Raw genomic sequence first — 57269 nt, forward strand, 5'->3', positions numbered from 1 at the left:
TGTATTGCCAGTGGGTTAAGCCCTTGGACTACATTGCTAATGTACCTAAACAGGGATGTTTCAGTTTGACCAGTGAGGGAGTATCATCAAAGTGATGTCATGCAGTATTTCTTGACCTCAGCAGCTTTAAAATGTGTGGCCTTCAACTCCCAGAATTCCCCAGCCAGCATCTAGCAAGATCCTTATCTAAAAACGTGTTTGACCTCTTTTTATTGAAAAGGATAAAAATGGTTCGTCAGTTATATTGGGCCTGTCAAGTTGCTAGCATAGTTTTCCCCTTCTGATCTGGCCATCTTTTTCCCCTTCGCCTAGCCCACAGGTGTCAAACACGCGGTGTCACGTTGCCGTCACATGACGTTTCACAACGTTTTCCTCCTTCACGGGGAAGGTGGGGGAGCTGCCAGTTTGACACCCCTTCGCCTAGCCTAGCTGCCCTCTGCTAGAACTTCCGTTGCCCTCAGAGGGGGGAAGGTGGGTCCATTGTCCATGAATTTCTCCAGTTGACCAGCAGAGGTAGAGTTCCCTTCTAGGATTGTTTTTTTAAAAATGTGTACCATGCATTAATGAAAAATCAATAATACTAATTTATTAACTTGTTCACCACCCAACTCTCAACTAGGCAACTCAAAACAATCCAAATAATTACAATAAAACAAAAGGAAAAGTTAAAGGATGGCCAGTGCGGAGTCTCCCTCCCTGACCAAAGCCTCGGTGAAGAGGCTGCTTTGAGCTCTTTTGATGGGAAAAGATGCTCCCAGACTCCTCCTCCATGTTTGGCCAGGATGAGCTCTGAGTTCCTCCATATATTCCTGCCCTGAATCAGTGACATCTGAAGCGCTTCCTCTGGCTTTCATCATAAACACCGCAGTAGCGCATGCTGAATTCTAGAACCTGATTCGAGTTCTGACATGTCCACAGAGCAGAGGGTGTCCTGCTGGTCACAGGCCTTGCATGGGGGGACCTTGCTGTGCAGAACTCAGATTGTCAAATTAAGACCTGGCTGTCATGAACCGGAGCCGCCACACACACACACACACCCAGCTGCATATTTCCATAATCCTCTGTGGAAATCAGGCAGGTAGTGACAGAAAATTATAACTTAGTTCCTCCAGTGTATCAAGTGGGGCCTTTTTCCGGGTTTTGCTTCCAGGTCACCTGCTGAGTGGATGAGGACACCGAGTCCTTAAGTTTGTGGGTGTTTAGGAAGGATTTCGGTGGGGGAAGTTGAGGACTTAACTTCCTTTGAGGGTGTGGGGACGGGCACCGCGGAGAGACAGAGCATTAGGCACAGGAGTCTCTACTGTAATATGGGCAGTGTGAGGATCAGGATTAGGGTTATTTTAAAAGACAATGGCCCCATCTTAGTCCTGTTTTTCTTTTGTTTTTGTGTTTCTAGAAGAAAGCCCAGCAAAAGTGCAAGTGGTGTCTGAAAAGCAATCCAGGCTCCCGAAAGAAGCTCCAGGTATGAAGGCTGAGGGGACTGGGCTGTTTTGTAACACGGGAGAGCCCAGGGCCCAAGCGAGGACAGGTGTGCTGCTTGAGGCCAGTCAGTGCTCAGGTGGAGTTGCAGTTTCAGGAAATGGCAGCTTCGTCTCTCAAGAGCCTCTCAGTCCTGCCTCGTCTGAAGAAGAAGAAGAACCAGCCTTTGCCAGACAGGCTGGGGAAGAGAAGTTTCAGAATTCAGGCCAAGAAATGAATGCCGTTTTTAACAGTCCATCAGTTCAGCAAGAAACGTTTGGCACACCCAGTAAACACAGCCTTGCTCTGGCTTTGGAAGCTTGCCCACCAGGCATGAGGCTTGAAACCACAGGTCAGGCTTTTGAAGGCAGCACACCTTGGGGTGACCGCATGGATCTCTCTCAGGCTGTCCGTGAAGTACAAGAGGGAAGCTTAAAGAGCAGTCCGAGCGGTGGAAGGATGGAGGATCTGGGAGAAGCCTCTGAGCTGCAAATGGCTGAGGCTCCGTTACAGGCAGGGAGCCCTCGGGGAGAGCTGTCCAACGTTGAGCACAAGAGGGATGACAGCGTGGATCTTTTTTCTAGCCCTGTGCATAAGGGAATAATTGACATCCAGAAAGGATCTGCTGTGCACGGCTGCTGGAGAGGAGGTGGAGAACGTTTTCCTTCAGAACACGGCAGATTTCTAAGTCCAGATGAACAGCTAACGGGGCCAAAAGACCGGCATTCCGAAATTGGCTGCTCCTCCCTTTGTGATGTTGTCCAAGCAGCATTTGAAGATGAGCTAAGAGTGAGCTCTTCAGAGGCCAGCAGTGTTCAAGAGGATAGAAGTTCTTCTCTCAGCCATGAAAAATGTATCACTTTGGGAAAAGGAAATGGAGCTCTTTTGTTGAAAAGAAATTACTTTGGGTTCTTTCAGAACAGTTGCAGTATAAAGTCTGCTTCTGCGTTTCTCAGCTGCTTGGCTTCTCAGCTGAACTTGGGGGGGAATGGCTTGCCCCTCCGAGTGGAGCCTAAGGACAATCTGAGGACGGCCCTCCTGCTCTATGATTTAGCTCTGCCTCGGTGTGCTACCAGTTCTTTCCGTGTCACAGAGATCAGTGTGTGTGCTGATGAAAAAAGCCTTAAAGTCCCTCAGCTCCATGGCCCATCTCCATTTGCCCAGAAAGCTGACCCAGGCTCAGGTCATGGAGGGCCCATGGACAGCCTGTCTCCAGAGGGAGTCATTGTGATGCGAAGCACCGGTGCCTGGCTTCATCACAAGGAAGCATTTGCTCCAAGCCAAGCCATTGGCAAACTCCAGGCAGTAATGAATGAAGGGGCCTGGGAGATGGTCAGATGGGTGCTGAGAGGGGCAGAAAATGGGGAGATTGCTATGGAACCCTTCTGGAGAAAAGCACTCCGCTTTAGTGACCGAACCGTGAATGATCTTTCTTCTGCTCCAGAGGAGATCTACGCCCTGGCAAGAAATCTCTTCTTAGATTGCAAAAATCTACAAAGAGGCAGAAGAGGGGCAGCCACCCAAATCTCCTTCGGCTTGGGAATAAGCCCAGCCCTTTTGGAGTCCAGTGTGAGATTCTTTTCTCTCCAGAAATGTTTCAGTTGCTCTCCCTACAGAAGTAACTGGGTGGCCTTGGATAGGGCTGGAAGCCCCTTGGGCTCTGTTCATCCTCTGGAGGTTCCTTGCTCTAATCTGCCAAAGGCAGAAGCTGATAACCAGCGTGTTGATGGTGGAGATGCTGTTGGTGATTCCAAAAGCATTCTGCAGAGGAAGAGTAATATTTTCTCTCCCTATGGAAGAGTAGGAGTCCACAAAGCTTCCTTTGGAGCTGATGCTGGTGGAATGAAAACAATAGGAAATGCAACAGTACGTAACAATACTAGACTGTTCTTTCATCTTGCATTTGATGGAGACTTGAGCAAAACTTTCCTTCTTTGTAGAGCCACTTTTAGGAAAGGTCAGTGCCTAGAAGAGGAAGAACCATATCGGATTCACCCCTCTTCCCCAGCATGTCACCTCTCTTACTTAAATAAAAAAGGCTTCTCTTTATGTACTAAACATTCAGCTCAGCAGAGGGAACCCATTTATCAGATGAAAATATTTCTTTATCCATGTTATTTCCTTGATTGTTGCACCTTGTTTGAACAGAAAAATGATTCACCAAAGACAGAGTTTCTAGAATGCCAGCAGCCTTCCTTAATTTTCTACAAGAAACTAAGTCATCATGATTTGCAAACTGTTATCAGTTCGGCTATAAAATATGTCCGGTGTAATAAAAATGAATCATTGCATTCAAAGATGGAACTGAAAGTAACCCCACCAGCTACTGCACTTTTAACAGAATATCATCAAGGTCCATTTCAAGAAATCATCGTTGAATCATCCAATAATAATACAGGGTCAGAATTTACTGGCAATCAACTGAATGAAGACTTTTTAGAATCACAAAGTCCCAGGACACTATTCAGATGCTCAGAGTCTACTTCTGAGTTACTGAACCAGAATGATTTTGTGAAAAATCGGGCTCAGTCGAAGACCGATGATCTCCATTTCGCCTCTGAATCAGTCCACAAAAGTCTATCAGAGTTCAATATTATAAATGGATTATTGTCTGCCAGCAAATTGGTTTCATCTCCTTTTCAAACAGGCCCTACAGCGTCTGCCAAAATTAAAGGTCAGGAAAAAATGAAAGGACTACTTTTAAAATCATACAGAAAAAGAAAAATACCAAGCTTGATATCTGCAGGCTTAGGCTCCCAGAATAAAAAAATGTGCTTATTTCCAAAAGAGGCAGCATTAATGTCCCGTTCTTTGAAAGCTCACGGCTCTCCTCCTGCCCAGCGGCACTGCCGAGGGGCTCTCCTGCTTGAAAGAGAAGCTGATGGCTGCAGCCAGCCCTTCGGTTTGGGAAGCGAAAGGCTGAGCAGCTCCCCCAGACGAGATGTGGCTGCAGCTTGCCCTCTAACTCACAAGAGGACATGCCAGCATTTCAAGGGTCCCAGCGGAGGAGCGCCTGTATCCCTGTATCCTTTAGAGCAGTTCTTGGAAGCCAAACAGGATTTGGAAGCCAGCCCAAGAGAGGCCGGCCGGACAGCTAGGATGGCGGAAGGATTTCCAGTTCGCATTCTTTCTGACACTAAGGAGTCTTCAGAAGCCCTCCTGGACAATGTAATGCTTCCTTTCAGGGGTGGGAAGGTCACATTTTCATTCAAGGCCACGATACACCCAGGACTTCCTCTTGGCTTACCTGAAGGCATTTCAGAATCTGATTCCAGGAAAGCCACAGATTCCCCAGAGCCATCGGTGACCTGGGGGCATGTAGAGAGCCCGAGTTGTGCGCTACAGGCGAAACTTTTCTCTTCCTCAATGAAAGCAGCAGAAACCCTCTGCAGCTCAGTGTCATCATCTTCTGGCCTAAAAGGTGGGAGGTTAGCAAGCTCCCCCACAGGGCCCAGTATGAAAGAAAGACGTTTGCTGAAGGTTGAGAGCGGACAGGAGCTGGCAGGAGGCTCAGAGAAAGGGCTGGAAGGGCACATGGTGGCTGAGCGTATCGGGAGGGGAGATTCTGAAGCAGGGCCTCAGCTGCCACCCCCAAAAGCCAAGCCCCAAGTGGGAAGGAGCCCTGCAACTGGACAGCCTCCAGGCAACGTCTCCAATGAGAATGCTGCACGGCCCACTTTGGCATCTCTAGGAAGAGCCGGGCAGAAGAGGCGGCAGCAGGAACCCCCTTTCCACACGCGAAGCGAATCAAAAAGGCAAAAGAGAGGCCGCAGGTGGGGAGAGACGGCAAGCCTGAATCGTCACTTCTGGAACCGTAGCCGGCAGGCTAACCGGTGGCCCAGCTCCATTGGAGCTTTCAGCAGCTTCGCTCGAGCTGTTGGCTGCCGTCAAAGCAGAAGCACCGGCATCTTTGGGGATTTGCGCCTGCAAAGACCTTTTCCAGCATTCGGGAAAGTGGCCTGCATAAAAGTTGGCATGCCAAACCGGCGAAGGGCACCAAAACCTCTGGCATCCAAGGGCCCCTCTGAGACGTTCCCTGGGGAAAAGGGGCAGCTTGTTTATTCTGCACAATTAGCCACTGAGCCGGCAGCCCCGCAAGCCATCCTTTGGGACCCCCCAGCAAAGCAGCAAGGCCACCGGAGCAGCACTCTGGCCTCCTTCTGGCTCACCGGGCAGCCCAAAGATGCCGCCTTGTTGACGAGGCTGTCCTGGTTAGCTGAGAAATTGCTGCCCCCCCTATGCCAGCCCTTCCCGCCTCGCAGGGTGCTGCTTTCTTCAGCTGCCAAGTGGAGCCCGCTTAGGAGGAGGAGGAGGCTGCTGGAAATCTTCTCCTTCGTCAGTTTAAAGTTGCGCTCTCCCCCATGGTTCAGCAGCTGCTGCTTCAAGATGGAGGGCTCCCAGGCTCTGCCCGTTTATTCCATTGAGTCGACAATCCTGTGCTTCTTTGAGCTGAGCAGCGACAGTTCCTGCGGGTTCAGGACTCCAGTTTTCCCAGTGTCTTTCCCTCACCAAATGGACATTGGCCCCACCAGGAAGCTCCCCAAGACTGGGTCCCCAAGCCTCATCCCCAGATTTGCTCTGGGGCGTCCACAACTTCAGCAGCCCTCTGCGTGGAGCCTCTCTTTCCTTCTGCCTCAGAGATGCCCAGATATCACGGGGGCAATCCAGAAAGACGCTGAGCCCGGTTCTGCATCGGCCTCCAAGGAGGGAGAGGCCATTGCTCTCAGTACGGGCTGCCCGACCCCCGGCCTCTCTACAGCCTTAGCTTTGTTTTCCCCCGGCTGCTACCGTGCTTGGACGAGGAGAAGACGACACCCCAGCAGTCGAATCCCAGCAGTCCAGCGGCTGAGCCAGCTGCAGTTTGCTCAGGGCTTAAAGGGGTTCCAGTGTTGCACTTCCGTGTCGGCCGACCTCTTCCCTTCCTTGCCCTCTTTGCTGGGCAGCATCCAGTTCATCTGGAGCCAGCATGGACCGTCCACCCATCTCTCCGAATCCACTGCTCTGCATTCCAGTTCCAGCAAAGGACAAGCAGCCCTCCCTGCCACGGCCGGCCTGAGCCACAGAAGCAGGTAAATGCCTGTCCTCCTCCTGGGAATCAGCCTGTATGTATGGTGCTCTCTTTCTCTCTCTTGGGTGGGAGATCTTAGGCATGTTGGGTAAATCCGCTTGTTCAGGGAGATCCCACTAACTCTGCTTCTCTCCCTCCCAGCCACTATGAGGGTTGTTTGTTGTCCAAGGACACTCCACAACAGAGAAGTATGTACCCAATACTTTACTGTAGCAAACACCTTGCATAAGCTTTTGCTTGGGGTTAACTCCACAGTGCTAGGATTTACAAGTAGATGTACCCACATAAATAAATCGCTGGTTCTTAGCCCTTACAACTGGTCAAAGTCTTAAACTTCGGAAAGGGGCCTCCAACTCCCTCCAAAAGTTCTTATACTTGTTGGGATCAGGAACCGTCTCAGTGTGCTGGTTCTTTTTGTGATCCCTGGCGAACTCCAAGCCAGGCTCTGCTCTTAGAGCTGAACTCTAAGCCCAGACAGAATAGCAATAGCCCTTAGACTTATATCCCGCTTCACAGTGCTTGACAGCCCTCTAAGCAGTCTACAGAGTCAGCCTCTTGCCCCCAACAATCTGGGTCCTCAGTCTGGGTCCAGAATCGTACCACAATGGGCTGCTTCCTGGAGCACCTGGTCCTGGCAGTTGAATGACAGCCCTCTTGCCTGCCTATAATGGTTGTAAATGCCCAGGTGTTGCCTCCTGCTTCCTTCCGGTCTCCTAGGACTCCCACACTCTCTCTGCTATCTGTCCCTTTTATGGGTTAAGAGTCTGGATGGGATGAGGCTCCCTAGGGATGTGGGCACGTTCCTGAAAACATCAGGGCATGGCTCAGTTTGCTAAAGACTTAGGATGCTGGCATAGATGCCGCACTATTTCCCCCAACAAATTGAAGGGTGTGTGCGTGTTAATTGGCCCCTCTGATCTCAGATTTCTGAGATGGTTGATTTTACTGCTCTTTGGGCAAAGGGATGGGCTGAGCTTAGCCTTGGGAAGTGTTTCTGCCTGGCTGTAGCTGCCGTTTACAAAGGCAGACAGTAACCTCAGCTTCACGTCCTCACAGCCACACACGGCACACCAGGGGCCAGGAGATAGGCTGCAGAAAAGTGAATGACCTCACTCCTGTTTGGAAGCTGGTGCAGAGCCCCGGATTCTGAGGGAGGAGAGGTTTGGTGAGTCAGCCTTTGGGCTCCCCTTGCCTTAAAAGTGGCATTAGGCAGGCAGCAGAGAAGGCTGGCAGGGAGGAACGTTCCCCCAGGCCCTCTCTTCCCCTGGCTCAATTTAGCAAGATGGGGAGATTGATTTATGGAGGACAGTTGGGTGGTTTGATTTCTAGGCTGGATGTGCATTCTGTAAAAATTCAGTTTCTTTTCTCCCTTTGCAAGTAATCACAGAGGTGTAAATATGAGTTAACAAACTCAAAACTGTTTCTGCTGGACAGGTGATAACAGGAAAAAAAGCAATAAAAATGATAAAACAGGTTAAGTAGTACTAAACCTAATGGGAAAAATTATTTAGAAGTTACCCAATTGCTGCTTCTCCCCACATGAAGATCACTGTTTATCAGGCAGGGATGTCAAACTTGTGGCGTCACATTGTCGTCACGTGACGTATCATGACTTTTTCCCCCTTCGCTAAACGGGGGGTGGGGGTGGGCAGCCCATGATGCATGCGGGCCGCAAGTTTGACACCCCTGATCTAAGGCGAGGGTGTCCAGCCTTGGTGACTTTAAAACCTGTGGACTTCAATTCCCAAAATTCCCCAACCAGCGTAGCATAGCTGGTGGGGAATTCTGGAAGTTGAAGTCCACAGGTCTTAAAGTTGCCAAGGTTGGACATCCCTAATCTAGAGCTCAAGTCAGGAAAATTTGCAAAGGAAATTGCTGGATAACCAACCCAAGGCAACACATTTTGCCTAAGCCAATAAGGCTGTTGGGCTTTTTAAAAGTGTCCCAGGGCACCATTTGTGGAGCTTCCATGCAAACAAAATCCTTTCTCTTGGCTAAACAAAACTTAAGTGACGTTCCAAACCCAAGGAGGAGATTGGCTTCTTTATTTATAATTGCTGCTTTGGAGTGAAACTTCCCAAACCACCTAAAAGACAAAGACAAAGAGGCCGCTTGCTCTTCGTTGGGTGGCTGAAATGTAAGAACCTTTCAGAAGGCGAGCTTCCCGTAGGTGGTCAGTCATGTGGGTGACCCTTGCATTATTACCATTATGTAGGCTCCTTTGTGGTCATAACTTGAGGACTAACTGTATGATGTTTGAACAAGTGGAGTTAGGAAGGAGGCAGGTGCAAGCAGGCGTCTTGACTCCCAGGTCTCTTCCACTGGATTTTCTGTAATTCTGCAAGCTTTGTTAGTTTCTGGGCTAGCGCCAAGTGCTTCACTGAATAACAAGAGCAGGAAGGGACCTCGGAAGTCTTCTAGTCCAACCCCCCTGCTCAAGCAGGAGACCCTGGACCCTTTCAGACAAGTGACTTCACCCGTCTCTTCTTAAAAACCTCCAGTGATGAAGCACCCACAACCTCTGGTGGCCAGCTGTTCCACTGGTTAATTGTCCTCACTGTTGGGAAGTTTCTCCTTAATTCCAGGTTGCTTCTCTCCTTGGTTAGTTTCCACCCATTGCTTCTTGTCCTGCCTTCAGGTGCCTTGGTGAATAGGGTGACTCCCTTGTCTTTGCGGCAGCCCCTCAAATATTGGAACACTGCTATCATGTCACCCCAAAGGGCAGTAAAATCGGCCATCTCAGAAATGTGAGATCAGAGGGGCTAATTAGCACACACCCACCCCTCAATTTGCTGGGAGAAATGGTGCGGCATCTATGCCAGCATCCCAACTATTTAGCAAACTGAGCCATGCCCTGATGTTTCCAGGAACGTGCCCCCATCCATCTTTGCAGTAGACCAGACCCATCCAATTCCTGCAACCGTTCTTCATATGTTTTAGCCTCCTGCCCCTGCGTGAGGTTTCAATCTCGGGTCAAGGTGGGGCTTCCGCCTTTTAATCCTCTCTCACGTAGAATCAAGCTTCTGTTTTTGCAAAAGCAAAGATGGCTTCTGAATGGCCTTTCCACAAAGCCCTGCGCTGGTTCCAGCTGAAGGTTTGATGAAAGCCTGCCCAGGGAAGAGCCCTTGGCCCCAAGGCTTGGAGATGGGAGGCAGGAAGGGTTGCCCCCGCATTGCTCATCAGGCCTCCCACCCCCACCCACCCCCACCCCGGCCAAACGTTCACCGCTTGCAGCCTGCAATTGGACTTGCTCTTGGTCCATCTGAAGGCCTCCTGGAGTGGAAGCTCAAAACTCGGTCAGTCTCTCCAGCGCGTGTCCAGGCAGAATCCCTTGCCCTTTGTGCTCAACAAATGAATTTGCATGGTTGAAGCTCCTTGCTTCGGTCCAGCTCCTGCTAGGAATGCCCTCCTCGAGGCTGGCCTTTCCTGCCCATTTCAGAGGTGCCGGCAGAGTGGGAGGGAGGATGGCAGCCCAACGGAGGGCTGGGTGGTGGCAGGGATAAGCTTTCCCTTGTCTTAGGAAGCCATTTGGAGCTGGGCTGCTGCCAGAGGGAGCTTCCTCCCACCCAGTTCAGGTGTCCATTTTTGCCTTCGGCGCAACTTCTGCTTCCTAGACCAGCAGTCTCCAAATTTGGCCACTTTAAGACTTATGGACTTCAAATCCCAGAATTCCCCAGTCAGCGCATGCTGGCTGGGGAATTCTGGGAATTGAAGTCCACAAATGTTAAAAGTGGCCAAATTTGAAAACCTCTGGCCTAGACAAACAGGCCGGGAAAGCTCTAATTCTAATTCTTCCTTAGAATATAGATTCAGTGAATAATGTCTCATTCTGTGTTATGTTCTAATTTTCTGTTTGTTTTCTGTGATTTTTCCTCCACTTTAAACCAGCCTAAGTTTGCCTCCCCTGGTGCCCGGCCTGCCAAGTGACACTTCCAGGGCTGTGAAGAACGACGTGAGGTCAGTGCGCTCCTCCTTTCCCCCCACCCAAAACCTCCTTAGATACAAAAGAGAGCAATTCTGTTCGATTTGCCTTGAGCTCCCCCTTCATCCATCATCTTCAGCCTGGCTCCCCTTTTAGAATTTATGTCTTATTTCTACTCTACCCGTCTTACCTAAGTGTCTCTGGGCAGTTTACATAATACAGGTAGTCCTCAACTTAAGATCAGCCCCAAATTTCCCTTGCTAAGCAAGACAATTGTTAACTGGGTTTTGCCCCATTTTACATCCTTTCTTGCTACCGTTGTTAAATGAACATGGTTGTTAAGTGAGAGTCAGTTGCCAAGCATCCGAGTGTTGGTCACATGACTGTGGAGATGTTGCAACGGTTGTAAGAGTGAAAACTGGCCATAAGTCACTTTTTTCAGGGCCGTTGTAGCTTGAATGGTCACTAAACAAATAGTTGCAAATCGAGGACTCCCTGTAAAACAGAAGTAAATGGAAAGGTCAAAAAACACCCCCAGGGTTGCATTGTGTGCCCCCCCCCCACCCCCGTGTGCAGAGACAGCTGGGGAGCCTTGGCAGCTGAGCCTTCAGGAAGGCATGGAGGCTGGGGGGCTTTGTGGGGGGGGGAGGGGAAGCTTCTTCGCTCACAGTTGAGTATTGATTGGAGAACCCTCCTGCTTTAAGTATTCTACTGAAAGGTGGTTTCTCTTTTGGTTAATGAAGGTCCCCACAGTATCTGCCTTTGTTTATTCAGGTCAACGGGGGTGGGGGAGGGGGGGAGGTTCATTTTGCAACCTACTTTGTCCTTTTAAGTTGCTCAGGGCTCCACCAGCCCCGATGTGGAAGATGACCAGGCTGAGTGTTATCAGTTTGGAGTCTCTTCACACCCACGAGAGTCCAGCCCACCTTGAATTCCATCAACTCTTGTCTCTTATCTAATTTGCTTTGACTGTTAGTTCAGATTCTTGCAGAGAGCTTAAACTTGCAATAAACCTTTATATTTATTTGAACCGCCTAGCTTTCCTGACTTCCCGGTTTGACACACCCTCCGTTTCTTACCATCTAACTTTGCTTGCCATGGATGGTTGACTTGACTGTCACGGTGTAACAGCTCCAAAGATTCCTGGGCTCAGCCATCTTTCCTTTCCTTTGCCCCTTTCCTAGGTTGGAATCCATCTTGTCTGTGCTGTTGCCAACATCTTGCCAAGCTCCCGAACCGGCTGACCCTCCTTTAGGCTTTCCAGCTCTTGGATCTGGAGATGGAGACGAAGCTTCTGTCCCGGCATCGCCTAAGACTGGAGCTCAGCTTGAAAAAGTAAGTGGTGCAGTGGAGACAAGACCTCGTACTAACTCGGGTGCTTTTCATTGCTGCACAGAGACCATATTTTTGTTGGTAGAGTAAGTTACCCAGGGTGGAAATAAACATGTGATAAGGAAAGCCTGCTGGGGCTGAAGGGAATGGAGATGGGGGTTACTCTCAGTGAGCATCAGCTCCAGGATCTCCTCATCTCTTAGCCCCATCTAAGGGTCCCTGGAAGAGCCAGTGTGGGGTTCAGCGTAAGGCTTGGGAAAGCCACGGAAGGGAGCTGTCCTGTTCTGGCGGCTCAGACATTCAAGGACTTGAGGGAGGAGAAGCCGAGATCATCCTTCACATGGACCAGAGGGACAGATGGGGAGAGGCCCATCTGGACTAATGCTGAAAATGTACATCTCTCTTTCCCCCCCAAGGATGAGTCGGAGAACAGGCCAAAGAAAGTGTCTCAGATCCGCATTCGGAAGACGATTCCTAAGCCAGACCCTAACCTCACCCCCATGGGGCTTCCCAGACCAAAGAGGTAAGACTGTTGCCTTCATCTGCCTACTTGCTTGGCACCTGTGAAGTCCTAGGAGCTGCCCAGGATTAGGGAGGATCGGCATGCCTAACCGAAGAGCCTTCCGGGGATGGGGAGGGTGTTAGGAAAGTTACTTCTGTGAAAGCGGCCGAGAGGTGCCCACCGGTTGAGAAAAACCCAGATCATTCTCTGGGTTGGGGGATCAGCATACGGTCAGCCCTTCAAAATAGACCAGAGGTGGATATTGAAAATATGAATACTGAAACTTATTATAGGGTTGCAGTAACAGACTCTTACAACTGTGGAAGCACCTGCCTCCCCCCCCCCACGTCTCTTGCCTTCATCCTCATGAGAACGAGAAAGACTCAGTCTGCAGCCCTTCCTCAAGGTTATTCTCACAGCCAGTCACAGTACTGGATAAGAAGACAGAGGGGCTGCAGTAGACTTTCTGCTTCTCTTCCTGAGCTATGATGTAAATGCCTTCCTCCCCCCCCCCCCCCACCCACATGGGATGTATCCAGACAGAAGAACTAGGAGTAGCAGAAGGCCATGGAGTTTGCAGGTGGAACCATTCCGGAGGAGCTCTGTGGCAGAAAGAAGGGCAGCCTTCCAGTACGGCTCCCAACATCCCGGGCAGCAGCCCCTCTGGTGACTCTGCAGAGCTCCAGGGAGGGGGGCCCTCTGTATCAGAAGCTGAGCAGGAAGCAGATCTCTCTTCTGTAGAGGCATTGAGTTCCTTGGCCCCATTTGCATCTGTTATTGATTTGGCTGCCAATCTGAAGCACCTCTGGATGGTTCACGCAAGTAGCACTCAGACCAATTAGGTAAAACAATCATAAAACTGAAGCAATAAAATAATAAAAGTACGCCACTATTTTTCACAACTCTAAAAACGATGTATATAAAAATACTATAAAAGATTTAAGACGTAGCCTTATTTAATCTTGCTCATAAGATGTATTGGTTCCCTTAGGAAGATCTTTCCCAAGAAACCTCTGGATGCAAATGGCCCGAATCACGTGGCCAAACTGCAAAGGGTGCACTGAGGCGGGCAGGCGGTTCTGGGCTCCTGAGTCCAGTCCTGGTTCTCTCTGGAAAAGACAGCCCCAGAAGTAACAAGGGGCCAAGCTGTATGAGAAACTGGCAGCACCTTGAATTGGATCTGGGCTCCGACAACACTCTGGTGTCGTTTAGCTTAATCAGTGTGCTCCCATCAGCAAATGGGCACCATCTTCCATACCAGCTGTAGCTGGAGGACACACGAACAGCACGTGGTGATAGTGTAACCGAGAGACGACAAGGGCATGAATGACCATCCTCAGTGCCTCCTGGTGATTTCCTCACGGCTGGCTAAAGGCTCTCTTGCCACAGATGTCCCCTTCCATTAACAGGAGTTGTTGGTCCAAGGGATCCTGTGATTGTGTGCCGATATCTTCAGCATGATGCTTGGGAGCAATAGGTGGAGCAGCCATCCTACCGGAAGGGTTCGGTGCCAGCAGAAAAAGTGGTGTTTTATGTGTATTTGCTTATTTAAATACTTCAAAAACAGCTCTGGAGCCTATAGATAGGTCTGCAGCTGAGATGATGACGCTGCTAACATTTGCAGCCATTTGAAGCCTTCCCTGCCTGAGGTGTTTTGCTTCACCCAGCTATGATAAAGCAGCTTTCGTACATAGCTGAAAGTCTTCTCCTCTCTGAAGTAGAGAGGTTACCATAAAAGAGCAGCTACCATAAAGAATGGTAACGGTTCTTGAGATGTGATGTTATTAGTTAACAAGATGAGTTGGTGGTGAGTTGCTGCCTCCTTTTGCCTTCCAGGTTAAAGAAGACCGAATTCAGCTTGGAGGAAATCTATACCAATCAGAATTACAAATCTCCCCCGGCAACCAGGTTGGTTACCTAGCAGGAGCCTGTAGACAGCATAGCATTGGAATGGGGGATTTGGTGATTTGCACAAAGAAAGTTGTGGGAAAATGGCTTGAGTGGGTCTCCCTTCTACATCTGCTCCATAGTTGCAACGGGTTATACATGGTTGTGCTCTGTGGCTTTGAGCCCGGTTGCTAATTGTGTGAAAGGGCTTTGGGCCCCTGCTCAGATTATAATGATGATGCCCAAAGTTCACCCCTTTTGGGTTTTTTCAGGTGCCTGGAAACCATTTTTGAAGAGCCAAAAGAGAAAAATGGGTCTTTAATCTCTATCAGCCAGCAGAAGAGGAAACGGATTTTGGAGTTCCAGGACTTCACCATTCCCCGAAAGAGGAGAGCTCGCAGCAGAGTCCGGGTGATGGGCGGCTACACTCGGGCGCAGAAGGCGGCCATCGAAGGAAGGGAACTTGACGTCCTCCTCATTCAGAAACTGACCGACCTTGAGACCTTCTTTGCCAAGGAGGAGACACAGGAACAAGCTTCATCGGGTAGTTGAGTTTGGGTCGATCTGCCGGAAGAGCTTGTGGCGCTTCAATGATCTGGTGTGCCTGGAAAGGGAATCTTGTTTTCCCAAGGTTGGACCAACCTACCTGACTGAACCATATAGTGATATTTTCCTACATGTTGGAGGAGAATAATTAATTTCTGTTAACCTTATGAAACAGCCCTGTCTTTAGCCTCCATTGTCACAAGGAATTTACATCTGTGGGGTTGGTTTTTATTTTTTTTTTAATAAAAAAGGCTAAACAAAGGCTACAGCACCTTCAGAGACCTTAGGATTGTAAAGGCTTCCCGAAGTTAGCCGTGGGTTTGCCTCTGCTGCTCTTCTTGTTCTTGAACCCTAGTAATGTGGCAGCCAGGATGAAGGATTTTTAAGGTTTGGTTTGGTTTGGTTTTTTTTAGTTTTGTTTTGTTTGTTTCTAGCAAATCTCCTTAGTTGCAGCAGGGCCCACTGTGTCCATCAGCAAGCATGTTTTGCTCAAAGAAGAGAAGCTGTGTGTGGCATCCAAATTGTGTTCTGTGGCAGACATACCTAGTTATGGCACTTGGTTTGTTTTGCTGCATGGGGACCCAGCACAGAGGTTCATTAGAGACGCAGGAACCCTAGGAAGTGGCTTTGCTCTCTTCCGCCTTCATCAGTCTGTTCTGCAGGCTTCCTCTCTCTTATGTCTTGGAATTAGGGCTAGCGAACTTGTAGGAAATTTTAATTGTGATGTGACGCCAGAATGCAATGAGACCTCAACAATCCTTCATTTTTGTGTGTGTGTGTTCCTTCTACCACCTCGACTATCGCTCAACACCTCTCCTTGATTCCCATTTCCTGATTGTGACTTGTTTGGGTCCCAAATGGAGTGAATTGTACAAATGCAGCATAAGAAGGTGGTTGGGAGCATGAGTAGCAGCGTGTTACTGGATCCTGGTGAAAGTAGCAGCTGTAAGAAGCCACACGGAAGAAATGTTAGACTTGTACTTTTCCTTAGGGGTGCTTGGGAGATTTAAACATTTATCTTAAATGAAAATTTTACATGATGATCAACAGCTGTTTGCTGTCTATAGTGCCTGTAATTTGGGCCAGGTTTAATGGCTGAATCGTTCAAAGGGTTTGCCTTTTGCTTCCTCTCTCTCATCTAAAATTTGCACTTTTGGTACCTTCAGGCTCATGTGGACGCTTCATATCACCTGTGGAGTGGACTCTGGGGGCAAATGAGGGTATGCCAGACAGGGATGAAAATGGTGGACTCTTCCTTGAGCTTGCATTCCATACCTGAACAGGCAAAACGATGAAATTGGCCTTGTAGATGACAGAGGGCCTTAAAAACGGAGAAGTAGAGGGGCCTTGCCACACGTGTGCCTGGAAGTAGAAATGTAGCATTTCTGCTCCACATTGTTTTCCCACTGAGAAAAAGAGAACGGGAACACTTTTTAATAGTTGAGAGCCAGAGCTGGTTTCCCGTCTGACTGGGTCATTATGTGTTTGCTGCTGCATGCAAATTGGTGACACCGGAGAGTCTCCCTTCGTACTTTGGATCATTGTAGAAGATGCCCGATTGTCTGTAATCTCCACATTTTGGGTGGGCTGAGCGGAATCATTTATTAGACGTATCCTTTTGTCCCATAGTGGGATTTTATGACATGACACGCCAGTACAGATGCCAATGTGGTGGCTCAGAGGTGGAACTGCTGCTGCTCTGACTGCAGCCGGGCAGGCGACTACTTGGCATTCCTCTTCTTCTGGCAACCTTAAACTGGCCGTTGGCGTGCTTCATCCCTTTTCTCGGTGTTTTATCAATTACATTGATGTGAAGACAAGGATTCTCAGTGTGGTTTTGCTGCAGCTGTCCAAAGAACAGGGCTCTCCAACCGTGGCGACTTTAAGCTGGTGGACTTCAACTCCCAGCATAGCTGGCTGAGGAATTCTGGGAGTTGAAGTCCACAAGTCTTAAAGTCGCCAGGGCTGGAGACCCCTGCAGAAGAAAATACGGCCACTGAAGTGACAGGGTGGGATCTATGGTCCACCAAGGAAGCTCCACCTCGGAGGGGGCCAGAGGTGGGGGGGCTGCTTCTGCTGAAAGGCCCTCAGACCAGGCCTGCAAAAGGCAGCCTGCCTTCAAGCAGCATTCTCCCCAGGCGAGGACCCAATTCTCACCCGATTTTCAGTACAATCATGAAAAAGATTCTACTAAGAGCACTTGAAAGAAATCTCTTCTCAGGAAAATGCGGAGGCAACCAAGGATGTGATTAAGCTTTTTTTTTGGGGGGGGGAGGGGGGGGAAAGACTGTAATATTTCCTAAAATCTAATTGGGAAAGGGCTGTGCCTATCTGGGAGAAATGGGGGGGGGGGGGTTTCCACTCTTCATGCAGGTGTCATCATGGGGCCAAGAGCAGCTCTTAAGCTCCAACAGATGGTTTCTGAGCCCGGTCAGACCGCCCCCCCCCCCCCGAGCCTCTTGCGGGCTGTCATTGGGAGCAGCTTGAAAGGAAGACCGCCTGGTTAGCCTTCTCGTAATCCAAACCAAATGGGAATTTGCACACTTCTGTACTGGTGGCTGTTCTGTGCCATTATCACATGGTTTTTGTTTATTCCTGTATTTTATTTTATTTTTTAGTTTCAAATTCACTTTTTCTAGTGTTTGTTTAAATTATGGAAATAAAAAATTTAAACAAAAGCGCTGCTGGGTTTTTTAAAAAGCTACCTTCATTTAAACATTTCAAAAACACAAAGCGAAAAGGGCAAATGTAAAAAAATAAAAGAAAGGTAAACTATATGTTCCAATTATTTTAATATAAGCAAAACTGTTAAGTACAGTAAACTGAGAGTGCAATCCTGTACGTTGTTCTGAAGTCTGAAGCCCCAAATTGAACTGACATGCAAATGATGTTTGTTAATACTGTACCACCAACTCTGCTTCAGCATAAATGGAAATGTCCCCTATGGATGATACTCGGCTCTGCTGCTGAGATTCCTGACTTTCTGGGAATAGATTCTGTTTAGTGAGTTTGTACGTTCCACATTTCTGTGTATTCGTCAATTACGGTTTTTGTTCCCCTCTTCATTCCCCTTCGTTTGGAAAGACGTTTGGGGATTTGTGGCTCACAGCCTTAATTCCACTTCTGAATGTTTCAGGGATAGTGGTGGCAGATCAATTGGCTTCAAGACTACCTTCATTCATAGCATTGCTATCAACCTGATAGTTCTCTCTCCTAGTTGTAAAGTACAAGTACCATTTCTGCAAACTTTATTACAGAGCCCATTAGCTATTGTAAGCTACCACAGAAATGTCAGGGACATTTAATGTGCCAGGGACCTCTCAGAAATTCTTGGCTGTGCAGTGATCTGGAGATAGCCTTGTTTATTTAGCTGAACTATTACACCGGGTGCAGAATCTAGAAAGGGCTGGGTTGTTTTTTCAGGTGGAGCGGGAACAGCGCTATAAAATTAATACCCCATGCAATTGCTGGCCATGTTAACTGACCTCAGGAGGGAACACCTCCAAGAAATCCCTGTTATCAACCAGCCTAGGAAGAAAGCAAAGGCAAGGGGCACGGTGCCCACATGGTTGCTCAGCGGAGGACACGGCCATAAAGCTGCTAGTAACCTGGCTCAGTTTGGGGGGGGGGGGGCTCATCACTGAGGCAGATGCATTTGTGTTTAGAGCAACTGGGCAACAAAAAGCTTTAGTGCGTCCTTGGAATAAACTTTGGGATGTTTCTTCGGTCAAGGGGAGGATTAAGAGGAGGGTCCCGGCTCTTACATCCTGCTAAAGCCAGAGAAACAGCTCCTGGGGTTCCAAGGTGGCTTCTTGCCAGGGACTGGGGAAATTGGAGCTGTGCCATTGTCTCAACCAGTTCTTTCCAATTCAGATGGAATTTTGACTCAGAAAAAATGGACAAATCAATTCTGAATGCAGAAGTGATGGGAAGCAACCAGAGGGAGATGCAGGAGTTCCCAAACCAGCCTCTCTCTCTCCTGATGGAAGGCAGAGGACAGGCAGGGTAGAGCTGAAAAGGTGGCAGGTGCAGTCAAAACCTGGCTGGGATTGTGTATCCTAGAGATGGAGGGGAGGGGGAGTGAGAGTTAATCCATTGCATGAATGCCTTCCATTGGCTAATGTATCAGTAGGATAGATTCAAAAACGGATTTTCCAATAGATGCTGAAGGACACTTGGACGCTGGATAAGAAAATGGGGAAACCAGAATCGATGACAGTAAAAGCTTGTCTAAGTGTCTCCCTCTTCTTTTAGCTGGCAGAGTTGGCGGGAGCTTCTCTGGATAACTTCAAGGCTGTGTGGAAGAGGTACAAGTATCCAGTTCGCAAAAGTCTAGGATACCTGAAAACCAAAAACGGCAGTGTTAAATGTCTCCAAGGGAAATGTGCCCACCGTGGCATCCGAGAGGGCCCCTAACTCAGGTCCCCCACGATGATGATTAAGCACACAGCAGATTAAGCAGACAGATACGTTTGTGCATCATTTAAATTTCTTCAAAATCTCAGCTACTTGAAAAAGCATTTTATCAGAGGGCAGAATTCAATTCTCCCGGCATCAATCTCAACATTTTAATTCAGGACCTCAGATATCTTGGAGGACCAGCCGCACCATCCCTGGCATGGGATGGAAGACAGCAGGGCCCACTGGTCCGCTGAGGCTGTGGGACAGGTGGGCTCTAGCTGAATCATGTGCGGTAGGAGCTCCAGCCTCAAAAAGTGGGTCAGGAGGAAGGTTCTTTCTCCTATTGCCTCCCATGATAGTGTCCTTCAACAAAAGTATTCAACCTTGCCAGGTATGAACTAGGAGCTATTATGGAGACAACAGTTGATTTCCAATTTTCCTGCCAGTCCTTGGAGGTTTCACGTTCACCACCAGCTCCAAATCCATTTAATCTAGGAACTCAAAGATCCTGTCAGGCTGTTTTTTACCGATAAACGAAAACATTTTTAGTTGAGGGTTGAACTGTAGTGTCCTTGGTGCTCTCTGAGCTTGGCTGCTTTCTTGCAGATGCTTCTTCACCCAAACTAGGTACTACAGTAGGAGTCCTCAACTTTAGGGCTCAAAGCATAGAGTTAAGGTACATGTTTTAGTTTCTATTCTTATATAGCTACCTTAAATAACCTAAGTATATAAACACTAGAATTTGGTTTTGGTGTGAATGGCTTTACTTTCTCTGGATGGAGCAAATCAGAGCTGGCTGAGGAATTCTGGGAGCTCAAGTGCCACATTTGGAGACCCCTGAATGATTTCATTCTACTGGGCCGAGTCTCTGGTGTCTTTCAATGCATCAACACCACACAGACAAGAGAGACAAGGGGAGTTTGAGCTGAGGGGCCAGCCTGGCACCCGTCTCCTTCACAAGGACAGGTTACCTGCAGAGGTGCAGCTGAAGACGGATTGAGCAAGCTGAAAGAAAGACTGCCCAAGAATCGACTTGAAGTCCAACTGGCCTGTGAAGATGAGGCCTTGAGTAGCGTCTTTGAAGAGCAGGTCACTTCCTCCATATCTCAGTGACTCAAAGACCTGAAAACGGCTGTTCTTACTTGATTCCTGAAAGGAAAGAGGCCAAACTGGAGAGCAGGGACTGCCAGTAAAGCCTGTTGATGTTGGGGGGCGGGGGGGGGGGTGTAGAGGAGGCGAACAGGTGGACTGCATAGGATGTTGTCATAGAGGTCATTCTGCTGCTTGCTTCGCATTGCATCTTTTGCCAGCTTGACATCGGCAACAGTGGGAGGGGGAGAGATTGGGGGGGTTGAGGGTTGGGTTTTTTTTTTTTTTTTTTTTTATTGAAAAAGTTTTCAAATACAAATTTTTCCCCTTTTTTCCTTCCCCCCCTCCTCCCTAACCCCCCCTCACCACCCATCCCCCCGTGACTTCTTCACACCAAAAACCTAATTCATAACAGATTACATAATATTTTACCATCGCCTTACTCTCTCCTCTATATACTGACCCTTACTTACTAAAAATATTATTAATATTATTACTTTCCCCTTTTACCATACATTTCAAAAAAAAAAAAAAAAAAAAAGCAGTCTGCTATAACATTGTATGATAACTTCTAGTTTAGCATAATATTATTATAACCCCCAATTTAGCAATAATCTACCCTTTTTGTCCTCCCCAAAACTTATATCTATGTATTGTTACAACATTTCAAAACAACCTTCCACTTTAAGACTGTATAATAAATCCTACTTTAACATTTATTCCTTGTGTATATTAATATAACATTTCAAAGCAGCCTTCCACATAAGTCCTAATTTAACATTTATTCAACTCTGTCCATTTCCTCCACTACCCTAAATATATCACTTAAACATCCCTTTTCTTAAGCTAATCCATCAGTAGACTAACATATTTCCACCCACTTTCCTACAAAATTACCATACACAACAATTCAATTCTTAATATCTGCCCACTCTACTAATATATATATATATATACATATATTCCGTTATTTAAAAAAAAAAGACAATAACTTTAAATTTATAATCCATATAATATCTTCTTTGATGTCTTTCCACTAGATTGTTGAGTCCCCCATCCATAATTGGGTAACATAGCATCCTGGTGCAACAGTTTGTTCAAAGTCTTCAGTCTTCATCTGCCCCCATCAGTAATAAATATCCTCATATATATATAAAAATAAAAACAACCACCCGAGTGACATTATAATTGTATTCCATAGAGTTGTAATTGTGGCTTTCATCAGGATTATTAATTCCCATCATCGTAATGGGTAACAACCAGATCTTCTGCATGCCCCAACGTAACTCTCTTGCCTTGTAGCTCAGAATAATTATAATATATTTATCAGTACAAGAAAAGAAATCCAAAATAGATAATTCAAATCCAACAGATTAAGGCTCTTTTCACATCCCAAAATTACGGCATTGCAGAGGTCTGTCACTGTCCTCAGGATGATATTAACCAATACTTCGCCTCCACTATCTTTTCACATATTCATTCATTTTTTTTAAAATCACTGGCTTCACCGTTGCTTAGTTTAGAAATTTCTGTTTTTATGAGACCTATTTCTTTTTTTCTTTTCTTTTTGTGGGTTTGATTTCCATCCTGTTTTCCTTTCTACAAGTTGTATATCAACTGATCGGTTTTCATTCTGCTTTATAAACTGATCTTGTTGGATCATCACGTTGAAATCAGATGCCGCTTCTCTCATATTTGTAGATAATCCAGCTGGAGTATCAAGAGAATCCAAAGACAGTTTGTCTACCACAACCTCTGTAATTCGATGTTTTCCCTTTATTTCCAACTCCTTCTGCTTATCCTGTATTGTGCCTATAGATGTTAAGTTCATTTTCAAAAATTTTTGATAAAATTCTTCCGCTTTTTCAACAGTATCTAATTGGTATCTTTCTCCTTGATATCTCAATATTATGCCAACTGGGGCATTCCACCTAAATGGAATATTTCTGTATTTTAACTCAGTCACCAGAAAACCAAATTTCTTCCTTTCCATTAACATCTTGGGGGGAAGCTCTTTGTAGATCCATATCTTCCTTCCATACAATTGCAAAGTAGAATTGAAGGAATTTTGCACAATTTTATTCCTAATTTCCTTGTCTGTAAAATAAATCACCACATCTCTAGGCAATTGCCTTTGCTTTGCAATCCAGGAGTTTATTCTGTACACTCTATCAATCCTACAAAACACTTCCCCAGGTTGAACCTTTAAAATCCCAGCCAGAATTTCAGAAGATATTTTCCTTAAATCATCTCTGTTATTTTCCTGTAAACCTCTGAGTCTGATCGCATATTCTGTAAAATTATAATGCATCATTAAGACCTCTCTTTCAATCCGTTGTTGTAAATTTTCTACATTACAAGACTTTTGTTCAACCTCCATTTTAGATTTTTCTTCTGAGCTATTGTCTTGAGTATTTGTCAAATCATTTTCAATTTTTTGTATTTTATTATCCAAATTGTCCTCAATTTCTTCCACTTTAGACTCTAATAAGTTAGTATTTTCATCCAACTTAGTCATAAATCCTACAAGATCATTAGCCATTTTAATAATCTTTCGATTCAAAATATCAAACTTTAATTGCACTAATTCTTTAATTTCCTGCTTAAATTTTTCAAAGTTCTGATTCACAATCTCATCCCTTCTTACAATCTCCTCCAAAAGAAATTCAATTATATTAAAATCGGTTTTCTGAGACTGGAGCTTTAAAACTTGGTCACGTAGTTTGTTAATGGGGGAATCCCCCCCCATTGCTTGTTTGTCCAACTTTAATGCCATGTTTCAACACAGACAAACTATTTTTCTTAAAAAGAAAAGAGAGGCAGCAGAGAAAAAAAAAAACCTCTTTCCAACCAAGATGAATATCAAATCTCCAGGAAAAGAAAAAACACAAAAGTAGAGCTTTATTTTAAAGTGTAGCCAAAAATATTTATTCAGCTACTTTGTATCTCAATAAGAAACGGAAGGACTCTCCCTTTCAGCCCCTTCTCAAGCCTCGGCAGTCGCCCTTTTTAAAGATTCTTTTTTCCTTTTCCTTTTCCTTCTTCAATAATTGTTATAAAATAAGTGAAATACTTGCAATTCGAGGTCACAGATCCAGCTCAAATCCCTTCAAATGTAACCAGGAGCATTTATTCTGCTATTTTGTAACTTAATAAGAAACGGAAGGACTTTCTCTTTTCAGCTTCCCTGCTCCAGTTTCGGCAATCGCCATTTTAAAAGGTCTTTTTTACTTTGTTGAATATCCTTTGTAAAATAAGTATTAATACTTGCAATTTAGGGTCACAGATCCAAATCCAAATCTCATCATCTTTAGTTAATCTGTTAAATATCTTAAAAGGCTTGTCTTCGTAGCCTTGTTCTGCAAAAAGGCAGAAGTCTCCCAACGCCCGGAGCGGGCGGCGAGTGCTATAGGGAGCATTCCTCCGCCCGCCCCCAAGAGTAAAAAAAAAAACCCCTGGGGGCTACGGAGAGCTCTACCTGCACTCACCTGCTCTATCCCACATTTCCTCCTGGAAATGGGGTTTTTCGAGCCGCCTTTGCGCTGTACAGGCGGCTCTTTACAGGCGAAGGGGCTGGCGGTCCCAAGAGACCGTCTGGTGGCTACGAAGAGCAAACCGGAAGTCCGAGGGTTGGGTTTGAAGCAGAGCCGGCCCTGACTGTGGGGAGCACCAGTCAAGCACAAGGTCAGCCAAAGGAATGTGGAGGTGAGAAAGACAAACAATGGGGGGGGGAGAGTGGGGGAGGGTGGCCAGGGGAAAAGGGGAAAGTTAATTGCATTGTTTTCCCGCCAAGCCAACAAATTCTGCCCATCTCACCTGTAAGCGCTTTGTTCTCAAAAAGTCTACTCTTGGCAAAAGAAATGAGCCAGGAGTCTTTTTTTCTTTGCTAATTAAACTAAGGGGGGTGGATGACACTGTCACACTAGTAACTCATCACACTAATATTGCAACTTGTGTACTCAGGTCAGGATGCAAGTGCATAGTCACAACTTCTATGCAATGAAATAACTGTGTGTGTGTGTGTGTGTGTGTGTGTGTGTGTGTGTGTGTGTGTGTTGTCATTTCAACATCACTGAATTGCAAGCACTACAAGTAATTATCGCCTTAAAACCTTTCAAAGTTAACGACAGCACTGAAAAAGTGAACTGTGATCTGTCTTCAGACGGATGACTGTTGCATCATCCCACAGTCACACGGTTGCAATTTGGGCCCTTGGTCACCAACTTGCATTTATGGTTGCAGCATCCGGCAGTCACGTGGCCTTCCCAGCCAGCTTCCAAGGAGCAAAGTCTACAGGGGTAGCCAGGTTCACTTAATGGCCATGGATTCACTTCAGGGCAATATTATTTGCTTAATGATGATGGTGATTCACTTAATGACCGAGGTAAACATGAGTGATGACTAGCTTAACAACCATAACTCCCTAATGTCTGAAATTCCAGTCTCAATTGTGGTCATAAGCTGAGGACTATTTTCCTTTTTTCTTTGTTTGCAGTTGAGGTGCCCAATTTGTCCTTTGAAATGTTTGTTAAAACAGTTACATCAATAAGACCAAACATTTACAGGCGGGAAGAATGAAAAGAAGCCTCTGGCCAACTCTGAGCAGCTCTTTCCACAACTGGGCTGCCAACAGTGCTAACTCCTGACTCTCTCCAGATGCTGCCCCTGGAAAAGAGCAGGAGGCCTACCCTGGTTGGAAGAGAAAGGCTGAGCCAGGAACCCCTGCAGGCACCAGCTCAGCCCACATCAAAGCCTCCACCTCATTGGAAGTGGACTTCCTGGCTCTCCTCCAGGCCGTCACTGCAGCCAAGAACGGACTCCAAAGACTGGCTGCTTCTCACGGGGTTGATGAGAGAGAACTAAAGCTAAAACAAATGATGGAGGCTAAAACATAGGAAGAACGGTTGCAGGAACTGGGCCTGGCTAATCTAGTGAAGAGAAGGACCAAGGGAGACACAGTAGCAGCCTTCCAATACTTGAGGGGCTGCCACAGAGAGGAGGAAGGGGGTCAAGCTATTTTCCAAAGCACCCAAAGGCCAGACAAAGAATAACGGATGGAAACTGACCAAGGAGAGATTCAACCTGGAAATGAGGAGGAATTTTTATTATTATTATTTGATTTATATGCCGCCCTTCTCCGGAGACTCAGGGCGGCTTACAATGCGCTAAGCATTATTTTTCAACAGTGAGAGCAATCAACCCATGGAAGAGAAGTTGCCTTCAGAAGTTGTGGGAGCTTCATCACTTGAAACTTTCAAGAAGAGACTGGACTGCCACCTGTCAGAAATGGTGTAGGGTCTCCTGCTTGGGTTGGGGGTTGGACTAGATGACCTACAAGGTCCCTTTGTTAATCTGTATCTATATACCCTGAATTAACTCTGCCCCCAAGATGATGCAGTTGATGGAAATAAAAGTGCAGGAAGATGAACAGACCAGACCTGCACGCATCACACTAAATGATAATCTTGACATGCCTTCAGTCAGATGTCAAGCTTACCTGGGCCTTTGCCAGGAAATCCTGGACCTTAGTGACAGTCACTGGTCGAGTCACCACAACACTGGGGGGAACACAGCCCAGGTTGCAGGTCCTCCAAGCCGTTATGGCTGCTCGGCTCCCGTCTGGGCAAAGGAGTTCAAAATCCCCGGGAGAGTAGCCGGTGGCCCATCCCGAGCTAGTCAGAACTGCAAGGAACAAAGTAACCAACTTGAACTATTCAGCATCACAACATTTTCTCACCAAATCTCACCAAATAATATGATCATTTGCTGATTTTTTGAGCACTGAACATGGAAGTGCCAAGGACAGAAAAGATTCCTAGTCAGAAATCAATCGAGGTGTGAAAAGTAGGCGTGGGGGAAAAAAGCAGACATCCAGGTAAATCCAGGAGGACCCTCAAACTGCAGAGCCGCTCCATCGAGGGAAATGCCACACAGAGTCAAAGGCAGATTCTCTCTGGACTCAGTCGGTTTCCGAGTCTGCAGCTATTCTTGGTAGCATTCATTCTAAGCCGATGTCTCCCCATCTAACTGGATACTTGCTGGCTTTGTGCTTGTTGATTTGCAAGTGCTGCATCTTCTTGCTGTGACCATCCCTGGTGCTGTTACTGGCTACATGTCCAGGGGCCCCACAGCAAAAGCCCAGCCCCTCATCTCCAATTCTTCTTTTCTCTCCTGACGACAGGAATCTCCTGGCTCTGCCATACTGGATTACAATGAGCTCATTGGGAAAGGAGAAGACGGGCTGTAGCTTCCCTTTTCTACCCTGCCTCAATTCTTCCATTTGGCCACCTGTAATTAAGCATTTTGATAGAGCTGGTTGGGGAATTCTGGGAGTCAAAGTTCACAAGTCCTCATGTTTCCAAGGTTTGACACCCTCGAGGAAATTTAACCTGAAGATTTTCATGAGGCAACTTACCAAAATCTGAAAAGATAACACAAAATATCTTACATTCAATGTTCTGAAGTAGGTTATGATGTTCCAAGAGAGCCACATCACCAAAGCTTCTGCCAGTGGGATCACCCAAGAGGCATCTGGAAGATAAAACAACTGTGCCAAAATGTCTCTCCTTGGGCTTGTATCCAAAGGAATTTTGAAAACCCCACAAAAAATCACAAGGCCCAAAGTCAGGAAACTCCTAGCCCTTAAGGCATGGCCCATAGTGATATTTTACTAAGAAGTGAAACTTTTTCTCCAGGATGACTCACCTGAGGGCCCCCAGATTGCCATAGTACCGTTCATGATGATTAGCTGCACACTTGGAGGACCCTTTGACTCTCCCCTCTTGTCCAATGCACACTTTGCACAGATTTCCACTAGCTCCTGGCATGCAGCCTTTCCAAAAAAAATTCTGGTATGCTTTGAGACAAGGGAAAAGGGCAGTGGTTAACTCAGCGGAATTATGCGATGCTGGTTTTCCATTTACTGCACACTGCACATAGACAAACCAGCCAGCCAAGGTGGGCAGCACTGCAAAGTAAGAAAAAGTGAACTTTGGTTTCTTAGAATATTAGCAGAGGGGGCTTTCCCCATGTTCTGGTTACAGTGCAAAATCAGGGAGGGGTGGGAGGCGTGTACAGAAAAGCATCATTGCTACCATTTGGGTAACTGCTCAGCGCCTCCAGGTTTGCAGGCAGCATAACCTCTGCTGAGCAGCCCCTGGAGAACAAGAATGGAGGAACTCTTCCCCTTCCATCCTCCTCCCCCACCCCCCCATGTTCATGAACCTTCCAGATGCCGCTGCTCTGCCACTGACTGGGCGGCACAAAATGCTAGCGTACAGGGACCAGTGGCTTGCGATCTTTACTGTACAGGGAGTCCTCGCTTAGCAACTGCAGTTGGGACCAACAAATAGGGATGCTAAGCACTGTGGTCACTAAGCAGAAAATCATATGAGTGCTTATGGCCTTACTTCCCCTTTAGGCCTTAAGCGAGGTGCCGGAGTTATCAATTTGACTTTCGCTGCTGTTTGTTGCAAGCCAATTGCAAAGCACCGAATGGCCATCACACAGCTGCAGGATGCGGCAATAGTCATAAATGCAAGGATTGGTCACAAAGCTATTTTACACCGCTGTAACCTTGAACTAAAAGAGGTAATCGGTACGTGAACCATGCCTTCCCCCTTGATTGCTCAGGAGGAGCATGAGAAAGGTGTGCTAAATTTTATTCTTCCCCTCCCACCCACAACAACTGAGCCAACTCTTTTTAAATTTCAGCTCTTGGGTGTTATGGGTTTGACAGGCTGAAAAGCCTCATCTGACTGCTCCGTTTGAGCCTTAGGAACCAGAGTTATTCTATGAAGTTGTTTTCTCACTAAAAAAGCAACCAGTTTACTTTGGAAATCCATAATCAGGAAATTGCAAAATCTGCCCAGGTGGTTAAAGATGAAGTACAACATGAGTAAAACAGGCACCCAAGCTTGTAATATTCTTATATTACCACTCTGGACATCTGTCTGGCCACTGAGAGAAACAAACTGGTGGACTAAGAGGGCTTTGCTGAAATCGAGCAGATCTGTTCATAGGAAGATCTGTTGGGAAGCTCATCTCAAAATCTGTCCTGTTTCTCAAGTCCAACAGATGCTGCCTCCTTGAGCTCCTGCTGTGCCTATTGCGGGTCATGAATCCTTTGACCCCCAATCCTGACACCTTCAAAATATCTTATTCCTACCCACAAGGAAGCTCTCTTCTTGAATCAAACTCTTCGCTAGGCAGACGGGAAGGCTTACCAGAGGTGAGGTTGCAGGCGCTGCTGCCGTTCTCCAGGGCCCCAACTGTGTACTGTGAAAGCAGCAGCCACCCTCCTGGGCTGTACACATGGCTGTGGCAGGAGCGCTTTCTCCTCAGGGTGTATCGGTTCACTTTCTGGTTGGCCTTTCTCACCAGGGCTACGGAGTAGAGTGGAGGAAGACCTGCGTTGCGAGAACATACTGTTACCATGAGGCAGCCGAAGAAGAATAGAATAGAATAATAGAATAGAATAGAATAGAATAGAATAGAATAGAATAGAATAGAATAGAATAGAACAGAACAGAACAGAACAGAACAGAACAGAGTAGAGTAGAGTATAGAATATGATATATTATAACACAACAAAATACAATACAATAGAAAACAGAACAGAACAGAACAGAATAGAATAACAAGTTGGAAGGGACCCTAGAGGTCTTCTAGTCCAGCCTCCTGCTCAAACAGGGAACCCTATACCATTTCAGACAAATGGATGTCCAATCTCTTCTTGAAAAACCCTAGTGATGGAACACTCACAACCTCTGGAGGCAAGCCATTGATTAATTGTTTTAACTGTCAGGAAACCTCTCCTTAGTTCTAGATTGGATCTCTCTTTCTTAAGTTTCATCTGTTACTTCTTGTCCTGCCCTCAGGTGCTTTGGAGAATAGGTGGACCCCCTCTTCTTTGTGGCAGCCCCTGAGATATTGGAACACTGCTATCATATCACCCCTAATCCTTTTCTTTGTTGGGCTTACCATACCTAGTTCCCTTACCCATTCATCATATGATTTAGCCTCCAGCCCCCTAACCATCTTTGTTGCTCTTCTCTGAACTCTTTCCAGAGTCTCAACATTTTTTCATATTGCGGTGACCAAAACTGGATGAAGGATTGCAAGTGTGATCTGAGTAAAGCAGAATAAAGCAGTACTAACACTAGACACTGGAGAACCCAGAGACTTTGCCATGGCAAGAAAGAGCTTTATCCAACTTCCAACATGCTTGGATTCAATTCCCAAAATTCCCAGCCAAAATGCTAAAAGCTGAGGTCTCATATATCTGGAGAAAACTAGATTGGTTTTTAAGGAGAGACAGTCCGTTTCTGGAGAGAATGAGGAAGGTGAGATATGCAGGATCTGTTACCAAAACAATAAGGGGTGAAACATATGAAGTCTACAGCAGACAGAAAAAAATTGGAAAAGCTAGACCCTTCCCTAATAACCAAATAAGACTCAAATAACCAAGAACAACTGGTGAAGTAATTTAGTTTTATTGTTGTTTGCCTACAGACAGAATCGTGCCAAACTAAAGCAATTATCTATTTAACTGCTAGGGAGGGTCCATCCTTACTCTCTTCCTGTCTGCCAGACATTCCAAGCTCTGCTATCTTTTTGCCCCATATTCCAGGCCATATTCAATACCAGGAGGTATTGAAGGAGGAAGAGATACGGTACAATCACACTTGCAAGATTCTGTTATGGGGGCCACTCTCAATAAAAATAGCCTTAATCTTCTTGAGGAGTTGATTCTCTTATTTGGGTCTATCTGGAGCGGCTATTTTACATTTCCCTAGCACGGATGTCGGCAATCCATGACTCCAGAGCCACATGTGACTCTTTGACCCTTCTCCAGCAGCTCCCTGCCGACCCGGTCACGCAACCTGTTCTCTGCCCTGAGAAGGTGCGAGCCTCTCTGCAGAGCCGCATGGCTGAAGCGCCCCTAGTGTTTTCTCCGCACTGCTCGTGACCGGCTGCTTTTTGCAATTCCGTGTCCTTTGCAGGCAGCTCAGCACCAGCCATGGTCCCCTTCGTGTCGGCTCAGGAAGGAGAGGAACAGGGAGAAGCAGCCACCGCCACCAGATGCAGGGAGGGAAGAGCTCCAGCTCTCCTGTGCAGCGCAGCCGGCTACACACCTGAGCGTGCAGTGGTGGCAGCGAAAGGACGAGTCGCTGTCGCTGCTGTGATCCCAGCCCAGGAGGGTATCCTGCTTGTGTATGTGCGAGAGAGAGAGAGAGATAAGAGAAAGAGAGAAATGAGAGAGAGAAAAGGGGAGAAAAAGAGAGAAATGAGAAAATTATGGAGGACGAGAATGGGAGAGAGGAAAAAGAGAGGGAAACAAATTAGAGAGAGAAGGGGGAGAGAAAGGAAGAAAGAGAAAGAAAAAGAAGAGGGGGGAGAGGGAGAGGAAAAAGAGAAAAAACAGAAATGAGAGGGGGAGAGAGAGAGAGAGAGAGAGAAGAGAAAGAGAGAGACCCATTTCCTACAGAAAACACTGGAAGCATGGCAGGAGGGTGGGGGCATGTGACTGGGTGGGAGTGACGTTGAGTTGGCCACGCCCACCCAGATTTTGTGGCTCCTGGTGTTTTCTTTTCTGTGGGAAATGCGGCCAAATGGCTCTTTGAGTGTTTAAGATTGAAGACCCCTGCAGCCCTAGCACTTACCTGTTTTTACTGAAGTGATAGAAAGGCTATTCACATATTACTTTAGAACAGCGATAGTTTTGTAACTCTAGAAAATGCTTTCAGTTGCCATAACCATCAACGTTGCACAGGGCAGCTTTGCTAGTTGGCAGAAGAGGACAGAGAAAGTCTGTGCGGCCTGAACTCTCTCAAAAAGAACTGTACTACTTTTCCATATATTCCACATTTATTGCTGTTTATTTTACTTCATTCAGAGAACATTACTTGTCAGCGCAAATGAAAGGAGCGTAAAGAAAACATAGGGTACCTTTGAAATCAGCGTTAAAAGCAATACTTTAAAAAAAAACACTAGACTAGGAAATCTTTTAAACTCTATAAAGTGCAAATGGGCATTGATGCCACAATCTCAAGATGAAGAGTCTTTGTGGGAACAGAGACCCTGAGACCGGATCTTACATAAGAATTTGCCTCCCCTTCAAGGTGGCATCATGTGAGGCCTTCCTGGTGGCTCAAATAAACAACTATTTTGCAGAGAGCAGATTTTCTACTGCTGGCCTTTAAATGTTATTTTCCTTAATTCTGAAGTATGTCAATCAGCCTATAGCAAGAGAGCATCAGAGCAGGACAAACCATGTGCCAAAGCACCGCTCAAGGTGCTTCCACCCACAGCACTTCCTGTGTTTATGCTCACTCCCACTTACCCCCAACGTGGGTCAACAGGTCGGGTTCCTCCCTTGTGGGAGCACATTCTTCTCCTGTGCAGAAGAGACAGAAGGATGAAGAGCCACTCTCTAGGGCTCACCAGGCAAAAGCAGCGAGTTAAAAAACCGACAATGTCACAAGTTTGCGCTCAGGAAGGAAATGGCCTTCTCCCTCACATATGAGAGCCACACAGTGACTGGGCTGGGATCTTCTGGCCCAGGATTTGAGCAATCTGGCCTTATGGGAGACCTCTGGCTTCTCTGTCTAGCACAAAGAAGTAACCTGTGACAAAACATAGTTGCTGCGTGGTTGTTTTGTATTACAGTGTGCATCCTTCCCAGCCAGCCTTCCCTTGCATGCCTCATCTTTTTAATTTGTAAGCATCATGGCAGCTCCCCCATCCCACACAGACTTTAAACTGACACTGTCTTTGTAACGGATGCTTTGAAAGACTAAACATTTGATGTCATCCGGATTTTGCTCCTCAAGAGCTCCCCAGAGGCTCCAATGGGCTTTTCCCCATCGCCTGGACCATACCGCTTCCAAGGGCATACCTGGCGTTTCATTTTCCTACTTACGGTTTCAATGAAAATCAAACCTTACTGTAACACTCTGCAGCCACAGGGGCGAGCGCACAGGTCTCCGCAAAGTATGCATGGGTGGCATCCAGCGTGACAGCATCTGCCTCGTTTTTCTGTGATGTGAAGAACCATTCGGTTAGCCGAGAGACACCTGCCCTTTTCAACGGAAAAACCACTCATGCAAGACGGGACCATCTGGTTGGGACCACAACTTTTTCCAGCCGGAATCAAGTAGGAAAATAATGGGTCTCAGAAAGTGAAATGGGAAGCCAAACTTGCTTGCAGAATCTTAGAATGTCACGTCATTTCTTGGGCAGGATTGGTACATTATTTTAAGTCACAGTTTATCTAAGCATATTTAAATAAGCCACAATTGGCTGGGTTCACAAAACATGCAGAACCATAATTCACCGTTCATGAGCTGTAATTGTTGGACTAATATTATGCTATGCCTCAAACAAATCACCCAAAGCCTTCATGCAGAGGGCCACGTTCCCCAAAGGACCACTCTTTCTGGCTCGCTGAGCTCCCCAAATATGATCATTGAATAAAGAATATAGTTTCCGCCATTTTGATGTGGAAGGTGCAAGTTGTGTGAGCCATAAAATAAGTATATCCAGTGAAAAACGAAAAGGACCTCCAACGCCACCCTTCCCAAACCAGCTCTGCCCGTGTGTCTGATGCAGTTCCACTCAGTAGGTTCCCTGCTGACTTAGTGCCAGGCATGAATCAAAAGTTTCAGCTTCTCCCTCTGCTCCGAAGTCTCTGCCTGCCTCTGCTTGGCTACTGGGACCAGGTTTCTGCTTGTAAAACTTCCAGGACTGAAAGCGAACATGGTGAGCAGGTGCTTACCTTTCCTCCCATCACTCAAAACCCACAATTCATTGCACGCCTGCATCAACTAACCCTAGCAGGGTCCCGTGAGCCAGTCTCTCAGGCATAGAGGTGGGGTCCTTTGAATAGGCATCTCGTCTGAGTCCACACCCCTCCTCCATGCAACTTTGATAAAAAGCCCACCATGGCTTGGGATCAGGTTATTTGAAGGACCGCCTTTTCCCAGTCATATCTGCCCAGCCCACTAGAGTGGGGAGGCAGGGAATGTTTGGGGTCCTCTTCCCCTTTCCATTTAGGAGGACCAGGAAGAAGGGCCTTCTCTATGGTGGCTCCCTTCCTGTTGAGCATCATCCCTGCAGACAGGATTAGCCCCCAATTTGACACTCTTTTGCAAAGCCCTGAAGATGTGGTTCTGACAGTGGACCTGGAGACGCCGGGATGATAGGGAGACCATCAAGTTGCTCATCTGACTATTGTCACCAGAGGAGGGGGGGGGGGTTATTGCTTTTTGCGTTGGGGCTTTATTCTTTGTAAGCTGCCCAGAATCACTGAGAGTGAGTTGTGCTGCCATAGCAATTTTCTTAAATAAATAAACAAAAAAGGGGGGGAAAGCCCAGTAATTTCTTTAGGGTATGTTAGGCCATAGTTCTGTTGGGGAACTGCTTGGATCTCTCCCTCCCGCCTCCATTTTAAGCCATTTTTCTCACAGGTAATCGTGTCTCTTGAAGAAACCCCTCACCAGGGGTGAAATGCTCCTGGTTCAGATCGGATTGCCCGATCCGGGAGCGATGGCGGCAGGTGGTTCAGAGAACCAGTAGCAAAAATCCCTGCCCCCCCCTCCATGCCCAGCTGAGCCGCACAATCATCAGAGGCTTTTTTTTACTTTTAAAAACATTTTTTTCTACCACCTCTTCCGACGAAAAAATACTTTTAAAAGTTAAAAAAAAGCCTCTGACAATTGCGCGGCTCAGCTGGGATCATCAGAGGTTTTTCAAAGCATTTTTTTCCTGCAACCTCTTGGCCGAAGAAGCGGTAAAAGAAATGCTTTGAAAAGTCTCTGGTGATCCCAGCTGAGTTGCCTGATCAGCAGAGAGGTATTTTTTAAAAAGCCTCTCTGACGATCCCAGCTGAGTTGCTTGATCGGCAGAGGCTTTTCAAAGCATTAGAAAAAATGCTTTGAAAAGTTTAAAAAAAAAAAGTTGGCCACACCCACCCAGTCACATTACCCCCCCACCACCAAGCCACGCTCACAGAACCGGTAGTAACAAATTTTACATTTCGCCCCTGCTCCTCACCTTGATGAGCTCAATGCAGCTGATCATGGAGTCTGCTTGGACACAGACCAGGGGGTCAGACCTGACATTCAGAGCCCATTCCTCACATTTATGGAGCTCCAGGTCACTGATACAGCACCAGCGCACCAGGCTGTTGGACAGAGAGCTCCCTGGGACAGCAGAAAAATGACAATCAGAGGTGGGAGGAGAAGCTGCCTTGCCCAGTTGCCGGGAAATGGAGAATGCACCTTCCCTCACCTTCATGTCCCAAACCCTGCAGGAGGGTGACGTAGTCCAGGCCAAGAACTTGGCTGATCTTGGTCTCTTCTCCCAGCAGCTGCAGGTGCTGAGTGGCATCGAGGAACAGCAGATCCCTCCCTCTGAACGGTGCAGATGCAAAGAGCTCAAATCTGGCCTTTTCTTTTCCTCTGATTCCAAACAGGTGCTAAGAACCAAAGCCAGTTATCACAAGTTCTTGCACCCAGGCAGCAAGCAGGCACAACCCAGGGCAGGGGATGGGGACGCATCTGCCAAGAACCGTACCATCTGCAAGTTCCCAGAACCTCCACACAAGGCAGTTTTAATGGAGGAGCTCACCTGATCGCCAAAACCAGCAGCAGGAAGACAAAAAGGGGATTTAATTTAACTGGGACAGGTTTCTGGGGTAGAATCATCCTCAAACAGGACATATACCCAACCACACTTCTGATGCCCTCAAAACTATGTTTTTTTTTTTTTCTGGCTTCATTGCCACCTGGTTCTGGGCAGCTGGGACTTCTGTGTGCTACTCAGTGCTATGTATTTCAAAAACCTGCTTCCAGGAGGTTGGTTCTGGGGATGCTCCAGGAAGAAGCACAGGAACGATGGAAAGGTGATCTGTGTGTGGGCAGGCAGGCAGGAAAGACTTTTGAAAACATCCCCACAGCAGCTGGAGCTTGCTACTGCCAGGCTACCAGTCAACCACAGTTACACCTTCTCTTTTCCTGTCAGTAGGAGAGTACACAGCAAATGTTGTGTGACGTTCTTGGGGAACTGCCTCAGAACGCCATCACAACACCTCACTTGCATAGGAAGGTCCAGAGATCTTTTACTCTGGTCTGCAGTTATAATAACAGGCTAGCTAAATTAGGTCAAGGCAAACAAGTGTCTGCATTTATGTTCTATTTGCTAAACATTGAAAGGACATGTGCCTCGTTTAGCTTAGTTTATTTTAAGCCAGAATTTCTGTCTAAGAACCTTCTAAAAGTTGTAATGTATTTCTCCTTCTACCCAGCTATGACAAAGAATCCTTTAGCCCTCCTGCTCTCTGCAGGCTTCTGTCTCCTCAGTTATTTATTATTTGTTAAATTTATTTGCTGTCTATCTTGCTGTGGGGCTACTCTGGGTGACTTACAACAGTAAAAACAAAGAAGTGACAAGAAGTGTAAACATAACAGTAGCAAAATATTGAAACAGCAAAATAAACAATGAAATAAACAATGAAAATATGGTAATGAGATTAAAAAATGGGTGGGGGGAAGCAGGGAATGTGGGGAGGGGGAGGGGGGTTTGCTATCAATTTAGTAGCCACCTCCCTATTCTTATTTCTGAATCATGGCTTAAAATCTTATATCAATCCCAGCATGCTTTGCCTCCCTTGGAGCAAAGGATTTCTTCCTCCTTAACAGTCACATCCTTCCAAGTGCCTTGCAGCTGACATGCACCTCCCGAAGGAAGCGTCCTTTCCCCAGGGGGGCAGTAAGGCTGCTCGGAGGTATCTGGGATTGCAAGAGGAAAAGCATCCTACAAAGCTTGCTAAGGATATAATCCACCCAGTGGTGTGATCGAGGAAGAAAGACCCAGCCAACCCTGAGATCTCCTGTAAAACCTTGGGGAAAACACCTGGTTATTTGGGAGCCAGGGCAACAGTGTTGAAGAGTCACTTCCATCAGCTAAGCAACAGGAAACAAATTTGCATCAAACCCTTGGAGGGGGAGATGATGCAAACCAGTCTTTCAACCTTAGCAACTTGAAGATGCCTGGACTTCAATGCCCAGAGTTCCCAGCTGGTATGCGAATGGACCTCAGGCACCAGCCTCAAGTCAGTTCCCTTCTTGAGAATGAGAATCTGCATCTGTTTGCCAGGAAATACCTGAATGACCTGGAGAAATTTCTTCACGATCTTCTGCAAGTTGTGGCGTGTGACAATTGCGCGGCCTGGTCCGTTGCCCAGGTTGCAAGTAGAGTAGGCCATCAAAGGCGCAGTGGATCCATCAGGACACAGCAGCTCGTACTCCTCCTGTTCCAAGTCTTTGCAAGAGGAAAAAGAGGGTTTAAGAAGCTGAAGGTGGAGCCCACAGAGCAGAAGCCCGCCCCCTCCATCTCCGCCCCACCATGGGACAAAAGGACCACAGCTTGTTCAGTTACTAAGGGGGCAAAGGTCCTGGGTGCCTGGCCTCCTCGACAGACAATGGCTTCTGGGGTTCTTGGCATGGCTTCCTGACCAGTCTTCTTATCAAGAGTGATAAGAAGAGAGATTTAGGTTGAAGATAAAAGATCACCTTACTGCCATGAAAAAGACACTGGGCACAGCTGGCGGATCAGGACAATGGAAGTGGCTGATGGAGTAACAACAGATCCCACCTCCCCTTGTAGCGCCCACGCCCTCCCCAGGTGTCCTTGGTTTTAATGTCTTTTTATGTTTTAACTGTATATGTAACTGTAAGCCGCCCAGAGTTACCCCATGGAAAGATGAGCGGCCAATAAATTTTATAAATAAATAAATTTTATAAATAAATAAATAATACAACAGAAGAGGGTGAAATTTGATCTCAACAGTGCAGGGTCCCTTTTAATCAAGTGCAAAAGTCAGACACTGTCCTGGGCTAAAAGCTTACCTGTCGCACTCATGACTGTGAGGTGATCCACGAAAGCCACCTCCGCCAGCCCCAACTTCAGGCACCTGCACCTGCATGAAAGGGAAGTCAGTGGACGAGTTGCTCTGCCTGGCTTCTAATGCCATCACGAGGAAGCACCCGAGTGAACACAAGAGCACCTGAAGGCGCCCTCTGAGCCATAGAAGGGTTCACGATGGCTGGCCTCGCAGAAATGGTTCTTGTCCCAGATGTACGACTTCGGCCCTTGGCAGAGAACACAGAGCTTAGGATAGGTGGCTCCGATACCAGGGATGCAACTGGCATTGAAATAACCACTGATCGCTGGCAACAGAAGAAGAGCGGAATGAAAAGCAGATATGCATGAAGGGCAAGTCTAGTATGGTAAGTGTCTGTTTTCATGGAGGGCACCCCAAACGACTGGGATTTGTGGACTTATTTCAACAAAGTGCACCTATGGTCGCAAGGTAAGGACCAGGCTACATAAACAATTTATCTAGAGTTGTCTACTAACTCATGAGGCACACAACACACTGTGGTGCAATCCATCTTCCTGATGCTATGTTCTCTAAATAGCCCATCTGTCAGACTCCAAAACCCATGCTGAGTTACTTCAAAGCAGTTTCATTTATTGTTCCTCATCTACAGATAGATTTTTTGCCAAATTAAACTAAACTACTTGTATCATTAAAAATATACACTGAGAATGGCCATTTTATTTCTGTTTTAATTGTTGTATAGTTTCTGATCTTTGTTAGGCATCCAGAATTATGTATGACTTTGCTGTAGAAACTGAAATTATGAATAAATGAAAAATTTATCTCGGCCTTTATCTTGGATAAAGAGCATTCACTTTTTTTTTTTTTAATTTGATTTATATGCCGCCCTTCTCCGGAGACCCAGGGCAGCTTACAATGCGTTAAGCAATAGCCTTCATCCTTTTGTATATTTTATACAAAGTCAGTTTATTGCCCCCACAAACCGGGTCCTCATTTTACCTACCTTAGAAAGGATGGAAGGCTGAGTCAACCTTGAGCCTGGTGAGATTCGAACTTGCAGTAATTGCAGGCAGCTGATGTTAATAACAGTGCTTTAGTCTGCTGCGCCACCAGGGCTCTTTACTTAAGTAAAGACATTCCGTTCCAACTTCCAGTCCGAACAGGCCCAGATCCAATGTAGCAGCCAAAGAGAGGCAAAGTCCAGAAGTCACAGACGTACTCTTCTGGGGGAGTGCAAATACTGCAGAACAGACTGTTTCAAAATGCTTTGGGGTTAGGTTCTTTGTCAATCAGGAGTACCATATTTGATGCAAAAGGCTCCTCATCCCTCATACCTACGGAGAAGTAATCCCAGATTCAGACAAAGTGGCAACTCTTGTCCACTCACCGTGGCTGAGGGGCTGGCCTGAGACCCACATCAGATCACTTCTAGCTAAGAGGAAGCCCATGGGAATGTTCCAGCCCGAAGTCCACCTAGCTCCATTATGGCAACTTCGGACTCCTTTGAGCCTTTGGAGATCCAGCGTTCCACGCTTGGCCACAGCCACTGCAAACACACAGTTACCTAAGACAGAGAAAGTTAAGAGTGGAAACGACATTCACTTGTAGAGAACAAAGCTGCCCAGGATGAGGAGCCTTTTGCATCAAATATGGTACTCCTGATTGACAAGGAACCTAACCCAAAAGCATTTTGAAACAGTCTGTTCTGCAGTATTTTTTTTTTCTCTGTTTAAATACAACCCGAAAGAAGTTATTTCAAGTCATGTGGTACCTGGGATGCACCTCCAGCAGAATGACTAACACCATGGCTTTTGTCCAATGAATTTTGTGAACAATATTTGGTGAAAGTGTAAATAAAGTAATAAATCTTGGCCTTACTGAAATAGTTCTTTACTTACAATGTATGGAGGGATCTACCGGTAAATACACTGCTCCTCCTGTTAGCTCCAGAGGCCAAATGCTTTTAACATTCTTTCCTTATACAAGAGTCTTTCTTTCCCAGTTCTTGAAAATAAAGCACAGGCATAGCTCTGCTCAATTACCTTCTTACTTTTCTTTGCATTTGAAGAGACTTCATATTTTCTGGGGTGAGAGGAAAAGCACTCTGTGGACTTCCAAGCAGAGATGATGGTGTGGCCAAGACCAATGGACCTTCAAGAAGGCCCATCCTAAGGAACCTCTCGGGATAAAGAGAGGACAAGTGATTGCCCCCTTGTGCTCCAGATGGCTTCTCTTCATGAAGAGACCACATGACAGCAGTCAACTCATGGATTTGAGTGGCAGGAGATGAGGGAAGCCATTAAGTAAAGTGACCAACTTTTTTACAATGAGAAGGAGGACCCGTGCGTGTGTGCCGTGTCGTCTTTTGGTAAGAAGTAAACAAAGCCACTTGCCCATGGCGCATTCTTGCGCGTGGCACACTCTCTCAAAACAATTCTCCTTTAAGGAGCGCATGTGTCTCATAATCACGTCTCGCCACACTGTACTAAGCCTTGATGAATTGTCATGTCAAATACAAATAAGTCACATCACACGCAACGGATTGGCTCGGCATCGATCGAATACGGAGATTTACAGATTAGTCTTCAAATATCAGAAAGGAGGACATGTAGGAGGACACTTTTCAAGAGAGGACAGAACTTACAAAAGAAGGATTGTCCTCCCTAAAGGAGAACGATTGGTCACCTTACATTAAGCTCTCAATTGCAGCGGAGCATATGTGGATATGAGGTTCATCAAGCCACATTTTTAAAGCACTTTTGGAATATAACTGAAAGTTAAAAGAGGTCTTCCCAGTCACAAATCTGAAAAACTATGGTGAGTGGTCCTTTATTCCAGAAAGCAGGGAAAAATTAATTAATAATTTAAGTAAACGGCAAAAAAACCTAGGTAAGAATTTAATCCAAGAAAGTTTGAAACAAACTAAGGGACCAAATAAATTTGAAATATTTTATTTAATATTTGAAATATGATAACTTTTGCTACAAGACTTTTGAAGTATTTAAAAACAAGGTAGCATCTTTGTGGGAACAGAAATGTTTAACATTTCAGGAAAGAGATGATAAGACTGAAGCAAAAGAAATTTGAGAGATTATGCGATACAGAAATGATCCCAGGCAGAGGAAAGAAAAGCCTGCTTTTGAATTTGATGATTAGCAGTGATACATAAAGTGTATCATTTTAAAAAAATGAAAAATACAAAGCAAAATAATTTGGAAGGATTTACAGACCAACAGGATAGATATAAAAGAAATTCAAACCCATGCAGAGAAAACAAAATAGAAGTTGTGGGCTCTAATCCAGAAATAAAAAGTAAAATGGAAATACAGATGAAGCTGAAAGATGAAAAATGATCTGACTTATTATTGGATTTACAAGTGAGAGTTGTTAAATTTGTGAAGCAACTCCCATGTTAGGGTGTTCATCCCAAAAGGGATCGCTATATATCTATGGAGATTCTCATCATCCAGGGCATGGTTGTCCCAAAGGTGCTTTTAAAAATGCAACTGGACTTTTTTTATTTTTTTCTTTGAAAATGTTTTGCAAAACGTTTTCAGAGAAGAACCAAAGTTTTGAAAAGCACCTTTGTGTTCCCAAGTAACGGGAAATAAAATTTGGATGGAGATCAAATCCTATGACAGCTTCTTAATAAAATAAAGATTAAGATTTGTAAGAGCAAAAGAAAAGAATATAAAGTCAACCTGTTCCATCAGGGATAAAATAATAAATATTTTTATAAAGTTCTGAGTATCCTTTATGGACTTTTTGCTGCTTCTGGAAGGAAATGTTTAAATGAGTTTTGGATTTGTGGATGGTTAAGTTTTAGGAGTTGGGAAGAAGTGATTCATGTAATAGAATTATTAATGGTGGTTTAGAAATGTGAAGTTTGCTTGTTATGAAGAAGATCAGGAGCAATTTCTTTAAACATTCTTTTTTTCCCCTTTTTTTCCCCCTGCACTTTTCATTTTTTAATGTCAATTTGTCTTATCTAATTGGTCTTATTAAAATTTCGAATCCTTTTCTGAAAAAGGAAACACCCTGGTATAGCGCCTAGGTATAAATCTGAGTGGCATCAGTGAGCTTTCCTGGTAAGGAGACCTGGCAGGGTGGCCCAAGGCAACTTTCCTACGTGGCTTCTTTTCTAAAGTAACTCTGCTGCCTGACCTTTTCCTCCAGCACTAAGCCTGGCCAGAACATCCAACTCACAGTAGCCTTTTGTCCCAGAAATCCCTCCTCTATCAAGAGCCTTGAATGGGGAGACTCCTTGACTTTCTCTGGACCCTGGTCACTGGCTCTGAGATACCTTGAATAAATGGGCATACTGGATGACTTCTGCCTACAGTGGATGTGGCGATCTGCAGACTACCACACCCATGTACACTTGCCCCCTGGGCCCTGTCATCTCAACTCTTAAGACCGTGCAACAGAATGCAATCAATGTTGCACTCTTCTGGGCATGCACCGCCTAAATTAGGCTTTTGTACATTTTAAATTTTATGTTCTTATGTTTGTACATGCCCACACGTAAAATCTTAGTAATGATGCTTCACATATGAATAAAGAAGACTGGCTCTGGGAAGAAGGTAACTGACCTCCCAAATAGATCTCCTTGCCCACCACAGTCAAGCCATAAAGCTTCACAGCAGAGTATACATCTCCAGCATCCAAGGAAACTGCATCAGCTTTATTCTCCTGGGAGAGATTTAAAGCAACGTTTTAGTTTCTTCTCTACCCGCTCTTCTGGTCCATCTGGCATCTTGCTTTTAATTACAGAAGAATGTCATTTGGATGATACAATAGTCCAATGTTTCTCAACCTTGGTGATGTGGACTTCAACTCTCGCCCAACCATCCAGGCAGTGGATGTCTTGTGCTTGGTGACCAGTGAATGATGGCTGTCTTTTCCTCAGGGCTGCTTAGCGTCAGGAATCCAGGAAAAAAAACACAAGCGCTTCACTTTTTTAAGGTGCTCAATGCTGATTTTTTGTTATCTGAGCATAACATCTCAGATAACAATGTATTTATTTATTTATTTATTTAATTAAATTTTTATACCGCCCTTCTCCAAAATAGGACTCAGGGCGGTGCACAGCCAAGGTAAAAACAAGACATATATACAAACATGGTGAATCTAAAAAACTATTTAAAATAATTAAATGTTTTGGCCGAATTAAAACCATTTCCAATTTAAAATCAATTTAAAAATTAAAAAATTTGGTCAAGCCAGCCCAGCTTGTTGGAATAAATAGGTTTTTAGGGCCCGACGAAAAATCCGGAGGTCTGTTATTATGCGTAATTCTGGGGGGAGGGTGTTCCAGAGGGTAGGCGCCACCACAGAGAAGGCTCTCCCCCTGGGGGTCGCCAGCCGACATTGCCTGGCGGACGGCACCCTGAGGAGGCCCACTCTGTGTGAGCGTACTGGCCGGTGGGAGGCTATTGGTGGCAGAAGGCGGTCTCGTAAATACCCCGGCCCTAAGCCATGGAGCGCTTTAAAGGTGGTCACCAACACCTTGAAGCGCACCCGGAAGACCACCGGGAGCCAGTGCAGCTCGCGCAGGAGAGGTGTCACGTGGGAGCGCCTCGTCGCCCCCATGATCCCCCGCGCGGCCGCGTTCTGGACCAGCTGGAGCCTCCGGGTGCACCCCAGGGGGAGCCCCATGTAGAGAGCGTTGCAGTAGTCCAGGCGGGAGGTGACGAGTGCCTGAGTGACTGTGCGTAGGGAGTCCCGATCTAGAAAGGGACGCAACTGGCGTATCAGGCGAACCTGATAAAAAGCCCCCCTGGCCACGGCCGTCAAATGATCTTCCAAGGACAGCCGTGCGTCCAGGAGGACGCCCAAGTTGCGAGCCCTCTCCGTGGGGGCGAGTGATTCACCCCCAATAGTCAGCGATGGCGTCAGCTGGCTATATCGGGACGCCGGAAGCCACAGCCACTCGGTCTTGGAGGGGTTGAGTTGGAGCCTGTTTCTCCCCATCCAGGCCCGCACGGCCTCCAGGCACTGGGACAACACTTCAAGGGCATCATTGGGGTGGCCTGGGGTGGAGATATACAGCTGGGTGTTATCAGCGTATTGATGGAACTCCACCCCGAAGCCACGGATGATCTCACCCAGCGGCTTTACATAAATGTTGAACAGAAGGGGCGAGAGTACCGACCCTTGTGGCACCCCACAAGCAAGGTGCCTCGGGGTCGACCGCTGCCCCCCTGTCAACACAGATTGCGACCGGTCGGAGAGGTAGGAGGAGAACCACCGCAAAACGGTGCCTCCCACCCCCAACCCCGCCAACCGGTGCAACATGATACCATGGTCGATGGTATCAAAAGCCGCTGAGAGGTCTAACAGGACCAGGATAGAGGAATGACCCCTATCCCGGGCCCTCCAGAGATCATCCACCAATGCGACCAATGCCGTTTCCGTGCTGTGCCCAGGCCGGAAGCCGGACTGGAGCGGGTCTAGATAGACAGCTTCATCCAGGTACCGGGGAAGCTGTTGCGCCACCACACTCTCAACAACCTTCGCAACGAAGCGAAGGTTGGAGACTGGACGATAGTTAGCCAAAACAGCCGGATCCAGAGAGGGCTTCTTGAGGAGGGGCCTCACCACCGCTTCTTTCAAAGCGGCCGGCAGGACCCCCTCACCCAAAGAAGCGTTAACAATCATCTGGAGCCAGCCTCGCGTCACCTCCCGGGAGGCCAGTACCAACCAGGAGGGACACGGGTCCAATAAACATGTGGTCGCGTTCAGCCGTCCCAGGATCCTGTCCATGTCCTCGGGAGTCACAGGATCGAACTCCCCCCAGATAACACTCTCAAGACCTGCCTCAGTCATCCCGTCCGGACATACCCAGTCAGAGGCCAGCCCTTCTCGAATCTGAGCGATTTTGTCATACAGATATTGCACAAAATCCTCAGCTCGACCCTGCAAGGGGTCATCCCGCACTTCCAGATGGAGGAGGGAGCGGGTCACCCTAAACAGGGCGGCTGGGCGATTATCTGATGACGCGATAAGAGCGGCAAAATAGCTAGTTTTCGCCGCTTTTATCGCCACTAGGTAGGTCTTAATATGAGACCTCACCCGTGTTCGGTCAGATTCGGAGCGGCTGGTCCTCCAGCTACTCTCCAGGCGTCTTTTCCGGCGCTTCATCTCTCTAAGCTCCTCGGAGAACCAAGGAGCTAGGTGAGTTCGGTGCCGGGTCAGAGGCCGCAAAGGCACGACTCGGTCCAAGGCCCCGGCAGCCGCACTGTCCCAGGCGGCCACCAGGTCTTCCGCCGAGTCATGAGCCAGAATCTCAGGAAATGGCCCAAGCTCCATCTGGAACCTGTCTGGGTCCATCAGGCGCCTGGGGCGGAACCACCTTGTATTGCAATGGTTTATTAGTAGCCAACAATATCTGGACACTAATCCTTTACAAATGTAGCAGGAACACTTATATAATAACAGGTAACATGTTTTCCAGTGATCATGCCACTTCATCATTATGGAAGGCCTCTTCCTTCCACTTCTGACTACCTTGATCACCTAGATTATGTAAATGAAGACTCAATCATCCAGGCCAAAAACATCTAAAATGGTTAAATCATGGGCTGTTGATCTGCTTAATTCATGGCAATTGGACCAAAGTTTATTAAACTAAGATGTTTCATTACTCGTCCAAGTGACTTCTTCAGTCCCAACGAAAAATTTAAGTTAGGCAGAGAGTCGCTGGAATGCACCAACTTTTGCCATAACAACTGCAGGATTTTCTCCCCAAAATGTATTGCAAAACTTAAAATGTTTAATAAACTTTGGTTCAGTTGCCCTGATTTAACCTTTTTAGAAGCACTTAGCTGAGGTTCTTGGAAGATGTTATGCTCAAAAAACAAAAAAACAGCCTTGAGCACCTTAAAAACCTGAAGCGCTTGTGTTTCTTTCCTGGATTCCGGATGCTAACAGCCCCGAGGGAAAGCCCCGAGGGAAAGCCAGTCATCGTTCACTGCATCCCAGGGTCGCAAAGCACAAGGCAGCCACCCTGTCATCCCAGGGTAATGAGACATGCTGTCATTATTAAATATCATGTTCAAAAGGGTGGCATCCCCAACTAAATGAGTTACACCTCAGAGTATCTGTGTCATCTGCTCAGCAATTCAGCGATGATCTGATAAAGTTGTTTCTCCAAAGAAGTAAATAGTAATTTGTGCTGTTTATTTATTTACAAAGGCAAAATTCTCCTTGCTGCTCTTAGGAGCTCTTCTGCTTTTCAAAAGTTTAATTTTGAAATTATTCTGCCAGTAACTTCCCCCTCTCCCCCCAAGAAAGAACAACTTGTGTGATCAGCACATCAGCAGAATACTCACTCTGCCTCTTCATCCAAATGTTCAATGAAAATTGTGAAGTGTAAAGGACCTGGTCTCATTCTAGTCTTTCTAATGTGATGAGAAACAGTCCTAGAATGGTTTTCACCCCAATTTCTTATCCTCTTTAATTGTTCTCCTAGCCAGTTGAGACTTATATAGTTCACCATTTTAAGCTAACTGGAGCACTTGTACAAACAGAAAAGTGGGTTATAAATGTAATATATATTCCAAAATTAAAAACCGATCAGAATGTCTTGAGATAGTGGCCAAGAGAACCTATACCAAGTTTAACTTCCCTGCCTGAACAGAGGCATCTCAGGCTCATGATTCCAGGTTCCCCCAGAAGGTTTAGTCCAGGAATATGGGCTTCTCAGTGAGAATGCCCCAATTGCAGTCTGGAGCTCTGCCACAGCTACTGGGTACCAAAAGCTGAACTGGTGACTTGAGTGACTCCTGGAATTTTGAGACACTCACCCGAATCTTGTTGATACAGTCGTAAGTGTTGTGGGCTAGGATGCAAGAAACCCTCTTAAAAGGACTGCTGGAGACAGGTGATAAAGTAGACAGAAACGCTTTGGAGAGCTCAGAGCATTTCTTCTGCTCCAGGGGGGAAAGCGTGCACCAGCGGAGCTTCTTCCCTGTAAGTACATAGAAGGTTAAACAGCACAGTCCTTTCAAGCTAAATAGCTTATAACAACAGACCCACCCAGGTCATCTCCAAATGACCATAAATGAAAAACCCAGGGCCATGTCCACTTAAGCGTGCTGCACCTTCTTTGCCCTGTCCACTTTGAGCTGGGGAACCTACAACTGTGGTTAGCCCTCTTTGGAAGACAATGGACCCTTTTCATTCAAAGTCTATTTGTGAGATGACATGTTCTTCATACTATTCTCCAACTGTACAAAGTCTAAAATCATCTACTCAAGAATGAGCCCCTTATGCTCTGGGTTATGCAATCACACTCGAGATCACTTCTTCCATACCCATTCCTCCGCTCTCACTACATTCCTGGCTTGTCTTCACAATTCAGAAACATGAGGTGCTCAACATGCTGGCCAAGAGATAAATAGCAGAATGGCTAAGATCCAACTCTTATGTCCTTGGAACAATAATAAGACATAGAATAATAGAGCTGGAAGGCACCTTGGAAGTCTTCTAGTTGTTGGACTGTGGCAGGAGATTTTATACCATTCCTGATTTTCTTTGGACTTGATAGGATGGATACATGGATCACAGAAAGAAGAGCAGAATAATAGAGTTGGAAGGGACGCTGGAGGTCCTCCAGTCCAACCCTCCATCTAGCAGGAGACCCCATACCATTTCAGACAAATGGCTGTCCAGTCTCTCCTTAAAAGCCTCCAGTGATGGAGCACCCACATCATCTGGGCTGGATTTTGCCCACTCCATGAGATCCCCTCAACAGAGCTCCAGTGTTGGAGATGGGTCTAATGTTCAAAAATTAGATGGTAGGATCAGGGAGAGCACAAGGAAAAAGGTTTTTGAACTGGATATTCCCCCCCTTCTGTCATCCCTACCTGAGGCCAGATGAGCAACAACAGGCACGACAAGAAAAACAGCTACAAGAAACGACTTCATGATGGCAGAGGCACAAATCATCGTCTTCCCCTTCCCTCATTCCAAAGATTCCAAAGCAGTGACAGGAATCTGGGAGGGGAGAGCGGGGAGACTGAAAATGTGTGGTGCAGAAGCCGTGTAGACTGGAAGTGAAAGTGATGGGATGGGCAGGAAAGGAGGTCAATCCTTGAGTGCTAATGAGAAACTTTACAATGCAAAACCTCAGCCAGGCAAAATAAAGGATTGCAAACCTTTTGCTTTGCTTTTCCAACTCTTTTGCGGTGCTTAAAAAGCAGGTGCTACATTTAAAAGAAGACACTGCCCAGGATTAGATTTAGACTAGCCTGGCAGACATCCTACACATCAACATTTTGACAAATGAAGACACTGTAGAAGACATTCACAGTAGTGAAAAATCAGGAATCCAGTAGCATCTTTTTCAACTATGATGTGTAGATCTGTATCTTCTACTTATTACTGTATTAACATTGATTTATTATGAATCATCAAATTGTTATCAACTCTATAGTAACCAGACTTAGATTTTCACCAGGAGGACTTGTGACCTCATGGCCACTGTAACCAAGCCCATTCTCCTTGCTACCGGTTGCCTTCTTTCTTTTCACCTTTCTCAGCATCAGACCTTTTCCAGACAGCTGGGTCTTCACATAAGGGATCTGGTCATTTGTGCTTTGAGGGAAAACGCTGGGTCCATTTTGTTTGATGATACCTCCATTTGTTTTCTTGTCTGTCCACAGTATTCTCAGGAGTCTTCTCTAACATGAAAAGCTTCAATATTCTGGTCTTCCTGCTTGTTCAAAGTCCAACTTTCAGTTTTACACGGCGTCACAGGGAATACCACAGCATTGTGATTCTGTTGGTAGAGGCATCCTGACATTTGAATATCTTTTCCAAGGCCTTTTTAACTGCTGTATGGCATCTTTTGACTGTTGGCTCATTGTCCGTTGATGATGGACCCTAAAAGACAGAAGCCCTTCACCACTTCAAGATCTCCCTGGACAGCTCCAAGTGTCCACCCCAACTCTGGACCACCACAGACAATGGTGCTCTGGCCAAATGGCCACCACCAAGATTTTGGCCACCCAAGGACCGCAGAGGCACTCAATCAGGGCATCTTCTCCAGTGGCAGCCACGGCTTCTCTGGCCAACAGAGATCTTCCTTTTTTTTCTTTCCAACAGCAGCAAGCCCTGAAGTCCTTGAGTAATTTATAAAAATAATAAAGTTGGAATATACAGGCATAAAATAGTAAGTATTAAATAAATTGGGTTCCACCAGCATCCCAGGTGAATCTCTTATGAAAAAACACTAAAATGTATTTCAGTGCTTTTTCTTTTTAGTGCTATGTGTAGGTATATGCATAATTTTGTGTTTATTTTTTAGTCATATTTATGTAGTGTATATAGGAGGTGGAGACCCTTTGAGAGCTGTATGCAACAAAATTTCATTTTAATATATGCTGATTAGGGTACATTCAAAGTGACAGTAAAGTTATTCTAAGTCTAAGTCTGGTTTTTTTTAAATCCTAATTGATGACATGGTTATCTATCAGCAGAGGCCCTCACCTATATATGAGATTGTTATTCATAACTGTCATACATAATTGTATCTCCTATGTGTGTGTATGAGCGTATATTTAGCCATAGCTATATAAAATATAACTCTCTCTCTCTCTCTCTCTCTCTCTCTAGCGATGGGCAGGAACGGGCCACTTCCACACCGGAGCCCTCAGGCTGAGGAAGATGGGCGTTGTGATCCAACGGAGAGAGGCGTGGCTCCAGCCGCGGCGGCCCTCTTCGGAGCGGCCTACCTCACGGGGCGGGCGTGAGGAGGAGAAGGAGGACGGAGCGCGGCCGCCCTCAGGCTCGCACTGTCGTCGTAGTCGGTGGCGGCGCGGGAGGACGCGGGCTCCTCAGCGGCGGCAAGATGGCGGCGGCGGCGGCGGTGGCGGTGGCCAGGGCGGCCCAGCGGGTGGGCGGCAGCAGGTACCGGGGGCTTCGGGGCGGAGGGCTCGGCGTGAGGGAACCCCGCTCCACGCGGAGCTCCGGGCGCCGGTGGTGGGAAGCCGGCCTTGGGGTGGGGAAAACGGAACCGGCGTCTCGGGCACCTCCGAGGACGCGTCGGGTCGCCAGAGGGGCTGCCCTGGCCCGCCTGGCCCCGGGAAGACCCGCGTTGGGCCCTCAGAGACTCAGGCCGCGTGTGACGGCGGGGTCGGCGGGTTCTCGTCCGGTGGGGGACTCACTAGAACCCCCCCCGCCCTCCGACTCCGGACGGGGCCCTGCTTTTCGAGCTCCCCGTAAGGACCGCCAGGCGCTTGAGGGACCTGCCGGAGGGGAGCGGCGGCCTCGCTTCCTTCCCGGCTCGGGGGGGCCCGTACGCGGGATATTGGGAAGCCGCCTTCTTCAACCTTGGCGAGAGCCATTCGGGTTGGACTTCAACTCCCAGAATTCTCTTGCCAGCAGAACGTGCCGGGATTGCATGCTGAGGAATTCTGGGAGTTGAAGTCCACCCGCCTGAAAGTAGCCGAAGTTTTTCAATAAATCGGTCCCGTTAGCCCCTGAACATAGCTCGATTATTCTTTATAGCGAGTGGCAGGGATGTCAAAGAGGGCAGGGGCTCCATTGTGTGCTGAGGGCTCCCCTCTTTTCCGCGGATGCACTTGGCCAAGGTGCCCCTTTAGGCAAATGAAGCTTCTATCAGCAGGTCTTGCCTGCCGGCGAGGTTACCTTGAGACTTGGCAAATGGCCCCTGATTTATTTGTTTCTTTAGTCTTTACAGCTCCTGCTTTTCTGGCTTGTGGCCAAGGGAGGGTTGAAAACAAGGCTGGTATTTTGCTGTGCCAACAGCCCCCTTTTAATTAAATGTCTGGCCTGCTTGACCCCGTTCTATATATAGGTAGGTGCTGGTTAGTTGCCAAATGTGACTCAGTTTCTCTGAATGAGGTAAAATTCTGTTATTTTTGGTGCCTTCAGGTCAGTGTTGACTCCTGGCCACTGCCTGAGCTACTGTAATTCCTGTGGTTTTCTTGGCAAGTTTTCAGAAGTGGTTTGCCATTGCCTCCTTCCTAGGGCTGAGAGTGAGTGACTGGTTCAAGGTTACCCAGCTGGCTATCATGCCTAAGGAAGGACTAGAACTGAGGGTCTCCCTGTTGCCAGATCGGTGCCTTAATCTCTAGATTAAACTGGCTTTTAAACCAATTTCTGGTTTATTTTGTATTATATACTCTGTAGGTATCCCTGTTTAAACAATGGCAGCTGATATTTTAAAACATAAAAAACCCTTTAAAATCAATACTAAAATCAAAAGTCTTCAAAAGAAATGAGTTTTTGTAATGTTCTAAACATCGGGGTTGGGATAGAGGCAAAGGGAACTTGCCAGACAGCAAAGGATCAGAAGATTCTCTCCCTGAGAAAGAGCTGCTTCTGGGAGAGTTGGATCTTCAAAGCAGCATCTCCTGTAGGTTTTCCTGGCTAGACAGATTCATAGCAGGAGATATGCCCTCAGGTAATCAGGTTCCTCAACAGGGGAGGCTTTGGGGTACCTGGAAAGTAATTGGCAAATGGGGCAGATCTTTCTGGATGGGCATCATACAAGCCCCCATATCTGCTTCATTGGCATCAATCGCCATTTCCGGACTCTCTTTCAAGACAGTCCCATGTAGAGCACATTGGATTGTGAATGCCTGTTGCCAAATCTAAGTAGTTCAGCCATGGTCAAGTTGACACAGGAGATGTAATTGTGCAAATCTTCTGCTGCAACTAAATTCAGCAAAAGCTGAAAGCCAAGGAGTGTTCATGTGGGAAGAAGAAGCTGTATTGTTTGGGTAGAATGCAGTCTCACCTTAAATAAAGTTAATAAACTACTGCCTCAGAGTCTAGTTTTTTGCTGACCAGAAAAACCTCAGTCAAGTGATTCAATTCAATTTAAATGCAATTAAAGCTAATTGCAGTTTATCTTCCTTTATTCACCAATTTTTAAAAAAAATATAGATGTCTGAAGACTGACTACTTGAGTAGTCAGATACTCAAGAATCTTTGGGTACTGTTTGAATTTCATGACAGAGCTAAAAATATCACCTGGTTTATGATAGTTTCACCTGGTTTGTGAAATAGCATGATGGAGCTGTGCAACATGCCAGATGGGTATCAAAAAGTCACCGAGAGGTCCAGGAGAACTAAGTTGGACATTTCATCCCTGATCCAGAGTCTGACATAGGCCACATCCAGTGGCAAGATAAAAATTCTGAAGAGAGAATTTGACAGAAATTTGGACTGGCAGGAAAAATACTGTGTATAAGGTAGGAATAGTCTGAATTAGAGGAGTTGGTGTGTGCCTCAGCTTTGAACGTCAGTTCCCTGAGTTGTGATTGAACTGGTAGAACAGCCTCTTGTACAGAGCTACCTGGAAACCTTGTGCCTCTTTAAACGCCTTCCTTTTGATGCATTCATATGGCTGTCAAAATATGTGCCACAAATGAGCGAATGCAGGCTGATCAAGCCCATGCCACAATCTCTCATATCTCTTCAGCCAAAATCTTAGGCTTCTGGAATATGAACCAGGTTTATAGGCTTTTTGTAGGCTTTAGGTTTGGAAGACATGGACAGCCCAAGACTTTGGTTGAAGGGACACCTGTGGCACATGAGAAGAGGGTATTCATTGACCTGCCTTTTGAGTGTGAAGGAAAGGGCTGAAATATCAATAAAGAATATTTGTAGCTCAGAATTGACATGAAGGGTCCTTGGTGCTCTCTGAGCTTGCTTGTTTTCTTGCAAACATTTCATTTCCCCAACTAGGGAACATCAGTGCTAATTATGTATAGAGCCTCTGTGCCTCCCCAACTGGACTACTAAGGCCTTTGAAGGCTATTTTATTCCAGCATGTTATACTTCTGTTTTAACACACACACACAAACACGTACATTATCTGAAGACCTAAAGTGGGTTTTTGATTGGGGTCCAAGCTGTCCTCTATTGCCTCATCCCCCCCCCTTCCCGGTGAGCAGGGCCGCATGGAGGGGAGGGTCATTCATCAGAACAGGAGGATTGGCTGTCTTGACAGTCTGAACATCTAGTGCTGCCAGTTGGTATGGAGAGATACCAAAAGGGAAAGTGATACAGACTTCTGGCCATCCTTGCAAGGGAAATCATCTATGTGAATATGTGACAGGGCTTCCTAGTAATGTATTGAAAAGCCAGAGTTGATCAGGTTCGTGCAATTTGATAAGTCATAAAGCAGATTTTACTAACAATAGTGAAGGCCTTTTGAGTGCTAAGTCAACTCAAACATTCCTATCTGTTGGGGTTCCACTGAGCAGACTCAGTTGCTCATTTTGACACTAGGATTGGATCATATTATGGTTTAGGAAATTATAGAGACCAAGTATAGGGTGAATGAGGGTGAAGAGGAAGCTCTTATAGCAGCGTTTCTTAACTTGGCTGGCTGGGGAATTCTGGGAGTTGAAGGCCACACAAGTTGCCAAGAAATGCTGCTCTACAGTAGATGCATTAGGGTTCGAATCAGTTCTTCAACTGTTGCCTGCCCTTCGCCTAGTAGTCCTTGGAACAATAGGTTGGACCTGCTTCATGAGAAACATTTTAATCTGTCAAAATTTGGTTTCCCAGCTTTGTTTGGTGACTATAGTACTAGATATAGTGTATATTACCATATCCAACAGCTGGAGGCTGTTGAGATACAGGTAATCCTTGAGTTACGACCACAATTGAGCCCAACATTTACATTGCTAAGTGAAATATTTGTTAAGTGAGTTTGCCCCATTTTACAACTTTTCTTGCCTCATTTGTTATCTGAATCATTGCATTTGTTAAGTTAGTGACACGGTTGTTAATTGAATCTGGCTTCCCCATTGACTTTGCTTGTCAGAAGGTCTCAAAAGCTGATCCCATCATCCTGGGACACTGCAACCATCACAATTATGAGTCAGTTGCCAAATGGCTGAATTTTGATAATGTGATCACAGGGATGCTCACGTAAATGAAAAAAATGGTCATAAGTCACTTTTTTCAATGCCGTTGTAACTTTGAATGGTCATTAAATAAATTGCTGTAAGTTGAGGACTTCCTGTATATGATTAAATGGAGAAAAGAACTGCTTGTTTTTATAAACCAGAGTGACAGGTGGTTTATATGTTCTTAGATATAGAGCAATATTCTCTTGTGTTTGGATTAGAGAGAAGGAGATTTGCTGTTTGAAAAAGAGACTGCAACTTTCTTGGGAACCAGGATGGGGTAGTGCAGCCGTCTCCAACCTTTCCAGCTCGGTGGACTGGTGGAGGTGGTGAGGGCAGTGGGGGGAGAGGGGATGGTTTTGTGTGCGCATGCCACTTTCACAAACGCATCTTCATGCACCACTTCCATGGCCCAGTTCCAAATGGGCTGTGGCCTGGCACTGGGCCGTAGACCGGTGCAGTGGCTAAGTAAGTAGGTCAGGAACAAAGCGATTCCTGCTGTTGTTGTTGATTAAATGTATAGGCTGCCGAACTCCCAGTGACTTACAAAGTTCAAGGCCCCCCTTAGCCACAGAGTGGCTGGGTGAGTTTGGGGCAGTCACAGTGTTTCAACCTAGCCCGCCTTACAGACTGGTTGTTGTAAGAATATAGGAGAAGGGAATACTATGTTTGCTGCTTTCAGTTCCTGAATGAAAAGTGTGATGTAATTCTAATAAATCAATATATATGATTTTATCATTCAGAAATATCTTTAAAACTTGAATCTAGTCCAAGTACGCAAATGAAGTTCAATTTAATGCAAATTACCTTGAGTGTTTCACCCCTAAAATAGATTGTAATTTCAGAGACTATTTTCTGAATAGTTTATTTGAATTACCTTCCCACAAATTAATGTTGGGCAGTATTACTTCATGTAATTCAGGTTTCAGATGTAATTAGATTTAGGCCAAGGTTTTAAATTCACTTTGGTGTTTATATATCCTTGAAATATTTTATTTCTATATGGCTCTTTTATCTTTTCACAAGCATCTCATGGCAGGCAACAATTTTCCTAATATGATAGAATAAATCATAATATAATCAACTGCTTTGGATGGAATTACATGGATGATTATAGCTTTAGATAACTTAAACCTCAAACTTGAGTTTATATTATATATATAGTCGATTTAGAGAACATCAGTACAGTCACTATTGTATCAGTATTTCAAGTACATGTAATTGGATGTGTATCTGATGTTTTTCTATTCAACAGATTCGTCTTGTGGCATGGGAACCTACCCGTGAAGAAGACTTTATTTTTGAAGCAGCCCATTTCCCCAGTCTTCTTTGCAGGTAAGGCTCCTTGAAGCTTTTGTTTGATCTGGAAGACATGGAGGATTCAGAGACCATAACAAACTCATGCTAAAAAAACCCTATGAAATTAAAAAGAAGCTGAAAGCCAAACCCCACCATGACAGAGGCCTTGAGAGAATTCTTGCAGACAACCGATGGTGGTTGGAAAAACATCCCCATCCCAAAGTTCAGCCCTTTTCTCCATATACTGACTTGAGTGCTCCCATTATGCTAAGCTATAGTTCGTTTATGCAAGGTTTACCCAATAAACCAGAATAACTGGATTCACCCAACACAGTAAACACAATTCACATTATGACTTAACTCATTTGACTCACTTTTTATATTTGCATGTGCACACACACACACATGTGTGATGCATGCAACAGTGAGACACATTTAAGAAAAATAGGAACAAGGAAACATTTTCCTTAACTTCACATTCTTGGTCATTTATATGTGTAAACTTCCAATTTATCTGAAAATACGTGTTTAAATTGATGCCTTTCCACACTTCTTGCTTTTATTATTAGTCGTATCAGACTTCAGATTTTAAACCTCGAGTATGTCTGAGAACAAACTGTCCTTCTTTCATATGCTTATTTTGAATTATTTTCCCACAATTTAGAACTTAGTTATGGAATAAATTGTCACCTGTCAGCCTTGCACAATTAGAGATGAAGAAACTTGAACATAGGGTTTCAGGGAGAGGGGCTGTTAATGTTGGAAAGCTCTGGTACTATAAGATTTAAAACAACAGTTGGATTCATATTGTGTGACACTATGCTTTGTTTAATTGTGGTTTGTTGGATAAGGAATAGTTCTAAGTCGCTTTCAAGCCACAGTGGTTAGGTTTATCCAACAGGCTAACCTAAAATCAAAAACATCACATGATGCTTTAACATGATATGTCAATTAGTATCATATAGCAGAATAAGCTGTAGACTTGATTCCTGGCCCCTGTTTTGGGGGTGGGGGGGAGAGTCTGAAGTGAGGCAGTCTTACTACCCAGGCTGGGTCTGAAGAGGGGATGACCCAGACCATGTGAGAATGTGTCATGGCCAGACTTAGTTAATCAGTCAATAATTCCCCACCCTTGCTTAAAACATCAGGTTCATGATATTTGATCTTGGGCAAGAAAGCAGGTTCCTGTTTTGATTTTCAGCAGGAATACAGGACCTATTTCCCAAGACCGAGCAGTCTGGAAAGAAGACTGACATGTGTGCCTGTAGGTAGAAAGCCAGAGCCCTGGAACTGGGAGCCAGCAGTGAAGGAAACAGGTGTCCCACTGACTCCCAGGTTCAGTGACATTAGATTGTGCAACCAAAAACACACAGCAGCTAGTGCAGCCCCTGAAATTGGTAGGGCAGCTTCAAATAAAATTGTTTGGTTGTTTAGTCACTAAGTTGTGTCTGACTCTTTATAGCCGTGATGGCGAACTATGGCACGTGTGCCAGAGGTCGCACGCCGCACCCTCTCTGATGGCACACGAGCCATTGCCCCAGTTCAGTTGTGCTGCACAAGTGTGCACACCTCCTGCTGGCCAGCTGGTCTTTGGGTCTCTGTCATGCATGCACGGTGGCAGGGTGCGTGTGGGGGTGGCACACATGCATGCGCAGGGGGCCGGGGTGCATGCAGGGGGCTGCACGCGCATTGCATTTTGGGGGTTCGGCCACACTTTGGGTACTTGGTCCAGAAAAGGTTAGCCATCACTGCTTTATAGCATGCCAGCCCCCCGCCCCCCGCATCTTCCACCATCTCCCAGAGTTTGCCCAAACCAATGTTCACTGTGTTGATGACACTATCTAATCATCTCATCCTCTGCTGCCCTCTTCTCCTTTTGTTTTCCATTTTCCCCAACATCAGGGTTGGGGAAAATGGAAAATGGTTTTCCAGGGAGTCCTCTCTTTTAATTTGGTGGCCAAAGTATTTGAGCTTCAGCTTTGGGACAGTCAGGGCTGATTTGATATCTCTGTAGTCCAAGGGACTCTCCAGTGTCTTCTGCAACACCACAATTACAATTACCACATGCAGTGAATTACTGTAATTCAAACAAGGGATGACAGGGTGGTCCAGCAAGATGCACCGTCAATAGTATTGAATGCAGTTGAGAGAACCAGCAGGACAAGTCAGCCAGGAGTTTCCACTCCCCACCCAAGCCTCCATCCCAGCTGCCATGACTCAGACTTCCAACTGCCATCCTGTCATCTACCTGGCTCAGTCTCGTGAAAAAGCAAATGAGGTGAAGGAAGGCCTGGTTTCAGACTGTTGTGACATCATAACCAAACAAGCTGATAAAGGAGGAGCAGTCATCTTCAAATGGGTGGATTTTGTCACAATCTGACAAAACTTATCTTCTGACTTTCCTGCAACATAACAACAACATATCAGGGATAAGTACACAAACTGACAAAAGAATTTCCTGAAAGCATATAGGTAGACCTCGCTTATCGTGTGCCTAGAGCAGCAACTGTTCAAAGTTAGAATGATGCTGAAAAAAATAGCTTTGCAATAAAGACACATATTTACAAACTTCACAATTTCTTTCAGTGGTTATGGGATTGCCATTAGAACAGGGATCCACAACCCCTGAGCTGCGGCCCAGTACCAGGTTATAGCCCATTCAGAACTGGGCTGCTGAAATGGCGGGCGAGGGCACACATCTCCACTTGTGTGAGCAGCGGGAGAGTGCACACACCAAGCTCCATTTGTGCGAGTCATCCCCCTCCCCCCTGCCAATCCATAAAGCCAGAAAGGTTTGGGACCATTGCATTAGTACATGTTATCCTATGCCTGATCCTTTTTTCTCCCCGCCCCCACAGTGTGGAGAGATTGCTTTAGCAAGCAGTCCCTTTAGGCAATCTCTCCTGTCCTGACCAATTCTTTACTCCCTTCCCTTTATCCCCCTTTATCCCACCCCCCACCCCCAG

General features: G+C 46.2%; 2 protein-coding genes across 3 annotated transcripts; one reads left to right on the top strand and one right to left on the bottom strand.

The window, feature by feature from the left end:
* Nucleotides 1-1475: 1475 nt before the first annotated feature.
* PRR14L (proline rich 14 like) lies at nucleotides 1476-17393 on the top strand. Of its 2 annotated transcripts, XM_070951588.1 has the most exons (6): nucleotides 1476-6527; nucleotides 10415-10483; nucleotides 11633-11783; nucleotides 12197-12303; nucleotides 14119-14190; nucleotides 14442-17393. In XM_070951588.1, exons 1-6 carry the CDS (start codon nucleotides 1693-1695, stop codon nucleotides 14719-14721), a joined length of 5514 nt encoding a protein of 1837 aa, XP_070807689.1. In that variant the 5' UTR covers nucleotides 1476-1692; the 3' UTR covers nucleotides 14722-17393. The 2 variants fall into 2 exon arrangements, with proteins under 2 accessions (XP_070807689.1, XP_070807690.1); XM_070951589.1 differs by lacking the exons at nucleotides 11633-11783; nucleotides 12197-12303; nucleotides 14119-14190; nucleotides 14442-17393 and adding an exon at nucleotides 6668-6714 and having other exon boundaries at nucleotides 10415-10482.
* Nucleotides 17394-17508: 115 nt separating this feature from the next.
* On the bottom strand, nucleotides 17509-47056 carry LOC139321850 (lactotransferrin-like). The gene is made up of 17 exons (XM_070950767.1): nucleotides 46981-47056; nucleotides 45919-46082; nucleotides 41704-41803; nucleotides 38499-38675; nucleotides 37274-37436; nucleotides 37116-37180; nucleotides 36371-36528; nucleotides 34498-34684; nucleotides 34261-34409; nucleotides 32154-32244; nucleotides 31550-31603; nucleotides 28431-28613; nucleotides 26911-27061; nucleotides 26654-26736; nucleotides 25703-25887; nucleotides 20088-20265; nucleotides 17509-19056 (listed from the first exon to the last, which is right to left on the bottom strand). Exons 1-17 carry the CDS (start codon nucleotides 47039-47041, stop codon nucleotides 19004-19006), a joined length of 2202 nt encoding a protein of 733 aa, XP_070806868.1. The 5' UTR covers nucleotides 47042-47056; the 3' UTR covers nucleotides 17509-19003.
* Between the last annotated feature and the right edge of the window lie 10213 nt (nucleotides 47057-57269).

This window comes from Pituophis catenifer, unplaced genomic scaffold (genome assembly GCF_029215685.1).
Source record: "Pituophis catenifer annectens isolate HBS135680 unplaced genomic scaffold, rPitCat1.0.hap2 SCAF_10, whole genome shotgun sequence".
Taxonomy (NCBI): domain Eukaryota; kingdom Metazoa; phylum Chordata; class Lepidosauria; order Squamata; family Colubridae; genus Pituophis; species Pituophis catenifer.

Excerpts from the sequence above, each read along its gene's own strand:
- PRR14L (XM_070951588.1), top strand. The coding sequence starts at position 1,693 with ATGAATGCCGTTTTTAACAGTCCATCAGTTCAGCAAGAAACGTTTGGC. Across the intron at positions 10,484-11,632 it reads GCTGTGAAGAACGACGTGAG|GTTGGAATCCATCTTGTCTG; the intron begins GTCAGTGCGCTC and ends CCCCTTTCCTAG. Across the intron at positions 14,191-14,441 it reads AAATCTCCCCCGGCAACCAG|GTGCCTGGAAACCATTTTTG; the intron begins GTTGGTTACCTA and ends GGGTTTTTTCAG.
- LOC139321850 (XM_070950767.1), bottom strand. The coding sequence starts at position 47,041 with ATGAAGTCGTTTCTTGTAGCTGTTTTTCTTGTCGTGCCTGTTGTTGCT. Across the intron at positions 34,685-36,370 it reads AATTTCTCCAGGTCATTCAG|CACCTGTTTGGAATCAGAGG; the intron begins GTATTTCCTGGC and ends TTTGGTTCTTAG. Across the intron at positions 25,888-26,653 it reads CCTACTTCAGAACATTGAAT|TTCTGACTAGCTCGGGATGG; the intron begins GTAAGATATTTT and ends TGTTCCTTGCAG.